At 34.0% G+C, this 71,025-nt stretch overlaps 6 protein-coding genes and 1 long non-coding RNA gene across 9 annotated transcripts; 4 read left to right on the top strand and 3 right to left on the bottom strand.

Moving 5' to 3' along the window:
- Nucleotides 1–4,266: 4,266 nt before the first annotated feature.
- Nucleotides 4,267–15,269, top strand: LOC132313177 (ATP-dependent zinc metalloprotease FTSH 10, mitochondrial-like). Its single transcript, XM_059811855.1, has 8 exons — nucleotides 4,267–4,567; nucleotides 4,653–4,890; nucleotides 4,983–5,054; nucleotides 6,151–6,269; nucleotides 11,054–11,542; nucleotides 11,692–12,459; nucleotides 13,996–14,223; nucleotides 14,652–15,269. The coding sequence occupies exons 1-8, from the start codon at nucleotides 4,508–4,510 to the stop codon at nucleotides 15,123–15,125; spliced, it is 2,448 nt and encodes an 815-aa protein (XP_059667838.1). The 5' UTR covers nucleotides 4,267–4,507; the 3' UTR covers nucleotides 15,126–15,269.
- Nucleotides 15,270–21,711: 6,442 nt separating this feature from the next.
- Nucleotides 21,712–24,537, top strand: LOC132313174 (uncharacterized protein C24B11.05-like). Its single transcript, XM_059811854.1, has 9 exons — nucleotides 21,712–21,868; nucleotides 22,636–22,711; nucleotides 22,797–22,862; nucleotides 22,970–23,067; nucleotides 23,158–23,195; nucleotides 23,288–23,375; nucleotides 23,471–23,797; nucleotides 23,884–23,949; nucleotides 24,236–24,537. The coding sequence occupies exons 2-9, from the start codon at nucleotides 22,651–22,653 to the stop codon at nucleotides 24,386–24,388; spliced, it is 897 nt and encodes a 298-aa protein (XP_059667837.1). The 5' UTR covers nucleotides 21,712–21,868; nucleotides 22,636–22,650; the 3' UTR covers nucleotides 24,389–24,537.
- Nucleotides 24,538–25,942: 1,405 nt separating this feature from the next.
- Nucleotides 25,943–31,309, top strand: LOC132313172 (uncharacterized protein At5g02240-like). Its single transcript, XM_059811853.1, has 7 exons — nucleotides 25,943–26,662; nucleotides 28,364–28,635; nucleotides 28,728–28,764; nucleotides 28,860–28,957; nucleotides 29,807–29,868; nucleotides 30,677–30,800; nucleotides 30,947–31,309. The coding sequence occupies exons 1-7, from the start codon at nucleotides 26,608–26,610 to the stop codon at nucleotides 31,064–31,066; spliced, it is 768 nt and encodes a 255-aa protein (XP_059667836.1). The 5' UTR covers nucleotides 25,943–26,607; the 3' UTR covers nucleotides 31,067–31,309.
- A 1,201-nt stretch (nucleotides 31,310–32,510) lies between these two features.
- LOC132313173 (uncharacterized) lies at nucleotides 32,511–33,995 on the bottom strand. The gene is made up of 2 exons (XR_009483395.1): nucleotides 33,565–33,995; nucleotides 32,511–32,747 (listed from the first exon to the last, which is right to left on the bottom strand). It is a non-coding gene; the product is annotated as an uncharacterized LOC132313173 (long non-coding RNA).
- A 5,518-nt stretch (nucleotides 33,996–39,513) lies between these two features.
- On the bottom strand, nucleotides 39,514–42,796 carry LOC132313171 (scarecrow-like protein 9). Its single transcript, XM_059811852.1, has 2 exons — nucleotides 42,725–42,796; nucleotides 39,514–42,246 (listed from the first exon to the last, which is right to left on the bottom strand). The coding sequence occupies exon 2, from the start codon at nucleotides 42,244–42,246 to the stop codon at nucleotides 39,907–39,909; it is 2,340 nt and encodes a 779-aa protein (XP_059667835.1). The 5' UTR covers nucleotides 42,725–42,796; the 3' UTR covers nucleotides 39,514–39,906.
- A 1,993-nt stretch (nucleotides 42,797–44,789) lies between these two features.
- LOC132313170 (oxysterol-binding protein-related protein 3A-like) lies at nucleotides 44,790–55,001 on the bottom strand. The gene is made up of 10 exons (XM_059811851.1): nucleotides 54,502–55,001; nucleotides 53,463–53,556; nucleotides 52,521–52,637; nucleotides 52,369–52,441; nucleotides 52,165–52,283; nucleotides 51,804–51,925; nucleotides 49,818–49,994; nucleotides 47,428–47,572; nucleotides 45,719–45,897; nucleotides 44,790–45,179 (listed from the first exon to the last, which is right to left on the bottom strand). The coding sequence occupies exons 1-10, from the start codon at nucleotides 54,597–54,599 to the stop codon at nucleotides 44,933–44,935; spliced, it is 1,371 nt and encodes a 456-aa protein (XP_059667834.1). The 5' UTR covers nucleotides 54,600–55,001; the 3' UTR covers nucleotides 44,790–44,932.
- Nucleotides 55,002–62,539: 7,538 nt separating this feature from the next.
- On the top strand, nucleotides 62,540–69,915 carry LOC132313169 (RHOMBOID-like protein 1). Of its 3 annotated transcripts, none has more exons than XM_059811850.1 (7): nucleotides 62,540–62,606; nucleotides 62,934–63,261; nucleotides 63,827–63,990; nucleotides 66,663–66,826; nucleotides 66,930–67,189; nucleotides 68,561–68,687; nucleotides 69,627–69,915. In XM_059811850.1, the coding sequence occupies exons 2-7, from the start codon at nucleotides 62,936–62,938 to the stop codon at nucleotides 69,741–69,743; spliced, it is 1,158 nt and encodes a 385-aa protein (XP_059667833.1). In that variant the 5' UTR covers nucleotides 62,540–62,606; nucleotides 62,934–62,935; the 3' UTR covers nucleotides 69,744–69,915. The 3 variants fall into 3 exon arrangements, with proteins under 3 accessions (XP_059667833.1, XP_059667832.1, XP_059667831.1); XM_059811849.1 differs by having other exon boundaries at nucleotides 62,564–62,659; XM_059811848.1 differs by lacking the exon at nucleotides 62,540–62,606 and having other exon boundaries at nucleotides 62,666–63,261.
- Nucleotides 69,916–71,025: the final 1,110 nt, after the last annotated feature.

The raw sequence follows: 71,025 nt of genomic DNA, 5'->3' as shown, positions 1-71,025 counted from the left end.
GGATGGATTAGTTCAAATATTAAGTCTTACCTATTCTGGATTGAGGTATGGATTAACCATAAAAGTTAAGTCATACTCATATTGGTGTCATGTCAATAAAATAATTGAATGACCTACTTTGGTTTTTGGATAGATTGTTATACATATATCAGGCCACTATACCAGATGGATGATATTTTGTATTAGGAGTGTATGGACTTTATATATTTATGTTATGGTGCCATGGTATGAGCTTGAGTCTCAGGACCATGGTTAGCGTGCGTATATCGCCTAGGATGGATAACTGGACAATAGTTATTGTTCCTTGGTAGGTCTAGGTACACATGACCACATTATGTGAGATTTGTATGGTATATCTACTCAGGCTGAAACAGACTTATTGGACTAGTTAGCGTCCTATAGTGCGTACTTATATATATATGAACTACTCTAATTTTTGTTGAGCTATTTAGGATGTATCTGCGTATCGAGTTTCTGTATGGATCATAATAGAATAGGACTTGCATGTGGGCCTGACTCACTCTCTTATTTTTCAAGTGCTCGTCAGTTCCAGGGTTAGAGCTTAGTCATGCAGAGCAGATACAGACACTCATTCCTCCGACTACGTAGGACTATTTTTCATAGTTGGTTTTAGATTTTATTTCAGTTATTTAAGTTTCAGTTTGGGATATTATTAAGGGTCTACAGGATGGATTTCCGAGTTGTTAATTAATATAGAGTTTTGATTGTATTAATTATAACTTTTGAGGATTTTTTAATTAGAATTCTTTTCAGCCTTTATTTATTTATTTCCTATTATTTCGATCTGTATTCTGTGTTCGTTTATATATTAATTATTTGATATTCCTTCGGGTTTGGACTTAGGCCTGATCAACCCATGTCTCAGATTCGAGGGGTATCACAGAGAATGAAATCCGTTTTCAGATGGCAACCGAAATTGCAGCAGTCCTTACAAGGAGGCAGACCCATGAGGACAGGTGTGATATTGACTTGCAATAATATTGGTGGCAATAAGATAGTCCATTCGAGTGCCTTTAAGATGCGTGAGAGGCAAGTAGTTGGTCACAATAGAGATGTGAGGAAAAGTCAAGGACGTCCTATTCTCCAAAAGGGTAAGAAGATGACTTTTTATTACCAGCCGGTGGTTTGTGGGCGGTTGGAGAAGGTTGTTGAAGGAGATGTCAAACTTGAAATTTCTGAAGGTGTCTTTGATAAGCGTTTAGAGTTTGACAGAAATACTGGAAGTATGCTTGTGACTGTGCAAAACATGCATGGGTTGAAGAATGAGAGCCCGAGGGTTAAATTTGAGCATGACTCAAACTTAACTAAAATTCTCAATTAGCTTGTGTTGTGGAGAAGACAGGTTATTTAACAGAGATACAGTGGCTCATTTGAATTTTCGCCAAGGTGGAGATTTGTTGAATTTTGTGGCTCAAATGAGGTCAGCAACTACATCACCCATTGTGTCATCGTCAACTTGCCAACCAAGGTGAGTGATCAGCAAGTAGGCGTGGTCAGCAAGATTGGAAAATGTCAGCAGTTGCAGTCCTTGTAATACTTGATCATCGAGTATTTATTTTGGTGACCCATCTTTGGCTATAAATAGCCATGTCTCTCATGCATTCCAAATCATCAAAAAAATCATCAATTGAGTGAGTTTAGAATATCAGTTAGTGACTGAGAGATTTTGGGTATAATTGGGTTTTGGGTGTGAGCCACTTTGCCTTATATCTCTTTTATTTCTATAATGAAATATTATTTTGTCTTCTTCCCATGGACGTAGGCTTAGCTGAACCACGTAAATCCTTATTTCATTTGTGTGTGTGCCATTTTATTTTTCTTATCATTAATTTTCTCTTGTTCTCATAAACTCTTATTCGATCCTTATTTTATAACAGGTATAAATTGGTAGGTATGCAGCACTCTACCTACTAGCTTAAGTTTTTGAGTAAATAGGCAGTCATTCACCTATTATAGTTGGTATCAGAGTTAGACTGCCCGACACGGAAACCAGGGTAGCCTGAGCTGTAATGAGGGCGTTGCGAGTTCAGGTGGGGGAAAGCTTGTCCTATATCGGATTTGGATGGAAAAATGAATAGGATATAAATGTATAGGTATGCAGTACTATCCAATAGCTTAAGTTTTTGGATAAATTGGTAAGCGCTCACCCGAAATACTTGACCACGTAAATAGTGGGGGCAAATTTTTTTTTTTATTTTTTGTTATTGCATTTGATCCCCCTAAATTTGTATTTTTAAAAAATATATTTATACCTATAAATTTTTTAAATTACCCCCACTGAAATTGTGAAAAAAAAAAAAAAAACTCTCTATATAAATTTGTCACCCCTCATATAAATTTTTAGATCCGTCCATGCACAGTAAGGTTATTTTTCTTAAAGCGTAAACGGATATGTTACTTCTTCATTTTGATTCTCTCTTCTCTCTTCCTCTGATTCTTGATTCTTCTCCTCTCTCTTTCTCTCTCTCTCTCTCTTCCGGTTCTGTATCACTTTTTTTTTAATATCATAAACTAGAAGATTAAAAAAAAAAAAAATTTAAAATTTCTTCATGTTTGCCAATACATGTTTGCCAATACAGTAATGTGGATAAAAACAATTGCCTACAACTGTTGTTTCTCTCATTTAGATTTTGTATCCACGCAAATCAAATGGAAACTTTTAGAAGATTTACTCGTTTTCTCTTCTCTCCGTTAGGGTTTATTTATTTTATTATATATATATATATATTTATATAAAACTTATTTTTTATTTTTATTTAAGATTGGTTTTTCTTTTCAAGTATATTTTCATTTGGTAAGATATTAATACCTCTTCTAATGACAACTCTTATGCATATTTTTCACGGTTTGGAAAGATCTCTTCTTGGAAACTATATACTTGCAGTGATTCAAAACTCTAGATGCTAAGAAGAAAAGCGAAGGCTAAGAGGTTTTGAACAATAAGTGTGGATAAGAAGGTATTTATATTAGCCGGAGGTATAATCTTGCATGAGTTTTGGGTCTTCTCTCTCGATGTGTATATCTACCATCACAGGAGAGATAAGAAGAATTGACGAAACAGACGAAGAACCAGATAAAAAGAGGAGAGAAAAACGTAGAGGAAGAGAGAGAGAAAAGAAAAGTGGGGAGAGAAAATCGAAGAAATGCCTAGAAATTAGCATCTATCAAAGAGTTAGATTCGGTATTATTTTAAGTAGAAACCTTCAAATTTTCTATCACTATTCTTTTACTTTGATATTTTAATTTGTTGTGCAACAGTAAATTATTTCATGATTACTTATTTTAGTAAAGATATTATCTCAGGAGGGGGAAAAAAAAGTAAAAAGGAAATGCATAAGGAAGAAAAAATTATAATAACTTGGAATATGTAAAAAAACCAAGGTTCAAGAAACTTTAGAAAGCATTCGAAGTTTTGAAGCAATATAGTGCTTGAATTATTGTGGATCTACATCCAACGTGATTTTCAATGGAAACTATACAACTCAGACTTATAAGTTTCGAGGTCAGATATATATTTTGATTGAAAATATTTCATGTCTTGTGTTTTATCTGTACAACTTACCTGAATTGTGCCTCTGCTCAACTCCTGTCTCCAAACATTCAGCATTAAGCATTGCTTTGAACACAATTAGTTATTTGTGCTTACTTCTCAATAATAACAAAATTAAAAAGGCCCAATAAATCAATATATATAACACACATTAACCTGGATTTTTTATGTTTTTTTTTCCTTTCCTTCCCTAATAACCTGGATTGTGAAAAAAGGAAAGAACAAAAAAAAAAAATTATTAGTAACGAACAGTGTTTTCAAAGTTACTAAACGCCATTTCCAGTTTCCAGAATAATGAGGTAGTTTCATGTTTGAGCTGGCCCAAACCGAGCCCGATTGCATCATCAATAAAAAACACTTTCTGACCAGATCTAGGTATGGGCCTATGCTGGTCGCCAGAAAAACCTAAAGAATCATATGAGTTGGGTTCAACTGTCTTGGCCCAGCCCAATTTGATCAAACTAATTTCTCTACAGGACCGATTTGGTCAAATTGGGTTCAGGATATAGTTGTGAGTCTTGTTCCAACCACCGACCCGATAAACCAGAAACACGTGATGAACACCGTAATCACCAAATTATCCCCCAACAATCCCACTCACCCCCTCTTACGCAACATTATCCATCAAGGGCAATTTCGGAATTGGATAACCGAACACCCCAGACGGTCTCTATTTTCTTCCACCAAAAACGGTTTCACTATTCTCTTGCTCTCGCCCCTCGTTCCCAACTCAGTAATTTCTCTCTTCATGTATAAAAAGTTATATATATACTTTATATATATATACCTTAGGTTTCTGTACGCAGTCCTGATTAAAGTTTACGTTCACCCCAGTTCTGTTTGAAGCTTCTGCTTATCTGATTGACGAAACAGTATTGTCGCCTCGGGTTAGGGTTTTATAGTCACCGATCGATTCATGTCCAAAAAATCAAAGCAATGATACTTTCACATATAGGACGCGCTCTCTCTCGTTCCTCTCGCTCTACACTCCAAAGAGTAAGATTTAGTTCATGTTATGTTGAGGTTTAGCTCATTTATTGTTTCTTTGAGAGTTTGATATACATTTGTGGTTGTTTGGCAGAGCGTTATACCCTGCAATCACGGTGTGAGGTCTGTGCTTCTGAATGAATCGCTCTCGCCGTCGATTGATGCATGCATTGCACGCTTTGATGGCGGATTAGGGTTTGTGAGAGGTTATTTGACTTCCATTGGAGTTGGGAGGCAGATTGTTTCCAAAGCATCTTCATCAGAATTTCATTCCGTTTTCGCGAACCCTCATCTGAGGCGGTTTTTCTGCAGTGAGGGGCCTAAGAAGAGAAGTAAGAAAAATTGAGCGTTTTGATTATATTGTTGTTTGGATGATTATTTCTTCATTTGATTGATACCCTCTTTTGCTGGCACTTTGTTGTAGATTACGAGAAGTATTACCCGAAGAATAAGAAAGAAATCCCCAAAGAAAATAATCAAAAATCGGGGTCTAAAGGTATGATTTTGTTTTTTGGTAGGTAAGTAACTCACGCACCCAACTCACAGACACCCCCAAAGTTGGCCCTAAAGGACTTGAATCCTCAACCTTCCATTTGGAAGGAGGAGGAGATACCACTTGAGCTAGATGTTTGGTTATAGGTATGCATTCTAATTGAGGAGCTGTGGTTTTTATTTTTTTGGTAATTTTCTATGATTGGTGGGAAATTTTGGTTTTATTCAATGCAAGTATAACTTATTTTAGAATTATATTCGTTTTTTTTTTTGGCCAAGTAAAAATTGAATTTTATGTCAAGAAGCTTGGATTTTGATGTATGGGAAGCTACATTCTGTCAGAAACTGCTGGTAACTAGTTAAAAAATGATCAACAAACAGAATTTCTTCTTGTAGAATGATATGGCTGGACATGTTTTAATTTAGAAACACAATACCGTTCGCTTTAGATTTTCAAAATTCAATGATTTAAACACACATGATTACATAACAAATACTACTATTTGTAACTGCTGGTTCATTGGGGGTCTAGATAGGGACTTTGTTAGAGGATAGTGCGTGACAGTGTGTGTGGAGACCAATGCTTTTGTGCGAAAGAATGTAATTATTATTATTTTTTTTTAATAAGTAAAAATATATTAGAAAAACGTTCAAAAGGGGAACGCGTCCCTAATACAAGAAGAAAAAAGATCTAAGGACCAATAGAATCCAAGAGATCAAAGAAATCATCAATCGAGGAGCATGCATTACCTCTTACATAACAGAAAAAAGAACGAAGAATATGAATTTTTAAATTAGCTAAAGATGATTCTTTTCCTTCAAAATTATTATCAAGGGTGCCACAGATGCCCAGTTAGGTACTGAAATTATCTCTTATTCGGAAAAAAATAAAGTTGTGGCATATGAAATCATATGTTTGCTAGTGGTGATTGAAGGGAACTTTGAAGTTGAGGTTCCATTTCCTACCTTTTATTTTTTCTTCAGTCCTTCAATGCAAGATATTCCTGATCTTTTATTCTTCTTATTTTTATTTGTTTATTTATTTTTTTATCCATGCTTAAAATTCATGTCATGATTTTCGCCGGGGGACTCAAGTACAGGCAGTAATGGGAACTCTCAGGAGAACTTCATGAAGCAGTATCAAAATTTAGTGACACCTTTGTTGTTTATTTCACTTGTGCTTTCTTCAACCCTTTTGAAGCCCCGTGATCAGAAGCAGGTCAGTGTTTGTTTTATCGAAGTTTCAACATTTCATTAACTATTCTTTACTGGATGTGTAGGTGCATGTTAATACTTAATTTTGACAGCTGCGTATTAGTACGATGTTATATATGTTGACGATTTAAGCGTTTCAGTATACAACCATATGTTGTTAATGCAGCTTTGGGCTTCATAATTAATGCTTACTATTGGCAACAGCTACACAATGTGCAAGACCTTCATTTGAAATTCTTTTTAAACATGAAACAAGAAACCATTCTTATGTCGTGTTAAGGCAATGTTGGTGTTGTATTCAAATTAGAAACTGTTGTCTCATAATTTTTCTCATTTAGATGGAATCATGTTCGAACTTTGAACTCATTATTGCATGCCCTTTGCTAAAGAATTGTAGTAAGGTATCTTATGAGAAACAATTGGTGCATACTTCATGTCATCTGGATTTATATTCTTTGTTTAAGTACGTAATTGTTTTTTCCTTCTCATTTACAAAAACATGAAGTTTGCCTAGACTTCAGAAGCAACCGATTTCTTTTATTTTCCATAGGTGGTGAAAGAAAGCATATACCTTTTTTTTTTATATGTAAAAGCATATACCTTTAAATCCAAACAGTTGCGAGGGGTGTTTCAAAACAATAAGAAAGGAGGCATTTAGATGCCAGTCACTATGTTGTAAGCATTACAGGACTACAACTACAAGAATACGATAACTGGGACGTCCTCTGGTTTTTAAGTAAATGGCATACCTTAACTGAGTTATTCTGCCTCACATTTTAATACCCTTAACATTGAGTCCTCCCTCTCATAACCATAGTGGTTCCGTAAAAAAAATATAATTTTTTTTATAAAGGCACGCACACTCAAACTACTCTTGGATTGTTCATTTACCATTCTTCAGCAATCCTTTTCATACCTCTCACCCTGTAGAACTAATTGTGGCTTAAATTCCCAGGAAATACTTGTCTTTTGGTACTTGTAAGTTTCTGTGGGTAAGAAAAGCTCAAAAGGCTGAGATGTCTTTAAGATGAAAGAGTGAATTTTATTAAACCATTTTATAATGAAGGAATTGATTATCAATTACTTTACTTGCTCTATTGCTCATAAATCAGTGTCATTGCAAACAGAGATGGTAGCTAGGGCTATGTTAACTGGACTCAGGTACGTGTGTAAGGACATGTATGTATCCAAGCGTCAAACATATTAAAATCATCCAATAGAAGAACACATGAACATTGCTAAATATTTATATTATCTAATATTCCTATTTTATATTATAAAAAATAGTTTCTTTATTTTTATAATGTTTAATATAGATAGATCACTTATTTGAAGCAATAATAATAATTAAAAAAAAATGATTTATTGGATATTCTTTTTAGGTGCATGTCCAACCAAAAGTGTTGGGCACATTAACCAATACCTATGTCCCAATATCGGGTACTTCACCTATTTTTGATGAGTCCATGTAACATGGATCTAGGGTTACCTTCGGAGAAACAAATGTGTAGCAAGGATCGAATATTTGACTGTGGGAATGATTGAGCTTGTCAAAGTAGGATTTTTGTGGTTGGTAATAGTGTCATTGAAGTGTGTGCAAGTATAGAAGTTTTGGAAAATAAAGAAAAAACTTAAGAAGAATAAAAGGAAGACCTTAGGCATGGCTTCTAGAGTCCCTTAGGAATCACATCTAAAAAAGCTTAATAAATCTGTGGAAAAATCTCTGGACCTATTTATTTATTGAATTGATGATTCCATGGATTTTATTGACTTCAATGCAGTCCTGGTTTCAATAGGACTTGGACTCCATGGTTATAAATGTAAGTTATGTAAACTAATGGATCTCTTATAAACCTGGTAAAACCATACATAATGACCCATCTACTAACAAATTTAACACATGGGTCAATTCAAGTCTAGAAAACCCAGAATTTTCTATAATATTCTCAACTCGTAAAACAAAAGAATAAATATATAAATTGAACTAGAAACCAACTAACTTAAATAAAGCATAAAATAAAACTGGATGTAAACAACAAATTTTCAACCAATTTTCAAGATTTCTTTCTTTCTTTATTTATTTTATTTTTTGGTTGACGACTTTTCAGCATTGGCCATTGGTTGTTGCAATCGTTATTTTGATGAAAATTAAGGATAAATTGTTTCAGTTGTTTTGTATTGTTGGTGGAGTTGGGAGGGGATTTTGGACTGATAAAGAGGTTTGCAAGGTTGCAGTAATTTCAGCAGCTTGCTTGCGAGGGTAAGGTGGTGTCCAAAATATTTTTCGTGGAAGGAGAAAGAGAAGTGAAATAAGTAAAAGAATGACTATTAGGAGGGAGAAAAATGGGAGAGTTAGGAGTAACGGTGGCCATAGAATATTTGGAAAAAGTTGTTGGAGCAGGAATTAGAGTGGAAAGGAAGGAATAAAAGAGAAATTATGATCAAGTTTAACGGAGATAGGAGAAATATATTGTTTTTGTGAAGGGAGTAAAATCAGATATTTGTACCCAAAACATGAGACAAAATTAAATTGCGGAATGTGAATATTGAGTAAGAAGTAGCATTTTCTAAATGATTGCTTCTCATACAAATCATCAATTATATGTTCTAAATGATTGCTTCTCATAGAAATCAGCAATTATAAAAAGGTGTATCAAAGTTGGTGGCAAAAGTCACGACTTTTTTCTGGTGTAGATGGAGTTAAGTCGGAAACTTGGTTTTGTACCCAGTATAAGTGGATTCCTTTTATGGTATGGACTATGCTATATGGACTCTGCTAAAGGACGTGAAAAATCTGTGCTAGATGCAACACCTAAGCAATGATATGGGATAATGTGCCAAGCACATCTGCTTCGGCATGCACCTAAAAAGCAAGAAAGTCTTCAATACAATTGTGATACTATGTCATTTTGCTGATGTGGTATCATCAATCAACTAGATCTTGTCATGTAAGCATATTAAGTATTGATTACTTGGCAATTAATGCAAACAAATGTATGCATGTATTTTGATAGGCCTCACGACTACATATTTTGATTTAATTGATTGGTGGTACCACATCAACAAAATGATATCGTATAAACTTTGTATTCAACTTTTCCCCCTTGAGTAACATATCCGATTATTCAATTCTTTTATGTTATTATCTCAAAATGAGTTAGATGGTTCATAAACTCAAAAAATAATCTTGATGATAAAAGAAAAACATTATATAAATTTAGTATTCAGTAGTGCCCATGTGTTATGTTGTTTAGGGATTAGACATCCAACACTTGGATACATACTTCCACTTGAACATATTGAAGTCTATGTTACATAGATATGATACATTCTATCCTTAGATACATACTCATACTTGACAGACATACCAGAGTCTATATAGCTGTGCGTGTGTTTGTGTAGGTATAAATAGAACCCATATGTATGTATACCTGTGCTTGGTCACAGATGTGGTACAATTAGGTAGGTATTTCTCTCTACTGTTCAATATTTTTATGCCAGTGCATTAGCGGATAGCAACCAATATTCACATTTTGTTGATGATATGGTGCAATACTATCCATTGAATCACCATCAAGAAATAGCAAATAGTGAAGAGGTTCTGTGTCCATTCTTTCTTTCCCTTGTTTTGGTGTATGGGAAAAGAATATGTCAGCATTGGAAGCTTGCAGTTGGCTAATTTGTTTGCAGAATGAATTGACAGTAAAGGAAGTAGACATTAGAACGATTTAATGTGAAAGAGACAAAGAGTGAATATAAATGATAGATTATACACTGTTGAATCTACATTGACCAAACTCTGAAAATTGTTAGATGGAACTAACTAAGTGCATGTCTATATATGAAGCATTTGATATGTTGTTATTTTTTTTTTTTAATGCATTTGACTGTTGCATGAAACTAACACATCAGTGAATGAAGACCAATAACAATTTGATTTTAGAGCCTTAATACAGAGTGGTATAGAAAATGTTAAGTATAACCTGTCAAAGCTAATTGTTACATGAGTAAAGAGAAGGAAGAAATCTGGAGGAGTAAATATTTATATCTTTCTGAATTCAACAAGTCTTAATCATATATCACTATGGGGATGGTTTCCCCCCAACATGTTTATTTTTTTTATTTTTTTACCTCAACTGTTGCAGTTTGTTATTGGAACAAATAGTATTGAATCATGCTAAGATAGAAGTAAGTGACAACTAAACAAAATGTGCTATGTATGACTGACTTTATGTGGACAGATTAAAATCCAGAAAATATGTCTTTTACAGCTTACTTCTTCACACTTCTCTATTTATTTTATTTTCGATTTGAATTGTTGAATGCCCTCCCTTATCCAAGAAAAAAAAAAAAAAAAACTGTTGAATGCCTTAAATTTCCTATTAAGGCACTTTATTTTATACCTTATCTTATTTATGATCCTAAAGACATATTCATGTATTCTTAGTTTTTAGCATTATTATGCACTTTTTTTTTTTTTTTTAATTAAATGCATATTTATTTATATTATTTTAGTTAAATTTGTCAAAATAAGCTTGTTTGCACCATCATCGCTTCCATAATTGCCCCTATCATCATGGATCCTTCTCTTAGATTGGTTCAACCTTTTGTCGTACCCCAGGGAATTACTTTTGTTGAGCATGTATACGCTTGGATTTTATATTGTCTGACATTATGCATTTGTTGAATATTGATACTTCCAATATTTCCTTTCCTATAATACATAAAATATGCCTTTGTTTTTTGATGGTTTATTTTTTTATTTTTTCTAATGAATATAATCTTCAGATTAGTTTCCAAGAGTTTAAAAACAAGTTGCTTGAACCTGGATTGGTGGACCGCATCGTTGTTTCAAATAAATCAGTTGCCAAAGTGTATGTGAAGAGCTCACCACCGGTTACTAATCAAACCAATGACGAGATTGTTCAAGGTCCTGTTAATGGTAACCATGATAAAAGAAATGTGAGCCATTATAAATACTATTTTAATATTGGAAGTGTTGATTCGTTTGAGGAGAAGCTGGAGGAGGCACAGGAAGCATTGAGGATCGACCCTCATAATCATGTTCCTGTAACATATGTAAATGAAATGAATTGGTACCAAGAACTAATGAGGTTTGGCCCAACAATCTTGATTTTGGGAGTCCTCTTTTTTATGGGGCGGAGGATGCAGCAGGGTGGGCTAGGCGTTGGTGGTCCTGGTGGAAAGGGTGCTCGTGGAATATTCAGTATAGGAAAAGCGCAGGTTACAAAAATGGATAAGAATGCCAAAAACAAGGTCAGCAATGGCATTCATTTCATATTATTATCTTAGCAACTACAAAATTAGCACCTTCTATGTTACCAAATATGCAATGGCATTTGTAAGTAAGTGTTTCATCAGATCAGCACTAGCAATTTTGTATTTATTTATATTTGGTGATCCAGATTTTCTTCAAAGACGTGGCAGGCTGTGATGAGGCAAAGCAAGAAATTATGGAGTTCGTGCACTTCCTCAAGAACCCTAAGAAATATGAGGAATTAGGAGCAAAAATTCCTAAAGGCGCTCTTCTTGTGGGCCCTCCTGGTACAGGGAAGACACTTCTTGCTAAAGCAACTGCAGGTGAATCTGATGTGCCTTTTCTATCCATGTCCGGGTCAGATTTTATGGAAATGTTTGTTGGAGTTGGACCAGCTAGGGTCAGGAGCTTATTTCAAGAGGCGAGACAATGTGCACCTAGCATAGTTTTTATTGATGAGATAGATGCAATTGGTCGAGCAAGAGGGCGTGGGGGATTTTCAGGAGGGAATGACGAGCGTGAAAGTACTCTAAATCAGTTGCTTGTTGAAATGGATGGATTTGGGACCACTGCTGGAGTAGTTGTGCTTGCTGGCACAAATAGGCCCGATATTTTAGACAAAGCCTTACTGAGGCCTGGTCGATTTGATCGTCAAATTACCATCGATAAACCTGACATTAAAGGCCGCGACCAGATATTCAGGATCTATTTGAATAAGTTAAAACTTGATCAAGAACCATCACATTACTCTCAAAGACTTGCTGCTTTGACTCCTGGATTTGCTGGAGCAGATATTGCAAATGTTTGTAATGAAGCTGCTTTAATTGCTGCAAGGAATGAGAGTTCACAGATTACAATGGCACATTTTGAGGCAGCTATAGACAGGGTCATTGGAGGTTTGGAGAAGAAGAACAAGGTATCTTATTTCTCCCATATTTAACCTTATGTTCATTACCTTATCTACTAATCATTTAACTTCATGTTTGCATCTCCATTATTTGATCCACTTTTATGACTAATGAGATTAGCGCACAATGAGTTTTTTCCCAGGTGTTAAAGAGTTATTTTCACGTGACCACTTCTTGCTGTGTTGGTTTACAAGCATTTAGTTGAATGAGCATCTTTTCTGTGACAAATTTCATTGCTTTTTTTGGTCGTTTTTGTTTAGAAGTAATCTCATGGCGTTGTACTCGCTGGCCCCGAGTGTATCCCATTTGTACCTACAATAACTTAAATAAATAAATGTATAAATATTACGACTTTGTGAAGTCGTATAATGTATAGAAGTTATAAGTCAGTAACTTTACTTTTTGTTGGGCAAATTTCCTCAAGTTTTATCTTCTTAAATTATGTGTGCAGAGAGCTACTTCATAAATCCCATTTTAATAAAGCCTTTAGCTTTGACCCATAAGATTTCTCATAACCTATTTAAATGTCCTATTCAACCGCCTAAAGAAGACTCCTAGGTTGCTTTACCCCCTTTCTCAGACATAAACTTCAATCAGGACTACGCCACTTTTCCTAACTGATGAGTCTGATGTAGATATTGGCTGTTGTTGGACATGGGCTACATGGCCAAATCATCTTTTGGTTTTCTCTTATTTTATTTTTCAATAGGTGATAATTCATCCATCTCATGAATGTGTTCATTTATGATTTTATCCATTTTTGTTTTACCACAAATCCATCTCAAATATAGGTTTTTGTTGTGGTCATTTTATGGATATGTTGTTTCTAAACTGCTCAACATTTTGTCCCGTCAAATATTGTTGGTCTAATATCTGTTGTATTAAATTTACATTTCAATTTTAGAGGTACATGTAGACGACAATATGCCAGAAGCCCTCCTCCATTTAACCCATCCTACTTTAATTCTTTTATTGACATCTTCTTCATTGAACACATCTGGTTTAGATTCTGTTTGTCCGAATTTTGCTTAATTGTCTTCAATTGATTTCCCTATTGACCAGATTATGGCTTACGAAAAACAATGTGATTTAAGAAGATTTCATTGGTTGTGGTAGTTCAGAAATGAGGTAGCTTTGGGTGCACAGCTTCATTTATTTTATTGTTGTATTTTGGTGCCTAGATGGACCCCAAAAACAACCCACAAAGACACAAGATCCTTTCTCCGTACTTTCTTATTCTTAAGCTGCTCACTGGAGTTTCCCCATCCCATTAAACACTCTTTGTTGGCTGGTTTTTTGACATTTATTACCTTGAATAATGTGTAAGCATGGTCAGTTTTTGGTTTCAATTGCGGATTTAGTGACTCCAATATTAAAAATAAAACTGAAAAATGACAGCGTGGATTCATGAACATGATTTAACATGGTAACGTGCCTCTGCCATCATAGTTTCATGTTGGTTTTTGTTTGGGGTGTCTGTGTGTTGGCAGGGATGGGTGGAACTTTGGGAATTTGAGGTGGACTGAACCTGTTTCTTCATGCAGGTTATTAGTAAGCTGGAAAGGCGGACTGTTGCTTACCATGAATCAGGTCATGCTGTTACTGGTTGGTTCTTGGAACATGCAGAACCATTGCTTAAAGTGACAATTGTTCCTCGTGGTACTGCGGCACTTGGGTTTGCTCAGTATGTACCTAATGAAAACCTTTTGATGACAAAAGAACAGCTCTTTGATATGACATGCATGACCCTTGGTGGTCGAGCATCTGAGCAGGTAAATTTATAAACTCCTTACCGTTTTACTTTTGGGTCTCCCCAATAACGAATTGTTCTATAGTGGAAATCGAGTTCGTAAATTGGCTACTGCGTACTCCCAAATTATCAGTTACTTGTGAATCTTACACACAAAGGAATCATGTTGCTATATAATTTGAAGGACAGAATGGTTTCTATGTATTTCTTGTAGAAGATATACCACTCCTGGCAACACACTACTTAGGAGATATACCACTCCTCGGAAGTCGGAACACACTATTCCCGAAACTATACCATTATAAAGCATTTGTTGTAGCACATTTTAACATGGAAACACGTTTTTCTTGGCATCTAATTATCAATAAGTAGCTTCATACTTATAATTGCCTTAAACACCCACTGCTTGAACTATTTAATTGTGGTAATGTTATTTTCGTTTGGGAGTAGGTTTTGATAGGAAAGATCTCAACTGGAGCCCAGAATGACTTGGAGAAAGTGACCAAGATTACATATGCTCAAGTAGCAGTCTATGGTTTCAGCGACAAGGTAGGTCTTCTTTCCTTTCCTCAGAGGGACGATGCATTTGAGATGACGAAGCCTTACAGCAGCAAGACTGCTGCAATTATTGACAACGAAGTTAGAGAATGGGTGGCCAAGGCATATGAGCGGACAATACAGCTGATAGAGGAACACAAAGAGCACGTAGCTCAGATTGCAGAGTTGTTGCTTGAGAAGGAGGTCCTACATCAGGATGACTTGGTTCGAGTACTGGGTGAACGACCATTCAAGAGCAGTGAGCCTACAAATTATGATCGGTTCAAGCAAGGGTTTGAAGAAGAAGATAAAGAAACGAAGGAGGCACCCCCCGCGAAGACGACCAAAGAGGAACCTTTGGGACCTGATGATGTTGTGCCAGCATAGTGACTGAAGAGGTCTTATGGTTGTATAGATGAAATTACATTGAAGTGACATCATCGTTCATTGTCTGCCCTCTTTATTTGAGGTTAACTAAATTGTAAAAATCATCACAGCTGCAATAATAGCACTAACAAAATTTTTGCTTCATTGAGTATTCTCTGATCATGTCATGATATGAGACCTTTATTATGAGAGCACTCTTACCGAAGCTCTCTTTCAGCCGTTGGATGATGAATAGTCTCACAGTGAGATTCCAGAGCTCACTGTGATGACGCTCTCATTGTGGTATATTCTGGAAATGTATCAAGCTCATATGAATAGCACCGAAATTTGCCAAACTGTCATAGTTAGAAGTGGGAGTTGTTGTCCAGATCTATTGTGGAAGTTATGGGCTTCTTTTTGTCTTGCTATTTTGATAGGTTGAGTATCTACTTATTTGTGAATTATTTATTTGTGAGATGAGTAGTGTCTAGTTGTTGAAGTGCTATATTTTGTAGCTGCTTTTTCTTTGTTGTGTCTGTTTCTGGAGATATGTTTGGTAAAAGCCAAACCGACATTGTATGAATGACAGCGATTGGGCGGTGGTTATTAATTAAGATGTGAAGAGAAATCTTGTGAAGGAAGAATCTTCATCACAGAATTTGCCCTGATTCTGATATATGGTCTTTAGCAGTTTCCTACTTAAATATGATATTATGTAAATAAAAAGGGGCTAACACCCTTGGCCCAATCAATCTCTTCTAACTCAGGTCCAATTCCTGGTTCAGATTTTGCCACATTAGAACCCTAGAGAAGGGTACTTTGGTTGATGGATATATTTGATTTGATTTTGTAGATATACATACAACATAGACCAACTCTATGGACTGCTCTCAACCTCAAAATGAGTTTTGTGGATCTAAACCTCCGAAAAGTTCTATGCCAAATATAGTTTTGGACCTATAGAATGAGGAGGATGGACCTATTTGTGGAGGAAAATGTTGTAGCGTTGTGTTATAAGAACATTTTTGTAGTAGCACAACCATCTCGAAATGAAAGTTACTTGGCAATATATTGTCGCCAGTGAAATGTTTGTTCATTGGGTCTTTCAGATGTTGCAATGGATGTGACACTATGGGGGGGGGGGGGGGGGGGGGGGGGGGCGGGGGGCGGTGGTGTTTGTCCCAAATTCTCAGTGCACAAAAGTGCACCATAGGTGTCAATTTATGGAACCCATACATATTACTGTGGGCTTTTGTATCCTTCTGATTTTAATTATATTTGTGTAATAAAGTAGGTGTTATTTTTATGTTCAAACAAAGGACTAGAGAATGTATGGTTGTGTTTGGAGTTGTTATCTCACAGTGTTTGGAAGTATAAAACCGGGTATTGATATAAAATTATGTTACATTTGGAAGTACCAAAATCAGTGACTTAAAATTACAAAAATTTAATTTGAAATTTATTACCAATTTTTCTCGGATTCTAATTCCAAGATTAAGAATTTTTTATTATTATTATTTTTTTATGTAACAATTATAAGAAGTTGAATTGATGGTTTTAAATATAGTTTAACCCAACCACCAATGATTTGTTTTTGTAGAAGACGGTTTTGGATTGGATGGCACTTTATTGAGAGTGTTTAGTGTGTGGTGGGAGTAGATTGGCACAAGATGGAGTGTAGATTGAAAATGGATTAATAATGTGGTGGGACTGGGATCACACTTTGTTGGTTTAAAGCTAGAAAGGGTTGCCCATGGAACACATCCAAAATGGTCTCCGACTTGGAAAGCAAAGGAGATATGCCCTCCAGCACCGCAAATAATTCCAACACCAATCATTGTCACCCTAATTAATTGGCTTTGCCAAATCTCAAGTTTTTATTGTGAGAATTTAATACGTGTCAAATAATATCAAATGTTACCGTTAAATCTTAAATATGTATGACTAATCAGAACAGTTGCATTATTATCTAAGGAGATTATGATGGTGTGGAGGGCAATCAAATGTTATGTGTAGCAATTGACACATTATAATTTGTACTTGTAATGTCCCTACAATGGAGATGAAACTTTTTTTTATTAACAAAGGGCAAGTTCTCTCAACAATGGACTTTGTGCATTAATTTAGTGGGATGGTTGTAGCCTTGTATTATTTAAACTTCCTTTTAGTTGAGTTTTGTACATATTTATAGGAAAAGTTAAACATGACACACTTGAATATAATTTATAAAATAAGTATTGCATAAAGAACAAAGCACAGGCTCTACAAATTATTCTGAAGAACAACTCTTTCCAAACTGCACCAAAAGAAAAAAAAGGGTACGACTTTTGGACATGTGAGACACAATTACATGTCACATCTACTGAGTTTATATATATATATATATATATTTCTAGTTGGACTCTTTTCCAATGTTAGTCAAAAGAAACTTAAATAAGAGCTACAAAATTCATGCAATTTCTTGTTTTAATTGAAAAAAGTTCCCTTAGGTACAAACTTACAAATGGTTAAGCAAAAAGGTTTGGTAAAACAATTATAGTGCCTCTAAATAAGTAGTTTGATGGTATATGAATATTTTTTTCATCTCATGTTATGAAAATAAATTTTAAAAAAATATAATAAAAATTCCAAACCGACGTTAGCTCAAATAGTACGATGTCTCCTTTACAACTCAGTTAAAGCAATATTAATCTAAGTGTGTGCTCACGTTTTTTGCAACTTTCGGAAGGAAAACAAAAAAGTCCCAAGAAAAAAAGAAAGAAAAAGAAAGCATATTCCACAATCATTCTACATAGTTGTAGGACTATTTTGTTTTTACATAGTATATCATTGATGCAATTAAGCTACAACTATGTGTGAACGTGTCAAGTAGGCAAGTAATTAGAATGGGCGGAGAAATATTATTCACGGGTCTTTGTGCCCTAAAAAATCTTGATCATCTCAATAATTCAAGAGTTGTTATATCAGGATAATGAGGATAATTTAACATCTGTATTTATATTTATTTATTCAAGTTATGAAATGCATTATTGGTCATGTAGATGTAGTTCCAAAACTTTACACCTGATGTACTTGAGCAGATCGATCAGGTTTTAACATTTAAAAACTTAGATGAACTTCAGCTCATTTTCATCATGTGCTTGCCTGCATTATTGGCCTTGCTCTCTCACAGTTCCTTTGCTTCCAAGCATTAATTAAGCTTTAAATTGATTATTATTATGATTATTATTATTATTATTATTATTATTATATATATAAAGGGTCATCACTCATTGTTTTTTTTAATGAAATATGATTCTCTAATCCATAATTTCATCCGAAATCCAAGCAGAACCATTTATATTTTTTAAATATAGATGCATCTGTTAAAGTTCTCGGCTTATATAACATAGTTCATTTTTAACATTTAACATCCCCAAATACTTATTTACTGCATAAAATAACCATTAATCACCACACATAACATGTGCACGCGTGTACGTTTATATATTAAATAACGCTATTTGAGCTAATCGAAGTCGAACTCAACGCATCCGTGGAATGCATTGTGAACGGATGAAATTTAAAGTGAGTTTCACAACGATGCACCGACTTCTACTCAAAAATCATTATTCATATTGCTTGAAGAAGCTAAAATCCCCGAGAATCTTACGATTTGAAAACCCTAATTTAATATTGTACAACCTTCTCAACAATTTATAAGCAACGTTGACAATAACATAGCTGGCACTATCTTATATTTTTAAAATTCGATTAAAATGTGATAAAATGTTTCATCTCCGTTGCTGTAGCTTTCCTCGTCAGCAAACCTCACCTACTAGAAGAAATGAGTCCAATAATCAAACTATACGATTATATTAATAACAATAACAATTAGTAATTTTGTAATAACTATAAATAGGTCACATTCATAGCCATCCAAGTGGTATATTTAATTATACAAAAAAAGAAAAAAAAAAAAAGGTGGTATATTTAATTGTGGAGAAGAAGACCTGAATTGAAAGATTTCTAAATGTCACTCTCAGAAAGAAATCAAAATTATTGCCAATGCAATGTTTTTTCAAATACGTAATGACTAAACAAGGGTCTCCTCTTTTCCATTTTCTGTCTATTCATCTACTTCATTCAATATTTTCTTCTAATATATATATAGTAAAGGTTCCAATTATATTGCTCTCTCTCTACACATTAGAAAAAGAAAGTTATGTCATGATCTGCATAATTAGTTGGTCATTTTCACTTCATTATACATACACGTAGATTATATGTATGTATTATATATGTAAGCATACAGATATGTCATATTTATATAATACTAATATAAATACCCCACACAAGTACAACTATGCAATCCCAAATAATCATTTTGCTGCAGTGGCAACTGGTAAGGGACATTTTCTTTAGTATATTATATAATCATCATATATCTCATCATTTGATGAAAGATGTTCTCTAAAGAAATCATTATGTTGTATATTTATTGTGTGAAAGTGATAAGAACAGAGTCCCAATAATGCGAGGTTACCCTTTTTTTTTCCTAAATTTTGGTGGTCAAGCTCCTAAGTGCCAAACATAAAATGAACTTTTCAGTGGATTAGCATTATTGTTTCATCACCAATTCTTAAAAGGGATTGATTGTTCATCTTCCATTCATTTTAAGGAAAAAATTGCAAAGAAATAGGGTTAATTAAAAAACTATTATCGAGTATCTGGTTTCTTTTTGACAAAAAAGATAGAGACCTCTGTCTGAGTGGCATAATTTGAACTCTTCAAAGAGGAGGTGAGGATTCGATGTCTACAATGAGTATTTGTGAAAGATGTGTATGAGAGAGTATTTACCTTATAAAAAAATGAATAAATAAATAAAAATGATTGTTGTTAAATTTGAACCGGCTCATTGTATTATTGAGTCCCAACATTTATGGAAAGAGTAATTGAGAGGTTTGCAGTATGAGTAAGGTACTCTTTGAGCCCTAACCATACAAATATGTATGGTCTTTAGATGCCCACTTTTAAATGAAAGAAGCTTTGTCTTCTTAGGTGCAAAGCATACCTAGTAAGCATAGAGTTGTAAATTGCCAATTTTTCTTGTCAAGCTTTATTGGAAACTCCTTACTTAATTCATGATTGTGAATTTGTGTTGGCCAACTCATATTCTAGAAGGTAGATACTTGAACAGTATGCCATTTAAAACCTTCCAACACTACCCTCACTTAGGAGGAAGAAAATATTACATTATTAGCTATGGTGAAATGCATTTACAAGATAGAATTTTAAATCTATCAAACGTCCAACTAGTCCGATGTCTCAAAAACTATGGGCCGCCCACAGCCCTATAAGACATTCAACGCAATCTCTAAAACATTATATAATGCCATATATTAGATTTTACTCTGAAATATCAAAAGCAATCTGTAAATTTGACAAAAGGTGTTTGGAACTTTTACTTCCACCAAGGATGTAATAATAAAAAAAGGAACATATGTTAACTTTGTTTAATCACCTTTTAACTTCTTTTGTCACAGGTATTTTATTGGTATACATGTATTAAGTGTAATTACTTACATATTATACACACACAACACATGGGTACAAGCACAAAATAGAAGTACCAGTCCATGAATCACAATATTTTTATATATCAGATGCTGATATTTGTTCAAATAGAAATGTGATAAGGTCAGAGAAACCAAAACTCCACTTGTGCCCAGAAGTATCTAGATGTTTTGATATGGAACCAAATATAAGTATCTATATTATTCAATGACTAAAATGTCCATAATTACTTTAATTATTCTACTATTATTAGTCTTGTGACTTATGAACCATGCATACTCAAATCAATTTAACAGAATCTTATCCCGATTATTTAGAATTTGCTATCTAATCTAATGCTATAGTCTCCTCTAAACAACACACTTTTATCTCTTTATTTAATGTAAGGCCAATTGTGTGCATTCTAATTTTAGGTGTGTCATTATCTAAAATAGGAGATAAAGATTATAATTATAAATTTAAGCATTTCCTAAAAATTGTATGGGTAGGGGTATTTTAGTCATTAAGAAGGCTGTTACAGCAGCTTAGCTTCTGCCACGTGGACAAATAATTGAAGCCTCACATTTTTTCAACCACTTCGTAATTTACTTAAACGAAATGGGTGTTTCAAGCCTTGTTTTCTGCAGAATAAATAAATAAATAAATGGATGTTTTCCACTTTAATTATATGCAATTAATATAAGAAAATGAATAAAATAATATATTTGTCATTCAAAAATACATTTAATAAAGGCACTGTACATGTATTCTCAAATTTAATAATCGAATATTCAAAATTACTTGAAATAGAGAAAGAGCATGTTGTTTAGGTTGAATTAGCCTAACATAAGCTAACAATTTCGGTGAGTTGCACTTACTTTAAAAAATACTGTGTATTTTTTAAATAAATGTTTTTTTTTTAATTTCATTTATAAAAAAATTATAAATGAATTGCAAGTGGAAGAAAATGAAATGTGAATATATATATATTTTTAGTATTCAATAAATTATCATTTTATTATTTTAAAAATAAAAAAAGGACCCAACGGTTTGCCTATTTAAATCCAACGAGTCCCTGCTCTTCATTCTCCCTCTCCCCTTCATCGTTCAATCTTATCGTGTAACTTTTCTCTCTATACCCATTCGCATTTGGCTCCCTCTCGTCTGCCCTGCCTTGTTCCTTCTCATCCCATTACTTTCTCTCTCTAGAGTTCGTCTTCTTGAACTTGGTATGTTGTTGTTCTCGAGATTTTCAAATATTTCCGGTTCTATGGTGTTTGTTTTTTCTTTCATTTTCTCTCTAGACCACATCCATGAATAATTTTTTTTAATAATAATAATCTTAAATTAACGTAGTAATGTTCAGGAAATTTAAGGTTGTTTTGAAAAAATGAGGTCCCGGATTCAAGGTGGAAGATTTTAGGATTTTAATGTGTGATTTCATAATTGAATTCACTTGTTACTCTGGTTTTCTGTATCTCCTCTGTTGCTGTTAGTTAACTTCGTGGTAATATATTTTGGAAAATCATTCTAATTTTGAATTTTTTATTTTTATTTTAAATTTACTACTTTTGATTAATGTATTGCCTTGTTGGTAATTGTTAATATGCTGAAGGTTGCTTTTGTGGACAATTGTTCAATACGCACAACTTTTATGTTGTCTGTATGATAATATAGTTAAAAAAGGTTTCAAACCCATGAAGTTGCTGGTCCACCTTTCTTGGTCCTTCAATATGGGGTATTGGTTGTGGATTGTCCTGTCCATTCACAAACTCAACCAATCTTTATCCCAACTGATCGGGTTTGATTTATAGCTTCCATTCATATAGACTCGTTTCATTCTTTTGTCTGTGACCTGAATCTATAGGCTGCAAGATTTGACGGATTCAATTACGTTTAAAGCCATGAAAATTTGTAGACTGAGAACTATTAATATGAATGTTCATACTAGATTTTCTGGTTTAAAATGCTCACATCTTTCCATTATCTACTCAAGTTTTTGTAGATCGAAATGGAATTTGAGGGCCGTTATAGACAGGCGAAGAGACCAAAATATGACACACTCTTGTTCGGTAAGCTTATTATTTTACAAGCCCGGTTGGCCAACTGCAATTTTTGCACCAAATATGATTCATTGTGTGTTCATCGAACATGCAGATTTAGATGATACTCTCTATCCCCTTAGTTCTGGTTTGGCAGTTGGATGCCGCAACAATATTGAAGGTAATTTTGTGTCATTGTTATTCTACCCGTCCTCTCCTATATTTTTAAATATTCCCCCCCTTCTTTTTTTTTTTTTTTCTAATTTTAATTTGTATAACCTTTACTAGATTATATGGTTGAAAAGCTTGGCATAGACGAGAGCAAAATCCCCGACTTGTGTAACCTACTATACAAGAACTATGGGACAACGATGGCCGGTCTTAGGGTATGCTTTTATTTTTATCTCAACATCGTCTGTAAATGTCAAGCCAAGAGCATTTATAATAAACTTTTTATTCATGGACCTTTTCTGCAGGCAATTGGCCATGATTTTGACTATGATGAATATCACAGGTGAGAAAAGTCGTTTTAAATGCTGTAATTTTACACAATTCCTTTTTTCTTGGGGTGGTTCTAATAAAGGAGTTCACTTCCCTGCTTTGCAGCTTTGTTCATGGGAGATTACCTTATGAGAATCTAAAACCGGATCCTGTTTTAAGAAGCCTTTTGCTAAGCTTGCCAATTCGGAAAACCGTAAGTATATTGTTTGAAATGGATTACGTTAGGAAGAGTGTTGGTGTGGAGTTGTGTTCTTATGACATTGTTTTTCAATTTCTTCTGTATCTTAGATCTTCACAAATGCAGACAAGGTCCATACCCTTAAAGTACTTAGTAAACTTGGGTTGGAAGACTGTTTCGAAGGGATTATATGCTTTGAGACTCTTAATCCCATTCACAAGAGCACTGCTTCTGATGATGAGGATGACATTGAGTTCGTGGGCTCGCCATTTACTTCTTCAACTCCTACACGTAGCACCGAAACATTTGACATCATTGAACATTTTTCTCAACCTAATTCAGGGTCGAGATTACCCAAGACACCAATTGTCTGCAAACCATCAGAAGCTGCCATTGAGCGGGCTCTCAACATAGCCAACATCAATCCTCACAGAACAGTAAGATGACTGAGTAACTGTATCATTTTTACATTGTGTGTTCCAAATTAATTGCTATTTTAATGTTGAATTTTGTTGCTCTTCAGCTGTTTTTTGAGGATAGTGTCCGCAACATACAATCTGGAAAGCGCGTAGGTCTCCACACCGTGTTGGTAAGTCACTGAAAATTTTGCAACCTTAAACAGTGGCTGCTATTACTTATTGATGCTGTGAAAATTCACCTTTTTTCATTTGAGAAGTGCCGCGGCTCACAACCATCCAGCCTCATCCATTAGACGGGTTGGAAGGTTGCTATTGTCGTGTCGTGTTTATATTGAGGAGCTTAACATGTTTAATTTGATTAGACCTATTTAATTATTAACCAGATCAACCCATAAACTGTTATTTCAATATAAACCTTAAAATGTTATTCCTAACAAAAAATGATGATAAATGCAGGTTGGGACATCTCAGAGAACTAAAGGTGCAGATTATGCATTAGAAAGCATCCACAACATGAGGGAAGCATTGCCGGAGCTTTGGGAAGCAGAGAAGATGACTGAAGTTGGTTACTCCGACAAGGTTGTGGAGGTGACACCTGTGACAGCTTAGATTTGTGTCATAGTTTTTCGCCTGAGGGGAGAAACCATGTAAATATAATGTATCTTTGTATATGGGATCTTGTCATATACCAATTTCCTGTTGATGCTTTGCTGTTAATAATTATTAATCAATAAATTTAAAATCTTTTGGCAACTAGACACACAATTGCACGCATTGATTGTTATTTCAAAATCAGAAAAGTAATAAATGAGGAAAATAATTAATGTTTACTATTAAGTATTGTCCTGTTAATTTGTACCAGCAACAGTCTTAAACAGACTGAAATTAGCAAACAGGAAATGCTGATCACAGGTTGTGGTTTTTGTGGATATGGATGTGGATTTAAATTTTCTGTTAGTCTCTATGGTTTAATAATATCGGTGAAGTGGGTTGTCTCCGGCCTGCTATTTGGTGGATCTTGGCACATTTTGTAGCCCAACACTCCATGGGCCACAAGAGGGCCTCCAAATTATTGTAGATTGTAGAGATTCTCTGTTGTGTTTGAAAAAGGATAGATTTGGAGGAATAATTTAACCTTTTTGTATTTTTTAAAGTATATAAAAAAATAAAATAAAAAGGAAAATAATGTTTTAAAAAATTCCATGATATCAAAATTACCTTTAAACTGTGAAAAAACAATATAAATTATATCTCACTCCTAGTCATTTTTTATTTTTATATATGCTCCTCCATTCTCATTTAAATCCTATAAAAACATTATTTTTCTTAAAAATTAAGCTTATGTGTTATGGCTCTAAAAAGGAATTTTATTTTATTAAATATATTGACAAACAAATATAAATATTAAAAAATAAGCGAATGCTTTATTGGTTCAGATATTTTTTTTCTCTCTCCACATCAAGCAAGCACTGTAAGAGGAATCCTTTCCGGCTTATGAATTCACTGTTATTATATCTTTTGCCTTCGTGATCAAAATTTTGTGCTGGGTAAATACATATATACTACTATTAGTATATATGTAGTTAGTGTGTATATCAGAAGGATATAAGATATACATTTAATATTTTATATATATATATTGTAATCAACATATTAATGGTCTAGCGGTTTACTTTTTAAAGGGGAGGTGTTTTGGAATTGTACTTGCAGTTGCCTTTTTCTAAAATTTGGATAGTTTGTGTTTAAACTAATGAAAATAAATATTAATTATGAATAATAATAATAATAATAAATACACAAATCAACTTGGCGAGTCTGTTGTTTTAGGTTGCATATATAGGGAGACTCACGGATAAGTACCAAGGCTCAGGTTAGCCTATGAAATAAAAAATTACATTTTTGTTCCTCTTCATACAGTTTGATAGCCTTGATTCATTTGTCACATATTTGCTTTGTTTCCTAGAATAATTAGTAATTAAAGCCATACATACATACTACAGGGTGGTGGGTGGTGCGTAGTGGGTAGTGGGTGGCGGTGGAATAATTGGTAATTAAAGCCATACATGGTGGTGGGTGGTGGGTGGCGGGTAGTGGGTGGCCGTGGTGGGTGATTGAAGTGATATATAGAGAGAAAGTGGGGTGATATAGAGAGAAGATAATTAATAGAGAGAGAAATTGTTTGTTATAGTATTTTAGTAATAATGAATGATTTCTAAGTAGAGTTAAGTTAAAATCACCACTTTAAAATGGTTGAGAGAATTTTTTATCAAAAATATTTATAAAGGGCGTTTTTCGCAACTGATTAATAATTGAAGAGAGTTTTTTTGTAATTCGTAAAATATCTCAATACCCTACTTTTTAGAAAAAAAAATTTACTTTTTCCTCCCTTCAAAGATGAGCATAATTGCATCCCTCTATTTTTTTCCTTTCTTATCCAAACGCCATAAAGAAATTATATTATCCTCTAATTTCATTTTTTTTTTCTCATATTTTTTTTTTTTCTGATTATCGGTAAAGCTGTTTCGAGAACTTTCGCGCCCTGATGATCGACTACGGTGGAAAAAAAACTAGTTTCATCCTACCAGTCTCCGTCTACTGGTCACGACGACACGTGTCTCAATCATACGGAGTATTAGTTAGCCTTTTCTTTTTCCCTACGTCAGTTACAGGATTAACCCTCCATTAATGTCATAAATATTGTTTGTTGAAGACCTTAATATCACTTACCAGAAAAACATTATATCACAAGAGCACACAGTCACACACCTTTCTCGCCATTTCTACAACAAACAAGGAATCAATAATCGGGTTTTTCTCTCTAATCAGAAATGGCGGATTTAAACCGAATCACAGTTCTTGTTACCGGAGCTGGCGGTAGAACTGGTACTCACTTCTCTAATTTTCTTTATTGAAACTAAATGTATGTGTATATATATGCTTATGTTCTGTATGTAAGTGAATACCCAATTTAATATCTTTCTGTATACTCGATTCTGGGTTGGCTGAGATTCATATAGTTGGGGACTGCATGTTTTTTAGGGTCAATTAGTTGCTGTTATTGTTGTTGATAAATTGGGTTTATTTGTATTAAAATATGAATTGGTTTATAACTTTGAAAGTGAATTTCATGGAATAGATTATGTTAGGACTGTCAATTGCTCCAAAAGCGTAATTGATATAGAAATGGGTCCAACAATATATGTCGTCCTCATAATTGGACAGGCAAACATGCATAGTAGAGCAAATTGCAAAACTTGCACACCAAACCAGGGGAAACAAACGCAATTGTGGAGTCTTGAACCTCAAGACCACTTAAAACCAAGGTTCCGATACCATGTTGTTTACCATCTACTCGAAATAAAATTATGGGCCTTGTTGGTTCACTTTTCGAAAAACTGTTTTCTTAAACCGAAGAGCAGAAAGCAATATGAAGATTAGTTTGCTTGATAATTTTTTAGTTAAAAAAGGCATATCAATAACAGTCTTTTTATGGTTCTCTAAATTGTTTTTCGTGCTTTTAAGTTCTTGAACCATTCAAGTTTTTCGTGTAGTTAGTGGTCTGAATCTTTTAATTTTTTTAATCATCTAATGATGGGAGCAAAAGAGGGGTGAGAGAAGCGAAAAAAAAATTGCATCCAAATGGTGTTTTAAGACCGCTTAATAATTAAGGTTGTAACATAAGCAATGAAACGAGCCCCCAAGAGTGATAAGCTTGCATCAAGTGCTTTTTGATTTTATGGGGTTGTTGCATACCAACAAGCTGAGGCCTAGTGATTAGTCCTGTAGGTTCACTTATTAGGCCTAATTCTGAGTGATGACTCATTTTTTTTTTTTTCCCCTAAGTTGAGTGACTCCTTTTTTAACCTAAGTTGAGTGTCTCCTTCTACCTAATGAAAATTTGACTTTACATTCACATATCAATTTCCATATTCTATTTATGCTGCCCTCTTTTAAGGTTGTCCCTTCTCTGGCTTGAATTCAAATTCGAGGTAAGCACTGGTATGTAGAGACACAATCATATGCCAAAAGCACCAAAACTGAGGGTACACATTATATTACATTGGTATGTAGAGAGACAATCATATGCCAAAAGCACCAAAACTGGGGGTACACATTAAATTAAGCACTTTTCACTATTAAGGATTTAGTAATGGGATTGCAACAAGTTTCACTTTTAGCAACTTCTAGATAAGGGTGTTGTCATTATAAGAGCTCTTTGATAGCTTCCCCAACAGATTCAAGCAGTTCATTGGGCATCTGGTTGTGGGAAGCAGTGGAAGCAACAGAGGCTGTCTAGTCAATGATGCAGGTTGATAGTGTGTTAAATTATATGATTAATCTTTTTGTCTAATTGAATGACAAGAACTACACCACGGACCAATGTAACCTTGATTTATTCTGTTCTTGGAGATGAAGAATCTACTTGTCTGATTATACACAAATTTTACTGAGTCGATCGTGTAAAGCTGTTTGTAATAGTTGCGTATATTCTCTTTGTGAAAGTGTAAATGAAACTACATCAATCTCGTGCTTTGTTGTTCTTTTGTGAACCATTACTTATTTCTTTACTTTTTTCCTTTGCAGGAGAAATTGTTTATAAGAAGTTGAAGGGGATGTCAGATCAGTTTGTTGGAAAAGGTTTGGTGAGAACAGTAGAGAGCAAGGAGAAAATTGGTGGTGCTGATGATGTTGTTGTTGGAGATATAAGAGATGCTGACAGCATTGTTCCTGCAATCCAAGGTATTGATGCTCTTATAATTCTCACGAGTGCTGTGCCAAAAATGAAACCTGGGTTTGATATTACTAAAGGTGGAAGGCCTGAGTTCTTCTTTGAAGATGGAGCTTATCCTGAACAGGTGACTATTACATTGTCAAACTTCAGGATCTTGGTGCTTCCTTTATCTTTTGTTTTTCTCCTGACACGCATTGAATACTTTTTGCATGTTAGGTTGATTGGATTGGGCAAAAGAATCAAATAGATGCTGGTGAGAATTTCTTTCTTTACAATTTTTTTTTCCTTCCTTTATGAAATATGGTGTGCTTCATATGTTTTTCTGAACTATGTGATCTAAATGTACAGCTAAAGCTGCAGGAGTGAAGCATATTGTGTTGGTTGGGTCAATGGGAGGAACAAACCCCAACCATCCCTTGAACACCTTGGGGAATGGAAATATATTGGTTTATACTATTTCTTTTTTCTTTTCTCTTTGAATGTCTTTTTATTTATTTTTTTCTCTCTCGTTTCCTTTTGGGTTTCTTTATGACTACAGGGCTGCATATTTGATTAATTTCATCTAAATGCACTCTCCTTATTGGTTTTTTTGAAAAGTATACAATTGATTTCCTTATGGTGCATCCCTGTACTCTTAATTAATCTTGTTGAAACTCAAAGGTTGAAGTACCTCTTTGCTAATCTCTATTTATTTCCCATGTATTATTTATTTATATATTTTTGGTAGCAAGAAACTCTTTCAAAAATCATTGAAACTCTCTCTTGCTAGCACATGGCAATCTTTGTGAATACAAGATTGCCATAAAAATGTTTGGGTGTTCCAACCTATGAAGCATGGACATAATATGAGATGCATATACTACAAGTACATACATGACAATACAACAAATTTTTTAAAAGCATGATGCCTCATAAATGAGTCCAAAAATATCTGTGAAGTATCAACTACATCTTAAATTCTTTTTAAATTTCTATTTTCAAATTATGGAAATTTTAGGAAATATGGACACCGAGTGTACGAGGAGTATCGATATCCAATCCGGATATACTTCCCTTAGATAGTTATCTGTGCTTCATAGGTTTGAACCTAACAAGCTAGTATAGATCTCACACACTAGGAGCAAAAGTCCACAGCAACAACACTTGGACATTAGATATCAATTAACGGGAACTTGGAAACTTAATTTGAGTCGAACACATTTCATCTTTATAGGTCTGCTATTTTTTATTATTATTATCTCTGCCAAGAAATTTATCACATTCCAATTAATTCTATTGTGTTTTCCATATCACAGATTTGGAAAAGAAAGGCTGAACAGTACCTAGCTGATTCTGGAATCCCGTATACAATTATACGGTATGCCATTCCTGTTCACTTTTATTTCCATGAGAACTGATGTTTTCTTGTTTTAGACATAACAAACTCTTTAGGAATAGTTGACAGGTTATCTTTTGTGGTGTTTTGCATAACGTCTTAAATGTCTATTAAGTTATGCCATCTAGTATTTCATTTATGATCTCCTTTAATCCTTAAGGAATTCACATACCTACACTCAAGGACAAATAATTTGACAACCAGCAAAATGACTTTCCATGTATACTGTCAAGATTTTGAATTCTTGTATGATATTCACAAGTTATTCTCGGTTGTTTGATCAGATTCCTAAGGTCATTTTTCATCCTATTTCATTCAGTAATTACCACATATCCAATAAACCTAAGGAAATGTTTGTAATATTCATTGATCTTCTCACGCTCAAATTTTAGACTTACATTTCTCTGATTATCATTAGAATCTCCATGGTTGTATATCGATATTCTAATTGTTTCTATAGATGAATAATTCTAAGACTTTGTATAATTCTCTGCAATCCCATTTTTCATCCCATATCAATCAACAATTCCTGGTTAGCTGTCAAGAAGTGTAATGAATCTAGATGATTCTAAATTCATTAAAATTTTACAGCATTCTTTGGCCTTTTCATTTTATTAAATTTTTTTCCTGAATTATCTTGAGAGTTCCTTAAGATCAAGTTTTATATTATGATAATTCTAGATAATAAAGAATTCTGGACCTTGATATATCTCTGTGTTTTTACTTTGTTGTTGTAGTCACTCTAATCTGTAAGTAGAGAATTTGACTTGCATCATTCTGGTCAATACAGAGCTGGAGGCTTGCAAGATAAAGAAGGTGGTGTCCGGGAATTACTTGTTGGAAAGGATGATGAGCTTCTTCAGACCGACACGAAAACCATTGCCAGGGCTGATGTTGCAGAAGTCTGCATTCAGGTAACTCTCTCTCTAAAAGGTTTTACTTTAGCACACATTAATTTGCTTATCAGTTCTCTTCTCTGTTCACCTTTAAGCTGTAATAGATCACTTGTTGGTGCATTATTCTGAGTGTGTTGCACATTGTATGCTTTGTTACCGAACAGGCACTACAGTTTGAGGAGTCCAAGTTTAAGGCATTTGATCTGGCCTCAAAGCTCGAGGGAACTGGCACGCCAACGAAGGATTTCAAGGCTATCTTTTCCCAAATCACGGCTCGATTTTAATGTTCAATGGGCAGAATTATATATTTGCATCGACCTTCAAAAGTTGGTTATCTAGAACATAGTTACTAATTACCTTTGGATCATGATACTGAATTTTGATCCAGGAAAGAACACTGAGAGCAAACCAAGGATGTTAGCAGTTTGTGTATGGGTTTGTGAAAGCCCATGTGGTGTTATTTTTATGAGACTTTAGTGACACTGCCAAATTAAAGTAAAATCTAAGTTCCTTTTCCTATTAGATAATCAGTGTTTGGTGTTTTGAGGTACAGGAGCATAAAACGGAATGGTAAGTTAGGTAACGAATATGTATGTTGTTATTTACGGGAATGGCATGTGTTTATGTATATATATATATACACTAGCAAAAGGCACCTGAGATGCACGTGATGAATGTTTTGTAATTTATTTTATTATTTGGTAAATTATTTTATTAAGTAATAATTTTTAGAGTTTCTATAATTTGAAATATATAAATTAAAATGTATTTCGTGTTAGAGTTTTAATAAATATTTTATTTGAATTTTATTAGGAAATAATTTTTATATTTTATTAGGTAATAATTTTTAGAGTTTCTATAATTTATAATTTGAAATACGTGTTAGAGTTTTAATAAATATTTTATTTGAATTTTATTATGTAATAATTTTTAGAGTTTCTATAATTTGAAATATATTTTAGTAAGGCAAAAAAAGACTCAAATATTGAGAGAGTACATATTTTTTTAGAAACAACAAATAGATAAAATAGGTAATTTGAATTTTATTAGGTAATAATTTTTAGAGTTTTATAGAAACTCTTTTTTTTAGATTTCTATAATTTGAAATATATTTCGTGTTAGAGTTTTAATAAATATTTTATTTGAATTTTATTAGGTATTAATTTTTAGAGTTTCTATAATTTGAAATGTATTTCATGTTAGAGTTTTAATAAATATTTTATTTGAATTTTATTAGGTAATAATTTTTAGACTTTCTATAATTTGAAAAGGTTAGTCAAAAGGCCGAGAAAGTAGTACTGCACTCAGGGGCGAACACAAGGGTAGGCAAAGGTGGGCTTTAGCCCACCCCAAAAAAAAAAAATTCTTTTTTTTACTAAACTAATATATTAGCTTAGCTCAAAAAATAAAAAAATAAAAAATTAATAGTATTAGCCCACTCCAAAAACTCAATAAAACCTAAGTAAACTCAGCCGCCATATTAAAAATAAAGGCCCGAACCAATTCTTTAGTATTCATGTTTAATGTTAGCCCACCCCACCTAGAAATCCTGGATCCGTCCTGTAACGACTCAAAACTAATACTTTTTAAACAAAAAAAAAATTCGGCATGACCTCCCCTAAAAATAGGCCTATCACAACCTGTTTAATTGCATTTTTAACCTGTCATGGCTCAAATTCCGAATTCACGGCAACAAAAGATAATGATACAACCAACTAATCTAGACAATGCTTCAAACTAGGATTATCCATCCATTCATCAACAAGTTGCATACTATCAAATCCCTATCCAAAACATCATCAATACTTTAGTTATATTACATGACAAAGTTCCACAAAAAAATTATACATCTTTGCACTTCTAGTGTTTTACAAAATAATGGGGAATATACAAAGATATAAAAGTGGACTTCTAACGCCGTTCAAGCTTGAGGTGGGTTGTCATCCACTAGTTCCTTTCCAAAACCTGAAAAAAATATATATAGATATAGGGGTGAGTATATAGCTCAGCAGGTGACACTTAAGACACAATTCTTGTGTCCTAGTAAATCCAAATAAAGCATAGGCCAATAGGAGATTGGGGACATGCATTGAAGGGAAAAAATAATTACAAGTACAAGTCAAATTCAATCACACACAAATGCAAATGGAGTGAGATGCAATGCATGCTAAAGTCACTCCCGTTTTCATTCTCAAAACCATCACGTTCAAAGTTAATGTAACCCCCTTTGGTAACCCCGCCGCGACGAGAGGAGGATTGGCTACCGTCCCTAGGCCTTTGGTGACCCCGTGGCGCCGTCGAGGGGCCCGAATAGCTCAACCACGCTAGGGTACTCTCCCTAGTCCTCCCTAGGCTACATTAACCTCCGGCCCGTTGGTAACCCCGCAGCGACCGGGTTTGTCAAAACCAATTTTTTTCCAAAACATTCATTCCCAAATCCCCATTTTCATTTCAAGACAACCACTTCCCTTTTTCATGCAACCCAATGAGATGTAGGCTCATATCATGATCTCAATATAATGACAAATGGGAACTTAGCACAATAATAAATAAGCATGTTCTCATGGCATCATTATAGCAAGTTAGCAACCTTAAAAAAAAATGTAAACAACCATCACATAGACATACTTTTCATTCAACCATGTTATACACATTTACATAACTAGCATGTTGTCAATTAAATCATTTTAATCAAAATCAACAACAATTAAACATGCTATAACACACATAGAGGAGCATGATTCATTATAGAGCAAGATTCCATGGCTTAAGATGTCCCTACCTCACAATCCAAGCCGAAATCCCTAGAATAGGTCTTCCAAATTCGAGCTCCAAGGAAGACTCAAATCTGGAAATTGATAGTATGGATGCGTAGAGCTCGTTACAAGCTTCGTTTCGCCTCAAACAGTTCCTAAATCCGATGAAAGATGATTGAGTAATCAAACCTCAAAGTTTTTGTCTCCAAAATGAAAGAAAAAGAGAAGGAACCGAGAGGGAGAGAGAGCATACGGGAAAGAGAAAGAAAATGAGAAAGAAAAGAAGATTTCTTGGCCAAATAAGTTAGTGGTGGGCCCCACTTGAAATTATTTTCCTTTTCTCTTTATTTTTTTGTCTCTAATTACACCACAAATACACAATTGCACCATACAAATGCTACATCACCACATAAATTAAAATGTAGGAAATGTAACTGGACCCAACCACAAACCCGGATGGTAAAGTGAAAAGATGAAAATGCCCTTGCATTAACGAATTTTCTGAAAATTATAAAATGCTGAAAATTAGAATTATCACATCTACACTTGATCTTAGCCAAAAAACTGAGAAAGGTTGGCCAAAAGATCGGCCCAAAAAAATTTAGTATTACATTTGATCTTAGACAAAAGGTCAAGAAAGGTTAGTCAAAACGTCGAAAAAGGTTACCCAAAAGGCCAAGAAAAATGAATTTTATTAGGTAATTTGTAATTTGAATTAAACTCTTTAACTTAATTTTTATAAATTTTATTAAATAATTTGTAATTTGAAGTAAACTCTTTAAATAATTTTTATATAATTTTTTGTTTATAAAAACTCTTTTTTTTATATTAATAAATAAATACTTAAAGACCGAAACTCTTTGCCAAAAGACCAAGATAGGTTTGCTAAAACGCCGATCTTAAAAAATTTAATACTACATTAGATCTTAGTCAACATACATAAATGATAATTGGAGTCGGCCACTTTTATTGGAGGAGAGAGTTTAAAAGTTAAATATAACCAATGACAGAAAAAAATATGAAAAAAGAATTCACGTGGTTGATTGAATTTGTTCATAAAGTTTAAAGCCATCAACGATGATGTTAACACGCATGCAGGATTATTATTAATCAATTAGTTGAATTAAATTTTTTAAAAAAATATTCCCAATTGTGTTAGGTTGGCATTGTCATACGTGTAAAGTTGATTGTGGGAGAACCAACATCCCATTAATTCTCTCTCTCTCTCACACACACACACACACACACACACACACAGTCGTGTCAAATGGTATTTTGTCCATTGATTGACCATCCAGCTATCTTTTAAGTAAATTGCTGGTTATTGTTGTTACCAAATCGCCAGCATGGATTTATTGTTGGACCAATTGTCTCAAAAGGGAAAAACTTACATACTGTGTGTATCGACCATATAGTTTAATTTATCACTACTACTTTTCTTCTAAATCTTTCAGTCAACTTCAAAATTTTCGTTTTGGCCATTATTGTTCAGATATTATGGTGTCCAACCTTAAAGTAAAATTCAAAAATGTCTTTTTAAAGTGATGAAACTAATTAAATGAGAGCATGTGAAAAAGTATTGAGCTTTCTCTGCATCATATTTTTTATAATGAATTTTATTAGTTAATTTGTAATTTGAATTGAACTCTTTAAATAATTTTTAAGTAATTTTTTATTTATCAAAACTCTTTTTTATATTAATAAATAAATAGTGAAAGTCAAATGGCCAAGAAAAGAGTACTACACTTGATCTTAGCCAAAAAGCCGACCCAAAAAAATTTAATACTACACCTCATTTTAGCCAAAAGGCCAAGAAAGGTGTGATTATTATTTTTTTAGGTCTATAGTTTTATAAGAGGCTTACATGTAATCATTTTTACTTAAAACTAATATGGAACAAGAAAAATGAATTTTATTAGTAATTTGTAATTTGAATTAAACTCTTTAAATTAATTTTTATAAATTTTATTAGGTAATTTGTAATTTGAATTAAACTCTTTAAATCTCTTAGCCAAAAGGTCGAAAAAGATGTGATTATTATTTCTTTAGGTCTATGGTTTTATAAGAGACTTCCATGTAAATCATTTTTACTTAAAACTAATGTGGGACAAAAAAGATGAATTTTATTAGGTAATTTGTAATTTGAATTAAACTCTTTAAATAATTTTTTATAAATTTTATTAAGTAATCTGTAATTTGAATTAAACTCTTTAAATAATTTTTAGGTAATTTTTTGTTTATAAAAACTCTTTTTTTATATTATTAATAAATAAATACAGAAATTTTTTGTTTATAAAAACTCTTTTTCTATATTAATAAATAAATATTAAAAGCCAAAAGGTTGAGAAAGTAGTACTACACTTGATCTTAACCAAAGACCAAGAAAAGTTAGCCAAAAGGCCAACTCAAAAAAATTTAGTACTACACCTGATCTTAACCAAAAGGCCGAGAAAGGTATGATTATTATTTATTTAGGCCTATAATTTGATAAGATGCTTCCATGTAATCCTTTTTACTTAAAATTAATGTGGAACAAGAAAAATGAATTTTATTAGATAATTTGTAATTTGAATTAAACTCTTTAAATTAATTTTTATAAATTTTATTAGGTAATTTGTAATTTTAATTAAACTCTTTAAATAATTTTTAGGTAATTTTTTGTTTATAAAAACTCTATTTTTATATTAATACTGAAATATTAAAATTCTTTGCACATCTAATAATAGTATAGATATATATTCAGCCAAAGTTGTTTTCTACCTTCCTATGATAAAATTGGGTCGGGCCGCAATAGGTCAGCATCAATTATACATGTGATTTCAATAAACAAGCCGTGGCCAGTCAGAATGTTCAGTCTTAAATGTTCACATTTGGTTCATTGTTCTCAAAATATCTATTATGTTCTGTAAGCAAGCACTTAGGGTCTGTTTGAAAATTGTTTTTGTTTCATGTTTTCTGTTGTCACCCCACCCCCAAAAAAAAAAAAAAAAAACTCTAAATGGCTTTTTATTTTAACTAGCCAATTTTGTATCAAAATCTTAGAACACCTTCTTAACAAACAAATTTTCTAGTTTTAGCTTTCATATATCTGACAATAAACTTTATATTACCAAACATACTTTCAATCAATGAGTATATTATCAAACATACTTTCGACAACACACACTCCGCAGCAAAAGCAAGGAAACGATTTCCAAAGATGCGACTACAGATACAAAATTGAGTCAAGTTGGGTCAAAAATTTCATACTAATAACAATTTTGGGCCACAGGCCATAGATTATGAGATGACCACCAAGTATTGGAACTTGCTAAAACATGTCTCTTGGCCTATGAGTACAAGACATCTCAGAAAAGTAGTTGAAAAAAGAAAAAAAAAAAAAAAAAAAAAAAGAAAAAAAAAAAGGATGTAGTAGTTTGCACATGGATTGAACTCCTTTTTGTTTGGGCCTGTCATGAAATTGGACTCCTATGCTTACGCTTGTTTTTTGTTTCAACTCACCGCCTTTTTCCCTGCCCAATTAGCCTTTTTGTGTTTTGTTTGGGCCTGGGGTATGCCCCTTGTTGTTTTATTTTTATATATTAGTCACTTACTTACCCAAAAAAAAAAAAAAAAAAAGATACTAGCCTTTTATTTTTATTATTTTTTTGGTCACGGGAACAAGAACATATGGAAATGTCGTAATCATTCCACCTAAAGAGCTAAGAATCCAACCTTGTCAAGTGGGGGCTAGTGAAGCGTTAAGTTAAAATTGTTGTAACTTTTGGGTTGGGCATATGCTCAACCAATGTGCATAAAATAATGGGCATTATTGGCACATGTAATTTTCATGCTGAGGAGATCAATGTTGGATTTAGTGGATTTATTAGCAATTAATTATTAACATTAAATCAAACCTTCATGTGGTTGTTCATATAGCCACAAATTAATCATATCTTTGTTAAGTGGTCCTCACAAGACACAAATTGTTAGACTAATAATGTTTTCCTTTGGTCAATGCATATGTTCGACCAATAACCGTGACATTTTTTTTTACTAATATGTAGTAATCAACAATTGGACCTTTCTAATGTCTTTGTCATCAATTACTAATTTACTAGTCTATTTTGCTTCACTTCTCGGAACAAAGACCATTGCATATGGGGTGTGCATCAACATGGAGCCGACCTAAAGCAAAGGGAAATATAATCTTTAAAAGAACAAAATTGTAATTAGTCGGGTGAATTATTAGGTCATTTTGCACACCCGCTCATATATATTCAATTTCTTTTTTATCCGAATTTAATGTCAGACAAGATACCTCTAAAGAAGTTGAAATAAATGTAATATAACGTATAATATCTAATAATTTAGCATGTAATTGAAGTGAAAAGGTAAATAATACTTCCTTCCATACCTAAACAATGAACATTAGGTTATTGAAGTGATGTTATCCCCATTTTTTTTTTTTTTTTTTTTAAAAAAAAGAGTGATGTAATCCTTTTTTCCATAATTTTTTTTTTTTTGCTGTGTGATTAAATTTGCAATGATCCTGTTTGTAATATTTGTTTCAATAACAGCATAGTATTATCTTGATTTTATTTATGCTTTGTCAAAGACTGTCTTTATCAACTGTCAATTCCATTGTCGGTCTAATTTCTATACTAAAAATTCTCTTATTTTCAAAATGAACACATTGATACTTGGAAAAAATCAATGGAATAAACCTCACTAACATAATGTGGTTGATCCATTGCACTTGGTCCCATTCAGAGAGCATCTTTAGCCAGGTCCTTATCACTGCTTTTCTGCGCCTAAAATTCCATTTTATCGTATTGCGATAGCATTCCAATCTCAATGAATTGAAATGACCAGTGTCCAGTGATGGATGTGTTGTCCTCCTCCAAGGACCACCACTCACAACAACTGTGGTTGCACGAAATTAATTTCTACAAATGAATAAAAAAATATATGTGAAAATATAAAACCATATATATATGTGTGTGTGTGCATATATATACTTTAGCGAGGACTATTTTCTTGAAATGGCATGCTGCATGTGATTCACCACAAAATATCTTGTATTATGGTTAATATATGAAAAGGTCCCCACACAGTGGATGTTGGAAAATGATATTAATGGAGGCTTCACATGGAAGAAGCTAGACAGAGGACCCCTCTTGCAGCAGGTTCAGATGTTGACACAGAAACCTCAGTTGCGCCAAAGCAACCAGCATTCCAAATATAAACATGGTTATGGTGCAACTGCAACGCTATTGTTCTTAGATCTCCCATATTGAAACCCTCTATTGTATTGTAATACATTGCTGTAATATTCATACATTTATGATGATACAAATTTATATGTATATGGACGACATGAAATCCAAATTAACATACGTCCCTTTCTTTATGACCAGTCCTGAGAAACTTGACACACACACAGCGACTTTAAATCTGAAATCATTTTTTGTGCACTTTAGGAGAATTTCCAAGTCATTTTCTAGTTTGACACATTGTTTGTAGAAAGTTCAAATATTCTAAAACGTGTTTGGCCACACGGTTTGCTTCCTTGAAAATCCTATGCTTATCCCAATTGTATCAATCCTGAGCTGTGCGATACCAGATGATTGAGATTGAATAGAGATTTCAAGAAAAGAGAGAAAGCTCACTTACAGGACAAGAACAGAAGGCCATTTCATATCTGATCAAGCAGAAATCCAAGTTTCTCATGAAGTAATTAATGGCTTCTAATCCAACAGTCAAATTTCCATTTTACCTCTCAGACATCAGATTTTTATAACTGCTTACAATCCTATCAGTCTCTTTCATAATTTTGTATTAAATTCCCTTCACAGTGAATAATACCAATTTTTTATTTGTGTTAATCACAACCCAGAAAATCACCCATTATGTCTCTAACATGCATAAAGAAATCAAAATTAAAGTTGACATGCACATAGGATGAGAAAGAGAGCAACAATTGACAGCAACAATTGACAACAAATAGTAAGTGTTGCATTTATGTAGACAGTTTTGCTCCCATACATGTTAGCTCTTTTACCATAATCACATTGAAGTCGCAGCATTTTTCCTAAAATATCTATGACACTATTGACTATTCCGTAGTAAGGAATGGATTACAAGATGATTCAATTCTGCAAGTCTAAATTATCTACCAAATGCCCAATGCTCTTCTCGTACCTTTGATCCATGAACAGCTTAATTATCGAAATCAGCAACTACTTCATCTTTTGGGGTAGCAAATCCGTCTTTTGCAAGTAGAAGTGGTACAGCAACAATGAGAAGGAACCTTGGTTGAGGCCTGAAGAACAGCATTTACCTTTGCATACTTTTGAGAGCTAATAAGCATGCAATTCAAGTACACCCTAAGCAGGTTTCCAACAAGAAAGGGCAAATATAATTCGCCCTTTCCATCCCTGCAACAGCCACTGACCGTCTTCATCAATCACGAAATCTTTATGGTAGCTTGAGCGCACCCTATTTGTTGCCTTTTTCTTGATCTCCTGGTCGAAAGGGAGTTGCACGAAGCCTGCCCTCATAACACGGACTTGCCACTGCTTGTATGTCTCCGGCCGCTCAACTCTCTCCCAGCCCTCACAAGCTATAACATTCAGAGCTTCCCTCCCGAAGATCTCCCTCTCAATTAGCATCCTCTCAGCGTGTTCACGGGGTACTGTATTCTCGAGCATATCAAACAGCGATGAGAAGTGGAACAGTGCCTCCCGGAAACGGGTAACAAAGAAGGGGGCATTATAGGCTCCATTAATGATCCCATGGATGAAGATTTCTGGATTAATCTTCCTTACCAGATTCATAACTATATTCCTTGCACCATCAACCACCACAGTCTCATCAAGCAAGTTCTTAGAGCGATACAAACAGTTGACAACGAGAAATTCATCCTTGTCAATCTTAAGATCCTCAACTTTGATGGTTTCCCATTTCTTTGCTATGGCGGTGTACTCAAATGGCACATTGAAACTCTGAGCATAATCCGCTAAGCGTCGCCCTGTCTCTTCAACTCGCTCTGCAGGCCGGAAACCAGGTTGGGGAAATTCTACCCCAGTAATCCGAAGCTTCGGTGGCCCACCCTCTCGTGTTGCGATACGCTGAATAAAAGTAGGCCACTGAAAACCATAGAGTATACCAAAATCTATGATGTGGACTCTCATTGCATTCTCAGCTTTATTCATAATTGTCATGTTAGAGACAAAATTCGAAATCTTCCTGAATGGGCATGATGCAATATATAGATGGTATGCTTTCAAGAAATCAGCAGCAGGAGTTCTCTTACTGATCAGGGCTTTATAGATCTGGCTACCAGTGCCAGCCAAGCGTGCCTCGAGGCCATCAGCAAAGCAATGAGCTAATCTCTGACTCCCATCCCCAAAAGGAGAAGAATGTTGCCTTATCTGTTTCAGCAATTCATTCGCATTCCTGCAATCGTCAGCTGCAACAGCCTGTGCGCAATGAATCAAGAGAGTTCTCAGATCTATCACTTCCTTTTTACCATTTCGTTTCTTACCACGGCCCTTTACACCATTGGATCCTTTCGATTGCCCATTCTGTTGCATATTCTTGCTTGCACCATTCTGCAAGGTTTCACGAAGAGTTGACAAGGGGTTCTTGCCTTTCCCCATGTTACAGAGCAATACAACATCAAACATCTCTGACCGCACGGTCGACTCAGGATAAACAGCTGCCTGCTTAGTAATCCTCTCTTCTTCTGCATCTACATCCTCCCTATGAGGATTCTTCCTTACCCTTGACCCAGTTGGTGAGTACTCTCCCTCTTCCTTTTTCTCCACCTTAAGCATCATTTCACCAGTTTCTCCCCTTAGTTCTCGAGGTACCAACCTGTTGGCCTCCAAATTAACTAACAACCGATTACCACTTGGAAGGAACTTACTCGCTTCTTCGACCCCCTTCCTAAACTGCCAAATAGATTGGCTTCCGTTATATAAATCAGGGACCTGAAGAGGGCTTATTGGAGAGTCCAAAAACCCATCTATAAAATTGTTTATGCTATTTGACGAACCAACTGACGACGGAGAAGGTGAAAAAAGAACTGATGACCGAGAAGCATTATAAAGAGGAATATTTGGTAGTTGAGAGGTGCTACAATCAGTGGGATTGTTGTACCATCTTGGATCAACTAAGTAACCATTACTATTATAACTACAACTAAAACCATTGCTTTGATTTCCAAAATAATAATCTGGGCTTTCACTATTTTGGTCAACATAAGTTGGGTTTTGTTCTGGTGAAGGTGGGTACTTCTTGCCAAGGACCTCATAAAATGGTCTCTCTGCAGCTTGAAGATCCAAAGACTCTTGAACCATACATGTCTTGTCTTCCATGTCTTCCTCCATAAGCATCTGACTTATATAGCTCAAAACTGCATCTGAGAAATCACAGTCCTCGTGAGGATCTTCCTCAGTAGTCAAAGTTGAACTCAGGACTGAATTACTCACTGATGGATCATTCGGAAGTAATTGAAACCCTCCAAAGGTTGGGACTGAATTACTCGATGAGGGATCATTTGGAAGAAATTGAAACCCTCCAAAGGTAGGATCCTGAAAGGTGTTCACAAATCTTGGTCCACCAACTAGGTTCCGATCTGATAAACCCGGTACATATTGATTTCCCAACTGGATTCCATTCATGGAACCCGAGAATCCATGAAGCCTTGGATCCATTATCATCTATGTCACAAAAATTATGTTGAAGTTCAATATTAACAGAAGCCCAACTTTAAACTCATCTATAATTGCCTCTTCCTCTCTCTCTCTCTCCCTTTTTTCTAGAAGTAAAATTCTATTTCTTAGATAATTTTGTTTTTAAAATATAAATTTTCAAGTCCTGAATCCAAATAGAAGCTTTTGTTTTCAAGAAACACACTTTACATATCCTAAATCCATTAAAATACCTAAAAACAGCTCCAGAATTGAATCAACAAGATTGAAATTTTCTGGGTTTATCAAGCTTTAATCAGAAGTATAATTTAAACATGTAGAAACAGATAAAGATACTGTAAACAACATATATACACCTACTACTTCCAGCATTATGAACCATAAAACAACATATGATTAAGTTCAAAAACCTAGAAAATGTTCATTAACTGAAATTGGACTTTGCTTATAGAGAACAGCATACGAGAAAGAAAATGAAAACGCGTACCTCACAGAAAAACTTAGGGGAGAGAGAGAGTGTGTGAAGTGGAAATAAGGTGCTCCAGTCTTCTTAAAAACCTGCATTTAACAAACCGAGTCAATCACAGCCGTTAATTCAGCGACGTTAAAATGTCACCGGCTATAGCCGGTGGGCCTTCTTCGTCGGGCTATAAATTAAAACGCAGTGGATTCATGCTGTGGCCTATCAGAGATCGCCACGTGGCACACGAAAGGGAAATTTTGGGTAGGAAGGAACCACTTTTTCCATTTCCGTCTCTAAGCCGGAAGAGCGCGACCACGTTTCAGAGTCGAATTACCGAAAATGCCCTAGTGCTGCATACGTGTCAATTGAAGAAGGTGTGAATGTGGACTAGTGCATGTGTCAACTGTGTGAGAAGCTGCAGCATATTTTTGGGAGGATAAGGGGACAGACAGGTGTGGACGAGGTTTTGATTTAGGCACTCTCAGTCTATATCGCCTCACCGGTCATAAGTTTGGTCCTAACTAGTGAGTAGCCCCACCACTCAAAGTGGGTGTCAATCATAGGTTGACCGGAGGTCTACACGTGTTAAAGACTTCCCAGAGGTCGGTGCTTTATAGTTCATATTTTTTTTTATTGCGTTTCCAGTTTGGCCGTCAAGAAAATTATAGGATTGCCTAGAAAAAACATAATACATGAAATTAACGACTAATCTTCAATTTTTGCGCGACTTCTAGACAATGTCGGATAACGACTATTGGCTATAAGATAAACCATTCCTGAACCTGGACCTCGACATTTAAATGGTATCTAAAAAGAGAAGACACTAGACAAACTTTTTTTTTTTGTTTTATTTATTTACTAGAGACAAACTTCTCTATTAGTGTTTCTTTTAGTTATAATATAGACTCTCTCTCTTTTCAAAGTATTTATCTCAATAATTTACGCATCATTTATAAGTAATAACAATCGTACACTTTTATCATTTTTCGAAACTAAATTAAGAATTCGGGTAGTCTTTTTTCTACTTCGAAAAGGTTCATTTTTAAAGTAAAAATAAATAAAAAAATCAAATAATACAGATTGAGGTGTATAAAGTATAATATGAAGTGAATGCTAATAGACAGTTGTGCATGTGTTGCAATGGAGACTCTTCATTTTGAATGATGGGGATCTCACTTCATCAAATGAATGATGGGGATCTCACTTCGTCACATGTATCTGGCAAAAGCACGAGCATCCTTAATACAGGCTACAAAACGTGAACTAAATTGTGCTTTACAATGTTGTTGAATCCACCACTTTTTGTTTTGAAAAGTGAGAAAAATATCATAAGAGCACATGTATTGGTGACAATTCTGACAATTGTCTAGCCCCTCCCATTCAAAACACAACCTCAATGAGCTGGGACAATCACACTTTTTATAGTGGGAACTTTTTATAATCATATAATTTATCCAAACATTACCTGAGAAATAAAAAATTATGTATCCAGGACCTTCCATATGTTCCCAACCTTCTAGTATGTACTTTCTGTAATTAAAAGATCCATCCAATGAACGCATGGAAAGAACAATATATTATGAGTGCACATATCGACATAGAAAAAGTGTAGCCTACTCATTTTTATTATAAAGCCCCAGAAACAATGTCACCACAGCCCCATATTCTGTTTTTCAAATCATAAAATACTTTGATTTCAGAAAATGGGATTGGCAACTTTTCCATTTAGACACCTAGTAATATATATCATGCGCACTTGTAATCTGGACCTATGAAAGAATGACTGTAAAAGGATACTAAGAATGCCAGCAAAAGAATGTCCAGACTAAACCTAATTTCTTGGTAATAGGTGACATAACCATTGTACATATGTGATACCACTTGGTGTTGCACAGATGCTTCTTCGTCGGAGATGGTTCGAAAAAGTAACAATATGGATATTCTCCGTCTGCATTGTCTTGATCCAATGACTGAAGGGATGTGAGGACAAACTAGGTTACTACTCTAAATTTCCAAGTTCCCACATAAACGTGTACAAGAAATTTACAGGCCTCACTCGGCCTTGAGAAAAATTAGGGAATCAAATGTGTAGATAAAACAAAATAATGCACATCAACTTCTAAATGTTTTGTTCAACATCATGTTAACAAGAATAACAATAAGACCAAATAATTAGAAAATTGAAAAGATATGGAAAATAGTGAGACAAAAACATAACCTATATATAATATATCATTCTGCAGCTAAATTTTCGTACTGCCAGGGGTTGAACTTTGTTGATCTGACGTCAACCTCTTCGATGCTGTCTGATTTATCTATGGAGGCACGATACTCGTCATACTTGCCATTGTAGTGGTACACTTCTAAGTCACCCCAAGGAGTAGGAGAAACTTCAGTAGATGGATCAAACCATTTTGGAGTAAATTGATGGCCCTTAGCCTCTCGGATTTTCTTTTCAGCTCTCTGTCTCTCCTCCAAACTACACAAAAGAAAAGAAAAAAGGCATCAAAATTATTATTAAAATTATAATCAATTAGATTGATGCAAGTAATACAGGAAACTTGCATATAAAATTGAGGCCTAATGACTGAAAGAACCTTGTTTCATAGATAATTTCACCAAATTTTTACATCTCCTGTGTTGTAATATGATTTTTTCTGTAAGGATATAATTTCAATAATGAAAAAGAGCCTTGATGAAACTTGAACCAATATCTCTGTCTCAACTAACAGACATCATGATCAATTATAATAGACACACATTAAAATGGCCTGCCAGAGAACAGCCAGCCAGCCACATAAACCTCAGCCATCCACATGTGAAGGCCATATGTCAAATATAAGCTACAAATTTTGCTGTCCATATGGTGTAACTGGTAGATGACACATATTGGCTGATAGAATCTTTCCAGACCTCATTCTAATTTAAAGCCACTGTTTCATTAATACTCATAGTATATTGTATTCCATGAGAGAGAGAGAGAGAGAGAGAGAGAGAGAGAGAGAGAGAGAGAGAGACCTGCTCTTTTCTGAACCAGCTTTAGATAGGTCGCCTTTCTCTAGTGCATCTCTATCTGGACGCAAGCGAGAATCAGATGCCAATAACTTCTTTGGTGCAGTGTCAAAGCTGTTTATCTTATGTGCAAAATGAGTGTATTGAAATCTGTCATTTTCTGGAACATCAGCAACTTTCCAAACCTGCAGAGATGCAAATGGAATAGATTTTTTTACCAGCTCAATAAAAAGAAAATTTAAGTACAACCGCCTAATAAAAGAAAAGCTATATTAAAATTTAAAGCCATTTCAGGGGTCTTCTTGTACAGTGGCCAGTATTGTGTTATTTGGCCTGCTTACGCTGACTTTAGTTACTATCGAACATGAATTATGTCACCACTCATCCTGAGAACTTCAACTTAATCATCAGTTTGCAGCATTTTTTATATCAGAACACGCACAGTTAGCCATTATAATATGAAAATACCATAAAAAAAACTTCAGAAGTTGCAAGTTTCAACATAACACCAAATTCAGTGACATGAATACATGATTGCCACACCAGGCTCAGCTAAACTAATGATTCAATATCTGGTGGCAGCCTTTCCAGGTACCCAACAAATTTGAGTCTAATAAATCAATGTATGCACTATGCAGATTCTCCCTAACAAATTTTCCCTCTTGATACTTGGCAGGAATGAATACTATTGACAACTTATAAACACATCTCAATCTCTTTAAGGAATGTGTTACCCATACAACTACTATAATGTTCTGTTTCTCCCCTAATTTGTTTTCCTCAGGCTTTAGTTAAAGGTTTATAAACCACATTAACCCTCAAGTTGACATCAAATGAAGCCACATGATACTTCTGACCTAATTAAAAGAGTTTGACACCACATTGCAACCTAGAAAGTGTTGTATATCACATTCAAAATTTCATGTTTCATCCAAAACGGTACCCAACCAATTACATGCAGTTAAGGACAACATAACTAACAAGTTCTCAATTTCAGAACACCAAATAAGTAAAGTTAAATAAACAGTACAAAATATATTAGGAACTCTTTTAGCCATTACTTTATTCAAATCATGAGAAACTATAACTTAATAACATATATGCGAGATAACTGACAGTAAACATGAATTGGATAGAGAACATATCTCTATTCACCACATAAGAAAGCAATATGGAAGTAAAAACTAATGCGGACCGGCAAATAAACAATAGTAGTTGTTCCCACATAAAAGCAAATACCCCACCTCCGCATTTATAAAAGCCAAGAGGGGCATGCTAGCAACTACCACTACCTAGCGAATGATGTGGTTATAGCCAACCTTGAATATTTACAAGTTGCAGTTCATATATACTGATTGATCTCCAATATGTTGATATAAAAAGAGGAAGAAATTCATATGCTTTCATCATACACAAACTTATCATACCAACATGACTAGTAAAAGGTAAAGTAATAACTAAAGACTATAGGAGAGAATTTAATTATGAAATTGACTGTACAGAAGTTCGAAATTTCCCCGTTCTGAAAAAAAAAGGATGCAAATTCAAACAGAGCCTATCTATGCCATGTTCACAGCACTGAAAAGAAAAAAGATGCACATGATAGCAAAATACGACAGTAAGACATCCCTTCAAAGGAAAGGGGTGTACTACAAGTCAAACATAATGGATATCCACATCAGTCGCAAACAGCAAGGAAAAATAATGAAACTAACCTCTTTCAGTTCAGTGCCAGGAAGAGGTTCCCCTTCCAAGTCACAAAGTTGATAACTCATTGACTCGTTCCATTTCCCAGTCATCAATATTTTGGGTTCCTCGGCAGCATTATATACATATCCATCCACTTCATAGCGACCAGCACTGAAACAAACAAAAAAAACATATACATAGGCATGGAACAAAGAGAAAGCAAATTCCAGATGATATTCAAAAAGGAAGTAAGATATGAAAAAGAGGTTTTTGAGGCTCCAAGTCCAACCCCCCAACATCATATAGACAACTGTATGAACCAGTCATACTTAAAAGAAAAGTTCTATGACATTCAATCAACAGTTTGTTGCTCAAGTTCCACAAAAAACCACCGACAATATTGATGCAAATGTAAAAGGTGAGGGAAAGGTAAAGGATTAGTGCTTCAATGATATGGAGACGTGGGATCAGCATTGGGTAATAATCTTAAGAGTGAAAAGAGGTTAAAAGACCAATTCAACCATCATCCATGCAAGGGTAACAGCTCTGCTGAAACACCCTACAACATAATTTCAATTTCTTTATGGCATCACAATCTGACAATTATAATCAGCAGCACTCGAACATTACCCATCTCCATATTTTGTGCATCTTATATTGCATCAGCAATGCCCCCTTTTAATTTTATATAGGGATAATTTCACTTACCTCCCCTGAGGTTAGGCGTAATTGCTGGCGGTACCCCTTACGTTGCAAAAATTACACCGTCCTCCCTCAAGGTTTGCTCCGTCATAACACTTAACCCCCTCCGGTAAAAGTCAACGCCGGTCAATGATATTTTTTGATGATGTCAGCTATTTTTAACCCCGTAATACCACCTTTGTCCTTACTTAAAATCTGCTTTATTGATTTTTCACTCTTGGTTTCACTTTCTCTTCAATTCACCTTTTTGCTTTGTTGATTTTTGCAGTTACAGAGAGTTGAGAGACAGCGGCTGAAGCATGCGAACGGCGAACCCAAACTGAAAGATATGGGTTTTGATTTTTTTGAACAATCTGAAATGATATGCCAATCATTCAGAACACAACTTAGCTTCAATAATTATCTTCCTGACTTGGGCTTTTCTGCTGCTTTTGCAATCTCATCAAAATATATACTTAAAATCTCACCCAGGTATTCATCTGCCTTCTCAATTCTTAATTTGTAGCTTCGCTTTTAATTATTTTTTCCTACCTTTCTTAGGTTGTTTTTCATTTACCCACAAATTCGCCCAAGATTCTTCAGAATCACAGATCTTGATTAGTTGATTTACAAAAATAAAAATAAAAACAAAACCCGTACATACAAGTTAGCAGTTGCAGAGAGAGAGGGGTGCAAGCCTGACAGTTGAGAGACAATGGCTGAAGCATGCGAACGGCGAACCTGAACTGGAACACCAGCCGATGGAAACTGAATTTTGCAGTTGCAGAGAGTTGAGAGACAGCGGCTGAAGCATGCGAACAGCGAACCCGATGACAATTTCTTCTCCCTCCGCCTTCAGATGATGATTTCTTCTCCTCCGCCTCTTCCTCCTCCTCCGATGACGTTCCTGCCGACAAGCCTTCGTCACCTTCGCCGCCACCTGCTCTTGATCAAACTCAGATCCTATATTATGGCCTTCGGCAATCTAACCTTAAATTGGGTATCGCAGCCTTTGATTGGTCCTTCAAGATGTGTAGTATCTCAGTAAATTGGGTATCGCAGCCTTTGTTTTGTTTTTTTTTTTTTTAACCCAGTGTTTCACAGTCTTTATGTGATTAATAAAATATTCTTTATGTGATATATATTAATAAAATATTAGAGGGTGTTTTAGTCATTTAACATGGTCAAAGGCCGGAATAAAATGCCGATCAGTTTGGAGGGAGGTCAGTGTAATTTTTGAAACGTAAGGGGTACTGCCCGTAATTACCCCTAACCTCAGGGGAGGTAAGTGAAATTATCCCATTTTATATAGGCAATAAATATTACAGATAAGTTATCCAACATTTCTTGCCACAATCATCTCCCCGGGAAAACAAAAGAAGTAATTAAACATAAATATATTTTTTTATAAGTCATTAAATACAAACAAAAGTTAAAAACTAACAAAAGCACACATAATGCCTCATACGGGCATACTTACAGCTGCATATGGGCACTCGTCAAGGTGGGGGCAATTAGGAAGTTTAACCACATGCATATATACACACATACAGAGGGGAAAAAATAAAGAAAAGATTGATAAATTAATAAAAGTGTTCTTTTGTAGATTTCCCACTTCACATCAATGACCAAAATGACAAAAATATGTCCATGAGAAGTCGCAAGCATGTAATTGATAAATATATCAGCAGATCCACAAGACTACTAAAAGGAATATGAATCTCAAAGGTCATACCCGAACCAGCCGCAAGGTTGAAAATACAGCACAACTTTGTCCCCTGTTGTCAAGTTTGTCAAGATCATCTCCCCTGGTGAATCAACCCAAGTTCGTCCAAATATTAGATTGTTTACTTTTGTGGGAGGGGGCACCAAATCAAGGACTACACCATCTCTTTTCAAGGTTACTCGCGACCTACGCACGAATTCATATAAAAGTGAGCAGCATATAAGTTGTCAAAAAATTTATTTATATATATATATATATATATATATATATATATATATATATATAATTAAATAAAATAAAGGAAGAATAAAATAAAAAGAAAGAAAGAAAGAAAGAAAACAAAACAAAACAAAAGAAGAAACCGTTATGCATGAACTACGACACCAAGTAGAACAAGCAATGGAACTATGGAAGGAGCTGATGCTTGAATAGTTATCAACTTAGGAACCATGTTGTGAGTCGATAACTCATCTTTTAGAATCGCAAAGTATATCATGTCATGAACCGTAAGAAAGATTGACAATATTGAAGGGAGATAGAAAAAGGCAGGTATATATAGTCTTAACAACCATCTACAAAACAAAGTTGAAGAGAGAATTGGATTTTAGGGTTTCAAGCCTAAAAGGAAATTGTTGTTCACGATCGATAGAGACTAAATGCCAATCCATCAACATGCAACCAGCAGCCTTCAATTGATCAGTCGATCAATCAAAGTGCTTTGTGCACTACACTTGGATAATTTTCACATTTAGCAACTTCCCAAAAACACTTTTATGCAATTCAATTAAGTATTTCCAAAATCAAAATATGTAGGGTGGTAATATTGGCGCTCCAAAATAGTACTCTAGCACTCCATTACTATTGTCATTAAAATAAAATACCAAAAAGGCCCTTGTTGTGTTTTAAGGGGTTTCTTTCTCTCTTGTTTCCATTCTTATCTCACTTCTCTCTCTTCCTCTCTCCTGTTCCCATCTGCAACTTTTTTTCTCTCCCGTAATTCTTAATTCTTTTAACTCTCAATCTTTTCAAAATTTAAGGAGCTCGTTAAAAATTTGAATGCAAAATCAGCTCTACTGTTTTTTATATCATTTGCTAATACTTTATCAATTGGCATTTACATATGATGACAAATATGAAGCCAATCACATAACAATAAAAGGCTCAAGGGTCTTATCAAATTGGTAATTTGGTATTGGCTCTAGAATTGGCAAAATGAAAGGGAACAAAAAAAAAAAAAAAACAACAACAACAACAATAACTTCATGACTAGAATATTTGGTCAATGGTTGTATTGACATGGACAATGTCTTCAGTTTGGGTTCACAGTTTGGTATAGTTATGTTGTAATCCTTTCTTGTTTATCAGCGATTAGAGAAAGCAAGGAGCCATAAAAGAAAGGAAACGTTAGGGTTTTGTGAAAGAGAGACAAGGCAAGGAGCCATGAAAGAAAGGAAGTGTTAAGGTTTGGAGAGAGAGAAAAGGAAAGAAAATAATGACTTTAAGTAAAAAAAAGGAGACAAGGGGTAAGAGAGCGTAGTCTAAGTAAGTTTGATTGGGGCCTAGGGGCTTGTTTTGCCATTTCAATTTAATAAAAGAATGAATGGTGCGCCATAGTATGTTTTTGGAAAGCCAATATCACCACCCAATAAGTAATCATGAAACCACAATATATAAATACATGAACCCTAATTTGGTGAGAGCATATGGTGTACCCTTCAAAGATTATGATTTTAGCTTCTGTTGAAGCTTGAATTCCAATTTTGACCTTGGCCAAGAGGTAACTAACTTGGTACCAACTAACTTTTAAAAATCTAACTAAGCTAGCAATAAAAAGAAAACACATCTAGTTTTGATCCACGAAATATGCCAATATAAATCTTATTGACCAAACAATTTTTTTTTTAGAGAGAGAGATTCCAACAGCTTATAGAAATTGTAGATACAAAGAACAACTAGCACAGCTATTGGGACTGAGAAATCAGGATACTATTTTACCTTCCAAGGGGATAGATATCAAGTGAGTTTCCCAAAAATTTCGTCTTCACCTTTGAAGTTATATCATAAATGAAATGGTCATTTTCAGCATGTCCAGCACTCATTGGAGGGTGATGACTTACCTGAAAATAAAATGATTTGAGAAGGAAGCAAAATTAGGCAGCATAACAACATGCAAAACAAAAAAATCAAGATGTCTATTGCAATAGCCTTTAAAACTAATTTCCATTTTCTACTAGTCCTAATTGCATGGAAAGAAGAAGAATTGCTTCCTGTGTTAAGTCAAAAGCATAATGAACAAATGCATCATTCAAACATAGATAAAGATATCCAATGCCAAGCATGACTCTTCAAAGATTACCTGTTCTGAGATAAATGTAATGCCACCATGATTGACCATTTCAAAAGTTTCACCAAGAATTGGATTAAATGGCTTCCAGGTTCGTTGTATGGCGTAATAGATGGATATAAACCAGGTTGCTGTAATCAGAAGGTGGAAACAGTAAGTTCCATACCAGAAAACACATGATGAGAGAGAAACAGAGAGAGGCAAAAGTATTCTTACAAGCATATACCAATCGCAAGTGGGGATCCTCACATTCATCTGCTAAATCTAAAAGGTAGGAATATTCCATCAACTGTGACAAATCTTGTACAATTAGTATACTCCATGCGAGTATCAAATATAACAGACATTGTGATACAAAAAACACAAACCTCTGCCATTTTCTGAAGCATTGTCATTGGCTCAAAAATGAGAACTGGGAGTGTCACCATTGATGTAACATCAGAGCCTATATACTTGTGCATCATCTTCCAATAACTGTCCCGATCCTGCAAGCCCCAAAAAAAAAAAAAAAAAGAAAAAGAAAAAAAGGTTGAGTAAATGAGCAGGTGACTAGCAACAAGTGATGAAGAGGAAAGATATAATCTTCAAGAAAAACTATAGAAAATTTAGTCTTTTGAGTTTGACACAAATAAGTGTATTTATTCCATCACACAAGTAAAAGCAACTTTTCTTTTTTTGTTCAAAGGGTGAGACAACAGCAACAACAACCAACCCTCTTCCCAATTACTTGGGGTGTTCAAAGGGTGAGAGAAAAGGGGGGGAAAAAAAAAGATTGCTTACCTATTACCAGATATACACAAACAGAGGAGAGAGAGAGGTATTAGTAAATAGTAATCAATATTTATGAAGTACACTGTTAGTACATGTAATCAAAACACAACACAACAAGATAATCATCAGCTTGAGCCATTCATAATTTTTCCTTCTCACGTCGAATTTATAGATAGGAACCCAAATAAACACATGCATAATGTATTGGCTGATCAAATAATGGTTTTGGCCTACACCTCTCCGAAAACTTCAACTTTCTTGTCTACGAAGAAACCCACTAAATTGTACCATAACCCAATATATGAATGAACAATGAGAGATGGCCATTAGCCAATGTTGGTCCCGTCAATAGAGTGCTGGGAGGGGTGTACAAGTTATAAACCTAACCCTTGACATTATTTGCATTAAGTGTCCGCTCTCATACTCAAATCATTTTTCTCATGCTTATTAGTGTAAGCTTTTAAAGTGTGAGAATGTGAAAAAATTGTATCACCAAAAGGATACGATAAGACTAAAGGAAAAAAATAAAAATACTGAACCTCCTGCTTCCATCTTCCTTTTTGTGCTTCCTCTTCGGCATCTTCAGTCCCGCCTTCCGGATTTATAACTTCCAGGCCTTCATAACTCAGCATACTAGAGGGAAAAGACACACAAATTAACAAAAACCAAATTCTTCAGAACATGAACAATATTATGAATATAGCACTGCATTGAGAAAACATGACTATAAAATCTCTGTCTCAGTCAGCAAAAGAAAAGACCGGAAACTTGATATACAAGTAGCTAAAAATGGGGGCATAACACCAAAAAGTAACTGCAGATAAAAACCACAAACTATGAGAAAATAAACAAAGCAGAATGTGGATATAAATGAAAGAAAATTACTCAGCACTGTATGACACTTTAGGGAATCCACCTATTACCCAATATCAGAGACAAACAGCATATCAAGAAACCATAAGCAATTACCATCAAGTATTTAGCTCAAGTGGTATCTCCTCCTCCAACATGGGAGGTTGAAGGTTCAATTCCCCACCAAGTAAATAGTGGGTGGGGGATGTGTGTGAAATTGGGAAGTGAAAATGTGTGAGTTGTGTAATTGCGTAACAAACAAAAAATAATAAAAGAAAACAGAGAGAGAATAAGCAATTAAGCACAAGCTATTCAAGACGTTTTTCTATGAAAAAATCACAACTAAGATATACCCTAAAGAGATCTCCTCTAGCATTCTCGGAATGGAAGCCATTATTTTATAGATTCTATTAAGTAGTGAAAACAATATTGAACTTTTCAAACTCTTCGAGCTTCATTCTTCGGAAGCCTCTTTTATCCTATTAGCGAAACAATAAACATAATATTGGAAATTATGCACAAAATGGAACCCATCATCATACAACACTGAAAATTTACACAATAAAATAAAATAATAATAGCAAAAACACATCCACAGGCAATAACACCAAGTAAATATCTGCCTAAAGTCCCAATTAGGGTTGCACAAATTTCAAGTCCCATAAATTAAAAGAGAGATGTACGGCGAAGATAGAAAAAGCTCAAATACCAAAATTTGTTGTATACCTGTTGACTGATTTGTGCATTGCGCTGCCAAAAGTGGACAAGCTTGAAGCGATCGATGCAAAAAAACCACCGCTTTGCTTCTGATCCTTGGCAGCCATCTCGGAAACCCTAATTCGAATCCTGACAAGTGGCCTCTTGAAGTACAGTAAAAGATCGAACAATAGTTCACTAGGGCTCAAACTGGATCGAGAAGTGGCACTCGAGGTACAATTAAAGATCGAACGATAGTTCACCAGAGCTCAAACCTAAGATCTCAATCGAGAGAGAGAGAGAGAGAGAGAGAGATTGGAAGTGGTGAGAATTAAATAATAAAGAACAGCCAGATCGTGAGACAATGCTCGTTGGCGGGTTCTTTAGTTTAAAGTGAAAAAAAAAAAAAAAATTAAATAAAGATGAGATATTTTTCTCTCTCCATATGTATATATATGCCTCTTTCTCTCTCTATATCTACGTTTCTCTCTCTCATGGCGGACGCTCTGATGCTCACGCGTTTTTGTGGAAGAGCGTGAACTGTATTGGTCCCAATCCTCCAGATTTTCTTCTAGAGGCGGCTGATGCCAAAGAGATTGGTCAAATTTTTTCCACGTCGGATATTTATTTACTTAAGAGTTTGATTTGTCAAACAAGTGTGGTAAAATAGTGTTATTGAAAAATAAATGATTTGTTTTAAAATGTCGCTTGACTATTTTTTATTATTATTATTCTTTTTTTTTTTCTTTTTTTTTTTTTTTCTTTTTTTTTTGTATATTATTCAATTGCATCCGTTGCAACCGATTCACAAAACATTTTGTCTTCTTGTTTGGCCTTTGGCCGATAAATAAAAACATACTACTCCTTTTCTTTTTCTTCCATAAATGCCCTCAGATAACTGAAAAGGTAAAAACATATTATTTTACCTAGTCTATGTGACTACCCATGTGTCAAATATAATGGGATCTATTTTAAAATATAAGTTAATTGACTATTTGAAAAGTTGTAATCTTTTTTTAAAATTTATCTTAATCTAGTATTTTTTTTGCAGTATATATTTGTTTTATATTTCAAATTGTATATTTATATTTGTTTTATATTTCAAATTGTATCTGTGTAAAGACAATTGAGATATTTCAAATTGTGTTTTTGATTATTAATATTCATTTATTACTTTAGATATTTGTTAATAGTATAATGATCTATCTAATTCCCAAAAACAAAGAAAAAAAATTGTAATAGTATGAAAAAATTATAAAATATTGCAGTTTTTTCTCTAAATTGTGTATACAAGTCAAATTATTAAATTTGAGTACCATGAAACTTACAATGAAAAATAAATAAATAGATGATATGATTATGGAAAACTAAAAAGATAAGGAAATGGATTATAGAAAACTGAAAAGATAAGAAAAAGGGAAATGGAGTATTTTATAGAAACAAACTAGAGTGGTAATATATTTATTTAAGTTAAAATTTTGAATAAACACAACATATTTTTATGTCGGTCTAAGCAAAACAAATTTTTTTTTTACCAAACACGTTTATTTCACTATTCACGGCTATATTACTCGACAAAAATTAAAAAAACACACAAAAAAAAAAAAAAAAAAAAATCCCTGAGATGTTGTGATGTGTTACCATTTTCTACTATGATCCAAATAAAACAAATTTGAAACTTGAAAATTCAACAATAAACAAAACAAAATTTATGCATGATTTCAAAAAATTTGAAACTAAATTAATGGAATATTGTAAATGAAATTTAGAGCATCTCCAACAATTTGTTAAAACATCATTTTATGTAAAATATACACTGTCATATATGATATTATAATTTTTTTTATTTATTTCCATCAGTCTATTAAGATACACTGTCACGTCATTAATGTGTTACACAACTTTTTTACATAGCCATATCAACATATTTTCTTTTTCTTCCTTCTTTTACATTCCATTAAATAATCAATCCTATATTAAGTAGGTTTGTAAAAATTATGTGGGGTCCTGACATGACATATAGTCAGTTGTTATTGTAGAATATATTTTTACACAAAATGTATAAAACAACCGTTAGAACTAAAAATAAATAATCAAAATTTTTTTTTGTGTAAATCTATTATCACATATCAGATTTACACAATATATATATATATATATATATATACACCATGGTTGAAGATGCTCTTAGTCTCAAGGGTGGAGCCAGTGTGCCCAGACACGTGCCCCTGGCTTGGCCCCACTTATTATAATACATATACTAAATTTATGTATTTATATATATGTGTGTGTGTGAAAAAATTCATATAATGCCCCACTTAAAATTTTTATTTTTTAAAATTATCTCTTATATTTTGTATTTCTTTTCTTTGTTACTCTTTAAATTCATTTAATTTCCTTTAAAAAAAGTCAAAATTTCCTTTTTTTAATCAAAGACTAATTTTTTCTCCCTCTCAAGTTCTCTCATTTTTCTTTCCTTTTTAATTTTTTTTTTTAACTATTTATTTTTCTTAAATGACTCATTGATTGACATATTACTTTAAGTAATTTTTCTTCTTTGCCTCTTTGATCATTTGAATAATCTATATTTATTGCCATGTTTATTGATTTAAAATTTTTTTTTTTTACACTGCCCCTCCGAATTTAATTTTTAGCTTCGCTTCTGCTTAGTCTAATGCTATTTTTTCATCTTCTTTCAAAATAGAAATTTGACGGTTATGGGTGCCTCCAAATTTTGCTGTCTTATATAATTTTTTTATTTATTGCCTACTTGAGACTTTGAGAGTGCATTTCTTTAATCTTTGAAATTTGTAATAGCATATAGACTATAGTAATCTATACCGTTATTAAAAAGTTTTGATTATTATTTTTATAATGTAATTTTAATTTTTTATAATATTATTTATTTTAATAAATTTATAGAAACAAATCATTTCATTAACTCTTAAGTGTTCTTTTCTACTTCTATTTCTTCTCCCTCTAACTTTCATTCCTAATACAAACTCCTAAAAATAAAAAAATAAAAAAATAAAAAATCTATATCTACGTGATTTCCTTGCTTGAGATTTCTAGGCACTCTGTAACTGCTTCACTATCATCCTAACAAGATATATATATACACGGTTCGGTTTAAAGGGTAAACCAAAACTGCTTCACTATCATCCTAACAAGATATATATATACACGGTTCGGTTTAGAGGGTAAACCAAAACCAAATCAATTGTAATTGTTTCTTAAAAACCTAGAGTCAAACCGGACTAAATGATCGTCTAATCTGAACAAAAGTAACATACTAACACTGTCTAAATTAAATCAAGTTTTACTCAACCCAAATTTTTTTCTAAAATTTTCTCTACTATTTATACTCAGTAGTGGATTTTTAATTCTAAAATTTAAAAGTAACATACTAAAAAATAAAGTAATATACCAACAATAATTATAATGTTATTTTATTAATATGATTTATTATTATTATTTTTTAATCTTGACAGAAATACTTGCAACCACTTACCTAGGAAATTTTGTGAGGGGGGCCGCCTTTTATTTTTGTGGGGACAAACTTATATAATGAGTCCATTTTTGTAATTTAAATGGGTTTTTTTCATTTTTTTTATAAATAATTTAAAGTATATATAAAATGCAAAAAAAAAAAAAATCATTGAGGTGAATTGTAATTTTAGTGTGGGCATATTAATAAATTATCAAAAAATTGAAGCATAAAATGCCAAAAAAAAAAAAAAAGAAAAAAAAAAAAAAGAAGAAGAATCCAGGGGTGAATTATAATTTTAGCGAGTTCATCTTTATAAATTTTAGGGTAAAATGCTCTCACACCCCTTGAACTTTTGGTCAACATCACTCAGCAGTCAGTCAACGCACTTGTTTATATCGACACTTCCCGAGGTTTCAAAAGTCATATTTATCTCTGATTATTTAATTCAGTTAATTCACAACCTATCAAACCTATTAATTGACAAATATAACACTCACTCACCTTTAAAAAAAAAAAAAGAAAAAAAAAAAGAAGATGAATTAAAGGTTTGCAATGAGTATTATAAAATAAATAAATATATATATATATATATATATATTTGGTGTGTTTGTTTATGAATATTGCGGTGGTAATAGTGGTTCTACATGTTGGTTGTGAGGAGAAAGAGAGAATTAAAAATGAAGGTTATTTGGTCCTTCAAAATTTAGTCTATAGGGTTATATTGGTAATTTATACTTTTTATGTATTTGTTGACAAAGTTAAAGGGTTTAATGGTCATTTTTTCGGGTGTAAGAGGTGTAGAGAAGGTGTCAATGTAAACTAGTGCTTTGACCGGCCGTTGAGTGGCGTTGACCGAAAGCTGAGAGGGTGTGAGTGCAATTTATCCTAAATTTTAAAACATTAAAGTATAAAATAAAAATATAAAAAATCACCCACTTATCGTATATATAGAGACTTGAATTCCTTTCATTTTGAGAAGTATTCTGCGGTATTGTATAATATTAAATATTAATGTGAATGAAATTAGGATTAATAAAAAGGTTTTTTTTGAGTGAAACCTATAATAAGAAAATAATAATTATTACAAATTAAAAATCAAACATTTTTTTTTTTTATGGACATGAATTTTAGCTTCTAAATAATACGCACTATATATGTGTTCTTAATCTTAAAAGTAGCATCCTCATTTTGGATTATGTGTATTTTTGTCCAAAATGCTCCTAAAGCACTTTTGCTTCATGCTTACACGTGACAAATTTTGATAATATCATCAAGATTGTGCCTTTAAGGAAGAGGTCGGCAGCTAAAGATCTTAACCAATAAGGGAACGCCGGTTTGACTTTCAGCATGAAATACTTAAATCCTTTTTTTACTATTTTATTGTAAACTATTTATATATAGAAATTCAGGTAATTATTTATATATGTATTCATGATCACCCATTTTGTTTCCTTCTGGATGTTGCTATTGTAATTACATTCACAAATTTATTGTGAGATTAGGAATTAGCTGCAGCCAACATCTTTTACGGAATAACTGTACCATGCGGTGAAGGCCGACAGGTTTGCATACAAAACACCGCCATGGTCTCTAAGGTGGCATCACACTACATGTTTATATCACGAGTTTCCTAAACACCACTATTATTTTTTTTTTTATTTGTACCGTTGCACTTTGCAATGGTTGTATTTGGTAGAATGACACACACAAAATTTTCTCCATAAACTGAGAATTTGACCCCCTCCACAAGGCCTGGAACAAATGCCAGGAATTAGCAAAAAATGCTCCTTTAATGGTCCCTTTCATAAAAATAATAAGAAAGAAATAATACACAAAATAACAAAAAATAAAAACATTTTAAGATGGGTTCAATTCAAATCGAGACTCAAGATGAGAACTTAATGCTATATTTAATGCGAGGGGAGGGAGTAGGAATGTATCAAGTTTCCATTTTTTTTTGGCTTAAATGAGAGAGAGAGAGAGAGCCGCCCGCCCGCGAGGGGCGCGGAGGGAAGGGAAAAATAACAGCTAGAAATGTACCATCTATTTTGTAAAAATGTCTGGTATATCTCTTGTTTCTCTTCTATTTTTTAAAATTATGTTTTAAATTATAATACTGCACTCTAAAATTTAAAATTTATTTTCATATTATTAAACCTGATCCACCCGTTATTAGAAACAGTTTAATTAGGGTTGCAAATGAATATGAATTGAGCCGAGCTTTGGCTTCTTTGGGCTCGGCTCGCCAAGGTAAGAAGAGTGCTAAGGCTCGACTCAAGTTCGCATATTATGAAACCAGCCTTCCAATCCTCATCATCTCCACAACAGTCTATGTCCTTCGTAAAATCAGTTTATACTATTCATTCCTTCATAACTCCATCAAATAAGGGGGAAAATGGCTATCAAGAGAGAACACGGTTCTGAAAGTTAGAGAAAGAAGATGGTGGTCAAAATAAAGGAAAAAAATGGCTATCAAGGGAGAGAGCATGGTTGGGAAAGAGAGCGAAGATGATTGTGAAAGAGGGAGAGAGTAATAACCTTTGTTGTTGTTTGATTACGATCATGGCATCAGTTGCCTAGAGTAGCTGTGGATCTGTGATGGATGTTGAGAGGTTTCCTGTGGCTGCCGTTTGCGAGTAGGGTGGGTTTCTATTATTTTCTTAAATTATGACATGTGCAACGTAAGTGTAATCCAACAGTGGTTATAAATCTATGGATTATTGGGCTTGTAGGCTAGTGGAATAGATGGAGGATTTATAAGCACAAACAACTACATGGGCCTTTAGAAACTTATTTGGACTAAATATCATTAGCAAATTTTTAAAAATAGGCCTTTTAACTAAACGAGTGTAAAAAAATGAATTCGAGCTTAGCTCGTTTACTAAATGAACGAGTCGAGCCCGAGCTGTTCATGAACGACTCGCTTCATTTGCAGTCCTAAATTTAATACTCACTTTGATCGGATCCTTTGAAGACCTACCCATAAAAATCACACTTTTTCTTTCTTCTTTTTTTTTTTTTTTTTTTTCGGCAAACAAAGAACAATACTAACAAAGCATTTATACAGTCTTTCTCTACCAAATGCAAAATATGAAAAAATATATACTCTCTCCGTCCCATATTAATTATCAACTTTAAAAATTTTGATTCATAATTTTTGTAAGTCAAAGTTATTGAAATAGACCTCTAGTATAGGATATATGTAGTATATAAGTATATTAAAGGAATATGACTAAAAATAATATCAAATGATTAAAAAATAAAAAGGTGGTAGTGAATTAAAGTTTTTCAAATTGACAATTATTATGGCACGGAGATAGTATATAATTTGTGTTTGATTGTATGAAATTAAAATTGAAGAAATTTTTGATTCAAATTTTTGAATTATTTTTCTCTAATTCTAATTATTTTCTTTCTAAAATTTTAATTTAATGCAACAGAACATAAACACACAAGGCAAAGTCAAGTCCATAACCATATTGTCAAGCAAAAGGGATGTCCGCGTACAAAACCACACTATTGCCTCGGCCACGGATACGAGAAATCGAAACCCTTGAGAGTTGATGTCATAAACAAACTTTGACTTTTTTTTTTTTCTAGCTTTATTTATGTTTTAAAATACGTTTGTTTCTTTTCCCATTAGACAGGTGACCAAACTTGTAATGGGAACAAACGTATCCAAATTCAACCCTTGTCATCCAAGCAACTTGATACAACGATATCTCCATCCTTTCTACATAATTGGATTGTCTCGATTGATAAAGTTATATATATATATAAACTTTATATTGCATGTCTGTGGGAGTGTTGCACTTGTCTGACTAAATGGGCATGATATTATTGAAAAATAACAAATACTAAAATAAAACATCTCAATTTCAAGGTTTTATTATTAATTTTTTTTTTTGGATAGTCAGTTTCAATTTCAAAGTTGAAGAAAATTAAGAATGGGACAATCACATGATATTTCCCATTTAATGTGTGTATATAAGTATGTCAAGTGTATTAAAATTCATCATTTGTTGCATGAAATGATTTTATTCCCATTTTGTCACTCCCAAAGAAGTGCAGGAGATAGTGCATCGGATTAAAGGTAAATTAGGTAATTAAGTCTAATATTAAAAGCCACAAATTGAGCAATTTATTTCGATAATATGATTATGACAATTTTATCTTATTATTTAAATGAAAATTGTTGCCTATCGTGTTTGCAAGAGTTACGATTTTGAAGTAACTAAATATTACACATAAAGTTTTCCCTCTTGATTTTTGTTTTTTAGTTTACTGAGGATTAGTGATTAATTCTTAGAAGTAAGGAGAAAGGTATCCGGTCTAACAGTAAAAATAGAACAGCAGAGCGGAAGCAATAAAACAACGAAATAGTACAAGATGGTGAACAAAAGGGTGCAAGAATCTAACACTGATAGCGAAAAAGGGTGCACCGCAAATGTTGCAAGAGGCTTGCTGAGCCGAAGGGGACGCCAAGTGACAGCGCCACCAATTTAGAAGTAATGTGTCTCCCTCTTTCAATTCTCATGTGTTACAGGAGGTAAATTAGATGGTAATAAAACGGGGCAGTCTTAAGCAGGAGTGACCTTTTGAAGTAGGCAGTGGAAATGGAAGTGCCCTGAAATAGAGCAAGGAGGTAAGAATCAAAAACAGAAACTGGACGAAGAAAACCCAAAGTATAAAGAATAGGTAGCGTCCCTCAGCCGCCATAGTTGTCTTGCTATTGTATGAGTGGTTGAGTGGTTCATTGTTGACTTTAGCCTCATTCTCAATCTTCGAACTCAAAACACCGACCTTTTAATTTTCAACAAAATCAAACCCACCACCTAACCACCTCTCTCTCTCTCTCTCTCTCTCTCTTGTTAAACTTAACCACCATGATTTGATTGTAATGGAACTGTTTCTGTGTGTTAAAAGTTAATTGATTTTGTAGCATTTTGGGTTTCGTCTATTGGCTTTGCAGTGATGGATCGTCGAGATCCGCCATCAGATATTCAGATTAAGGTTTACTCTAGGCGAGGCGGCAACGTGATTCATCCGGTGGAGGCCGACACGCCGCTGGTGTCGTCTCCAGGTCCCGCTCCGGTTGTTTATCAAGAAATCAAGCATTTCAAGAAATGGGTACCCTGGTTGGTACCTTCATTTGTGATCGCCAATGTTGTGATGTTTCTGATCACCATGTATGTCAATAATTGCCCCAAAAATTCAGTTTCTTGCATTGCTGGCTTCTTGGGAAGGTTATCGTTTCAACCCTTTAAAGAAAACCCTCTTCTTGGGCCTTCATCATCCGCGTAAGCTCTTCTTCTTCATCCCCTTATATGTGTGTGTGTATATATATATGTATATATATGTAGGCATATTCAATTAGATCTATATCTAAGTTCAAGCTTTCGAAATTTTATATTTCTTTTTTTTCTTTACACAGTTCATAAAGGTAGTGTTATCACCAATTGAATTCCACAGACTGGTGTTAAGGCATAGGAAGCTGAAATCATTGTAAAAAATTTAACAAAATTTTGAAGGATTCTTACTTGTTAAAGAAGAAATGGCCACATACATAATTGAATTGCAAAATTTGGTTTGGTGTAGCTAGTATACCAATTGCAGTAGTTAGATATGAAATATGAAGCTCTGTTCATTACATGACTATGTGTGTGTGTGCACACTACACACTATAGACACTAGTTGAAGGTCTGACCTATGCGTGGGATCACACACACAAAAAAAAAACAAGGATTATTTGTAGTTGTGCGTGTGTATTTGTAGCTGGACCAGAACTGGATAATGTCCCTTTTATATATATTGACAAATAATTATTATTTTTGTATCTAAATAGTTGTGTGTATATTTTGTTAGATTAGAGAAGATGGGGGCTTTAGATGTGAATAAAGTGGTTCACGGACACCAGGGGTGGCGCCTTATCACCTGCATGTGGTTACATGGTGGAGTTTTCCATTTGCTGGCCAATATGCTGAGTCTTTTAGTGATTGGCATTCGGCTAGAGCGAGAATTCGGGTTTGGTACGTCTTATTTCATATTATGAATATTTCTATGCACAAATCATCACTCAATATTCCGAAAATTTTAAGAATACAAGTAACATTTCCAAATTCAGTGTTGAATCCATGGATCTTAGTAGTCCAAAATTCCAAATTCAAGTGGTTAGTGAACGAAAATGTAAATTTACCTTGCATAAAACATTTTAGCTTGCCTGTTGGATTTTAATGTCAGAGAACTGAAAGCTTGACTTTTATTTGAAGGAAACTGAGATCAGTTTAGTTTAATGCGCCGAGTCATTCTCCTGAATTTCTCAACGTCTATTAGGGATTTTTTATGCCATTCAATATGGCCTCAAAGTTCAACGGAACATAAATTTTGAAAAAACAATTTTACTGAATGACCAACTCCATATATGCTTTTAGTAGATATGGCTGAGTTTTGTTGCTTTTGACAGCGCGATTGGCTGAGATGCTGCGTCATTTTCTCTGCTAAAGAAGAGAAGCTAAATCATTTTTCGTTGTGATATAAAAAAGTAGCAAGTAAATAAATTATCATAAAATTTACAGCTTATAGATACATCTTGAAGAATCATGATCCACATTCCTCACAAGATGTGATCTCTCCTTTACATATCAAATAGCGACCAAAAAGAAATGAAGGAAACTAATAACCAATCTTTCACATTTTAGTTGAAACTGAAAATTTGTCAGGTTTCTGCATAATCAAGCATTTGGTGCTCATGAAGCTCTCAATAGTGATCATGCATTTTTATAGTTAATATAGCATACCAACTGTCAATTTTTATGTTTCTTTTTGTTTGTGATGATGTTTTTTGTTGTCCATATCATTTCTTTAAATCAATAGTAATGATATTGCACGTTTGGGTTTTAGGCTTGCATTCTGCTATGTTATGGTGAAATGTCACCTTACCCGAAAAAATGTTCTTATATAATCACAACTGAGTGTGGCCGTTTCTTGCTTATTTTTTGTTTTGTTTTTATTCTCAAGTTTGAATTTGTAGTCCCATCCGTGGTTCAGGAAGGTTTGTCCCTCAAATTGTTATGGTGAAATGTCACCTTACCCGAAAAAATGTTCTTATATAACAAAGTCTTATTTGAAAAAGTAATCACAACTGAGTGTGGCCGTTTCTTGCTTATTTTTTGTTTTGTTTTTTATTCTCAAGTTTGAATTTGTAGTCCCATCCGTGGTTCAGGAAGGTTTGTCCCTCAAATTAACTTAATATCCTTTTCTCGCTTCAGTCCATAATATTTTATGTAGATGTGGTGTATTGCATTGAACCAATTTGTTCCCAGAGAAGTTTTCTGAGTTGTCTCTTTATTGCATTTGTTGCTTTTAACTTTTGTTTGTTTACCTTAAGTGTCCCTAATTTATTTTGATGATGTTTACATTGGTGTTTCGTAACATGAATATGTATGTGTGTGTGTGTGTGCGTGTGTGTGTATATATATATTGTCATTGAACCACAAAAAGAAAAATGCATGTGGACATATTGCTATATCCACTGATATATATTTTTCTATCAAAAAATAAAGTAAAATTAATATCGATATTTTATAAGAAAAATCCAATTATCTATTTGTGTAATTGATATACTATGTACCATATGCCTTCTTAAAAATTCTAGTTGATTTGTCACGATAATGTTATTAGTCTATTTGGTTGTAATTTCTTCGTCAACATTGTTAAGTTCTGTACTATTTAATTAGCATTAGGATTATTTATTTTGAGCAAATGGAAATTTTCTATTGAATCTTTGCTTATTTTTTGTTTTGATGATTTGCCTATTTTTATTCTGTACTTAAACTGTTAAATTACCAGTATGTGGTTTTGTGCCTTGGAGAATTCTCATTCCCTTATAATCAATTACTGTATTGATTAATTCCAAGATTTTAACTGCAGACATTAACCAACTGAAATTGTGAAATTTTCTCTCCTGCCTACTAAGGTTTATATGGAATTTTTCCTACCTCAAAGAAAATTTATTTGACATTGTTGACTTCCATTTGGTTGTATAGTTAACTTATCATCATTGCATTCTATTTCTTCACTGGTCTTTTAGAATGAACATTTTCCTTATAATCATGACAACTTTTTTACGCATAATTTTATAGGAAAAATATCTATTATGCACCATAATCATGTGATATTCTAAAATTTAGTTTCATTAAGAAGTTCTATATAATTCACCAAAAATTGTACAACTAGTAATACAGTTGTAATGAGTATCCAAGTTGACATTGATATGTATTATCCACCAATGGTCAATATCCTGGATCTGGATATATCATCTGTCATGGACATTCTGGACTTCCTGTTAGATATTTTAGACCTGTTCTTGTTGGTACTGGACTTCTTGTCTTCATAATTGATGCTCAAGTCCTTTAAATCCAGACCTTGGTGAAATGCAATGTCAGTTCACATGTTTTATAGGCTTAACTTAATCTGAAAGTCATCTGTAGTAGTTTGAAGTCACCATGCTATTGGTTTAGATTTCATTTGTGTTGCACTTGACAGGCTCATGATAATAGTCCAGAATTTCTTCTTTTTTTGTCTACGTCTCTCTTTTCTCTTTTCTTCTCAAATACTATTGTAGTCAAAGATGTATAATTTATATTGATATTTGTATGGTTTAAACTTGAAATGCTTATTTGTTTCTTGCATGACCTTACAGTACGGATTGGGTTGCTATACCTGATATCTGGATTTGGTGGGAGTTTGTTGTCTGCTCTTTTTATCCAGTCAAATATTTCTGTTGGTGCTTCTGGTGCACTTTTTGGATTACTTGGAGGCATGCTTTCTGAACTCATCACTAATTGGACCATTTATGCCAACAAGGTATTTATCTCTCTGATCTTAACTATGTGTTTCCTTTAGAATTGTGACTCTTCGTTGCAATCATATTACATCAATGTTTTCCATGTGAATTTGTTTCCTTTAGGTGGCAGCATTCTTGACCCTTGTGGTCATAATCGTTATCAACTTAGCAGTGGGGATTCTCCCACATGTGGACAACTTTGCTCATATAGGAGGATTTGTTTCTGGTTTTCTTCTTGGGTTTGTGTTTCTGATCCGCCCTCAGTTTGGATGGGTTAACCAAAGATACGCCCCTCCTGGAAATTCGTCAGCATCAAGCACACCTAAATTCAAGAAGTATCAGCTCGTATTGTGGATTACTTCTTTGATTCTTATAATTGTTGGGTAAGCCTCTGAATTTTTTTTTATTTTTTTTTATTTTTTTCCATTTTTTTTTTCTTTTTAGTACGATCCTTTTCTGATTATATTAGGAAGACAAATTCTTTAAGGCATACTGACCTTGATGGCAAATATTGCATGAGAAAGCAAGTACATTGCTTGAACTCACGGAATCTGATTTTCTAATTAGTTCACTAAAGTCCTTTATTCCTTTGAAACCTGTCACTACAAACTTGATGTCCAACTGTACCACAGATCTGTGTATGTCACTTCTGTTGCAAGTAAGTTAAATGACTATCCGACAATTAAAGATAATGAAAGAAAATGTGTAAAAAAAGCGATTATCCAGTGTTGACCTATTTGAAAAATACAATGGTGAACCATTTCATCATAAATTGCCTGGCAACTCAGTCGAGGTGTATCCCTTATTGTGTAGTAAGGTTTTACCTGCTTCAAAAATTGGCTGCTGCCAAAGACCCTTCTCATCACATGCCTTTAATTTATTTCAAGCTTCACTTGGCAGGAAAGATTAGTCCTTCAGGACCTACGTGTGTATATATATATGCATATATAAGAGGTGGCAATGTAAACTTGAACAATATCGTTGAGGCCACAGGCAAAAGTTGTAGTGCAGTTGATACTTTGCCATATCACCCAAGTGTGAAAAAGAGAAATACAAGATATATAGATTATGTCAAATAGCCAAAGGTGTTGTAGTACATTGGTAATGCTCATAAAGGTACATTTATCAGGGACAGAAAATTAGAAGGGAAGGAGGGACGGAAGAGGTATACCTAAGGAAAAGAATAAACTTTTCCCTTGCATTGGATGTTCCGTAGAGTGTATACAAGGGACTGAATATTCCATGGTTGACCATTTTACCATTTCATAATTAGAAGTCTTTCTCGGGAAGGGTAAAAAATGCAAAAAAAATAGGAGGGATGATACTTCTCTCTTTTCTTCCAATTTTCGGGAGGAAGAGATATGGTAGGCGGAAGGCTTTTCTTCCTTTTCCTTTCCTCTTCCTCTCCTTTCCTCTTCCTCTCTACGTGAAGCAGGAAAGACCTTTCATCCCTCTTTCATTCTTTCCCTCTCTTCATTTGGGTCCTTACAGAACAGACCCTAAAGTTCTAGGATGACATCTAAAAGGAAAGGGTAGCGTTTATAAGAAGAAAAAAAGGAAAGAAATAAATCATATAAATAATGAAACATAAAGAACATGCCTAATGATGATTCTTAGCAACTTTGTGCTGAAATTTCTTCTTCCCTCCATTCCTCCGTCTCCTATTCCTTTATAGTACTTTACACTATAGTTATGCACCTGGCACAATGAAATTTGATTTTGTTTTGACCTAGTATACATGCTGATTTTAACAGATATATCGTTGGCCTGGTTTTGCTTCTTCGTGGTATTGATGCCAATGATCACTGTTCTTGGTGCCATTATTTGAGTTGTGTTCCTACTTCAATGTGGAGCTGCAACACAGAGCCAGTTTCCTGTATGGTAAGTACTAAGTGGTGATCCTTTTCTTCTCTGCATATTTCAAAGGTTCAGCCGTGACTTTGAAGCTAGCCAATCTTTCAATCCTTTGACTGCCTGTTGAATTATCTAAAATATGACATACTATTATATTCTAGTTAAAGGAAAATCATTAAAGAAGGATAAGGAAATGCACTCGCTAGAAAACATGATATAGGCTATGTTACATGGACTCGGGTATGGGTGTCGGACACGAGTATGTATCCATGCGTCGGACGTGTCAAATCTCCAAACAGAAGGACACATGGACACGGCTAAATATTCATTTTATTAATTATTTTATTTTCTAGAGTAAGGTAATGTTTTTATCAAATACAATATTCAATATAGGCATTTAACTCATTTTAAAGTAATAATATTAATGTAATTGAATGATTGGATATGCTTTTTAAGTACATGTCCAACCAAAAGTGGCGGACACATATCCCATACCCATGTTCGAGGGATACGTGTCCGACACGGGTACTTCACTACTTTTGAAGAGTCCATGTAACAGAGGATATAGGTGATTAAGTGGATGAAAGCATGGTTTTAGCAGTCGCACCTTTTTGGAGTCTGATAAAATTAGTTGATTTGATAAGGAAATGCACTCGCTAGAAAACATGATATAGGTGATTAAGTGGATGAAAGCATGGTTTTAGCAGTTGCACCTTTTTGGAGTCTGATAAAATTAGTTGTTTTGGCAAGTCCCACTGTATCAGGCAGGATTTTGTCAAATCAATAAAGTATTTTTCTGCTTATCGTAAACTTTTTTCCCTTTCCAAGCTTGGTTTTATCCAAAGCACATTTGGCATGTGTGAACTCATGATTGGAAGGAGAGAGAATGAGTTTTTGTTTAGGTTTTATGTAGTGATTTACATATGAATGTGACACATTTGAACTTTTTTTTTATCATTGTTGCAGTCTGAACAAATTGGTGACAAGCTCACATTAACGTGTTCAAACAACAATAAAACGCAAACGTATACATTGCTCAACGATTCTCAGATACAGGGGCTATGTGTTCAGCTTTGCCGTTGATTTGTACCTCTTCCACGGATTGAAGCCAGTACAAGTTGTTTTGATGTATAAATTCACAGTGAATGAGTTGTTAAAACGTGTCTCTGTTATATGCTGTTTTTTACACACTTTTCCTCTGTAAATTGACATCATCTTCGGATATAAAGTTCATTGATTTGTTATTGCTGGGAAATTTTCAGGTATGTTTTGAGTTGCCACCAGGCACCAGCCTATAATATGAATATTGAAAATCCTACAATGAATACCATATGGATGTTTGAAGTAGCACTTGTAAGTTGTATTGTGTCTCCATTCAGAGCAAATTGCGGGTTTTTCGATTAAATAATAAACAAAGTGGGATGGTTGCAAGCGAAGACTCTACATTCTCTGTTCTGCAGAAACTACATCTCAGCTGGATATGACTTGTGAAGCATTAGTGTGTGTAAGAAAGGGACCATGATTTTGAATACCTAAAATTCAATTTTCTTTAATGGCCATAAAGGAGTTCAATTTTAATTCATGAGGAAATGAGAAGTGACAGCTACACTACAGCACATGGAGTCAGGTTACTATATTGCACAATGTACTGATGATAGCAGTAATGTTCACGAGACTCATTTCACAAGATTCTGGGTGAGAAAAAAACATTTCTCATTAATATTTACTCTAGCCTTCACATGATTGATTGCATTAGTACGAAATATGGCAAGAGTGGGTCAATATCTCTATTTTCATCATTCATGATGCCATGAATTCTGTGCTTGCAGTTACTTTCAGCAATTACTGTACGAAGGTCCCTTGATATAGTTCTAAAGGCACCCAATAATCACTTTGGACTCTCGGCTGGATGGATGGTTTGCAAACTCCGAATGCACGCAATCACCCACAAACCACGTGTATTATTTAAATCCATTTTCACCTTCGGTGACCAGAGACTTAATGGCCATTGCAACAGGAGTAATGAGTTGGCAGCTTTGGTTTAGAGGGCAACTGTTTGGGTGTTTTGGGCATTGTGAAAGGTAGTTAGATTGGTGGTTGTGATAGTTGTCCTAACTAGTCTCTGAGTGACTACCTACCATAAGAGTGACTTTAGAGAGAGGACCCTCCAAGAATTATGTGAGAGCATGGCTTCAGTCCTACCATTAAACTTATGTAGTCTCAACATTTATGCTTACTGTGAGCCTCTGCACTAATTCATCTGTACAGTCCATTATAAACATATATACAAGTTCATGGACTACGTCAACGAACGGCATGATCATCCATGCCTAAACTTGAACGTTTCGATTATTTATAACTTAAT

Source organism: Cornus florida, unplaced genomic scaffold (genome assembly GCF_030987335.1).
Source record: "Cornus florida cultivar Cherokee Brave unplaced genomic scaffold, ASM3098733v1 CherokeeBrave_3.0.0_Hap2_Chr06, whole genome shotgun sequence".
Taxonomy (NCBI): domain Eukaryota; kingdom Viridiplantae; phylum Streptophyta; class Magnoliopsida; order Cornales; family Cornaceae; genus Cornus; species Cornus florida.
This window is presented reverse-complemented; position numbering and strand designations above follow the sequence as displayed.

Excerpts from the sequence above, each read along its gene's own strand:
- LOC132313177 (XM_059811855.1), top strand. The coding sequence starts at position 4,508 with ATGATACTTTCACATATAGGACGCGCTCTCTCTCGTTCCTCTCGCTCT. Across the intron at positions 4,568-4,652 it reads CTCGCTCTACACTCCAAAGA|AGCGTTATACCCTGCAATCA; the intron begins GTAAGATTTAGT and ends GTTGTTTGGCAG. Across the intron at positions 4,891-4,982 it reads TGAGGGGCCTAAGAAGAGAA|ATTACGAGAAGTATTACCCG; the intron begins GTAAGAAAAATT and ends ACTTTGTTGTAG.
- LOC132313174 (XM_059811854.1), top strand. The coding sequence starts at position 22,651 with ATGGAATTTGAGGGCCGTTATAGACAGGCGAAGAGACCAAAATATGAC. Across the intron at positions 22,863-22,969 it reads ATGCCGCAACAATATTGAAG|ATTATATGGTTGAAAAGCTT; the intron begins GTAATTTTGTGT and ends AACCTTTACTAG. Across the intron at positions 23,196-23,287 it reads GACTATGATGAATATCACAG|CTTTGTTCATGGGAGATTAC; the intron begins GTGAGAAAAGTC and ends CCTGCTTTGCAG.
- LOC132313172 (XM_059811853.1), top strand. The coding sequence starts at position 26,608 with ATGGCGGATTTAAACCGAATCACAGTTCTTGTTACCGGAGCTGGCGGT. Across the intron at positions 28,765-28,859 it reads AAAGAATCAAATAGATGCTG|CTAAAGCTGCAGGAGTGAAG; the intron begins GTGAGAATTTCT and ends CTAAATGTACAG. Across the intron at positions 28,958-29,806 it reads TGGGGAATGGAAATATATTG|ATTTGGAAAAGAAAGGCTGA; the intron begins GTTTATACTATT and ends TCCATATCACAG.
- LOC132313171 (XM_059811852.1), bottom strand. The coding sequence starts at position 42,246 with ATGATAATGGATCCAAGGCTTCATGGATTCTCGGGTTCCATGAATGGA.
- LOC132313170 (XM_059811851.1), bottom strand. The coding sequence starts at position 54,599 with ATGGCTGCCAAGGATCAGAAGCAAAGCGGTGGTTTTTTTGCATCGATC. Across the intron at positions 52,442-52,520 it reads TGCTTCAGAAAATGGCAGAG|TTGATGGAATATTCCTACCT; the intron begins GTTTGTGTTTTT and ends GATTTGTCACAG. Across the intron at positions 49,995-51,803 it reads GATATCTATCCCCTTGGAAG|GTCGCGAGTAACCTTGAAAA; the intron begins GTAAAATAGTAT and ends ATTCGTGCGTAG.
- LOC132313169 (XM_059811850.1), top strand. The coding sequence starts at position 62,936 with ATGGATCGTCGAGATCCGCCATCAGATATTCAGATTAAGGTTTACTCT. Across the intron at positions 63,262-63,826 it reads CTTGGGCCTTCATCATCCGC|ATTAGAGAAGATGGGGGCTT; the intron begins GTAAGCTCTTCT and ends ATATTTTGTTAG. Across the intron at positions 63,991-66,662 it reads AGAGCGAGAATTCGGGTTTG|TACGGATTGGGTTGCTATAC; the intron begins GTACGTCTTATT and ends ATGACCTTACAG.